Below are 72,089 nucleotides of genomic sequence, written 5' to 3'. Positions count from 1 at the left end.
ACGTCAGATGCTGGCCAGGAATCTGGAAGCTAGAAGGGAAGCCACAGAAACCACTGCTGATTGTTCCTTTGGTCCAGAAGGAGACCATCTCCAGTGAGTGTTAGTGTCCTGAAGAGGGGACACAGGAACAGCGAGCAAGCTGCACCGGATCTGCGTGGAGGCACAGAAACCTAGAATGAGCAGAGAGGGAATGCAGGCAGTGTGAAGACAGTCATGAAAGACAACATCAGGCAGACACCTGTGGTGTGTCTTGTAGGGAAGACCCTACAAGACCCTACGGGGTGGGGGAGGGAGGAAAGGTGGAGGATCCCAGCTAGAAATTGTGTGGGAATGTGCAAGCAAGTAAAGACTGTTATAAATAGATCCCAAGTAGAGGAAGCTGTATAGTGGGACTTGAGGGACCAAACATAAGAAGATGGAGGGAGAAAGGCCCCACCCAGAGGAAGTGTTGAGAAGGGGAACAAGCCCTGAAGAAATAAGCTGGGTGAAGGTCCCTGTTTCCGAAGAGGAAGCCAATTGGTCAACTGGACATGGGGCGGGCATGGACAGGGTATAAAGGGTGGTAAAGCCCTGCAGTGGAGGCCAGAGCACCAACTGTCCATTGTCACATGATTCGCTGTCAACCACTTTGTATTCCTCTTTTCCCATCAAGGTGTGGCAGATGAGTGAGGGGGAAAACAGTGATTAGAGCAGCCAGTGCCAAGAAGACACCCACTCACAATATCCAAAGAAGCAAAATATCTGCCTTTGACTTACTAGTCCCAAGGAACAGGAACTAGTCCCAAGAAACAGTTTCAGCTGCTTCAACCAGGCACTGCCTAAGTCTACAATAAGATCTGGAAGAGGAATTAACTGCTCTGCTATATGCACTCCTATATGCTTATGTTCTACCAAATTTCTTTTTTCTAGAGATGATCTGGTAACTAAAGCTTTCTATGCAATCCTTGCCCCTCACGTACCTCAAGTTGTAGTAACTCTTTCCAACTTAGGAAAGTAAAAACTATCTTCTTTAGGAGTTTGTCAGTGTTACCCAATCAGGAACACGTTTAGAAAATGACAGCTACTTCCTGTAAGAGGGTCTGCAGCCTCAACTGCTCAAGTTTCTGGTGTATGCTGTCTCTGGTTATGGTGGTGTTTATATTACAGCCATAGAGAATTATGCGTCCAGAGTGTTTCCAATTCTGCTGCATAGGTTTATGCCCTGATCTTCTGAAATTCTGGGCACATCTGCATATGTAACAACAGGTACTAAACCTAATGTGCTGTAATTGGTGCTACTGTGCAATAGCGCGGGTGCATATCTTATATGCATATTTTAGGTGATTTTAATGCTCAGCAGACTAATTATATTGTGCATTAGCATGACTTTTTGCTGTGATGCATTAATACGCAGTAGAATTAGTCTACTGTGCTTCTAGCATCTCACATAGACACACCCACAGAAGCCTAGACACTTGAATGAAATGTGTGTGGCTAATTCCTATTTACTTCAGTAGGAGCCAGATGGCTATATCCTTTGAGGATCTGGGCTTCAGCATCTTCAGGATCAGGTTTTATTTAGGTAAATAATCCCAAATGTCCTCATGCTTCAAGTCACAATACTAGGCTGAAAGAAAAATCATCTGGATTTTGTGTGTGAGTGTGTGTTTTAGCTGCTGCCCTTTACTACACATAATGAGTTCCTGCATAAATAAAATATTTAAATAAGCCAGAATGCATTTGATATAAGTATTTGAATTGCCTCCTTTGGTAGTATCTTCCCAATACCTTATAATTCCTCCAGGAGATAGTAAGTTTGAGTAGAACCGAGACCCATTATAAAAGAGCCAAGTAATGAGAGCTCTTTCAAAACATGCTTTTCATATATTCATTAAAAAACTGTGTATCTTTTGTGGAGAATGTGACTTTCAAAATCAATGCGTACTTCCTCCCCACCCCCCATACACATACAATGGTTTTGTGTAGCATCATCAAAAAGGAATACTTTTATGGGACAGAGCAAACTAAGGATATGGTGAACATTTGACGAACAACAAGAAGAACAGCAACAACAATCATAAGAAAATAAGCAAACAAAAACACCCAAACAAACTCCCCAAGCTTTTCTCCAAATCTGTATCGAGTGAGACGAATTCAAACATGGGTATAATCATAATCATTTGGACAGATGGATAAAACCTCTGTGAAGAACTTACTTCATATTTCTATTGTTCCTGGGCACAAGAGTGGGGAGGGAGGAAGAACTACCCTCAATTACTCACTATTCACAACATTAGCAAAATTGCTATTTATAGCAATGCATGGGAGTGATCAGAATCTGAATATGACATCCTGTCATAGAATACTATGTGAATCAAAACCATTCTTATTGACAGCTTTGTCTGCTCTTTGGATTCATCTTTTTCTTCCTAATCTTCAAAAATCCCCACTGAAAAAGAACATTATAAAACCCTCTAAAAATTAGTAAAATGCTCTACATTGATCCACCTAATTTAAAACCGCAGATATGCTAACATCTATATAATCGGCTTTCTTAAGGAAAACTTCAAAGGAAGTTGGCTACCTGCATTGCGCTACTGCAAGTATCAGTCAGGTGAGTAGAAGGGGAGAGAATTGATAGCAAGGAGGACAGATGGTAGGTGGAAAGAGAGGAATTACAGCATTTAGCTGCCTTGTAGCTAAACTTCATGGTATTTACTGTTTCCAAAATTAAACAAAAGAAAAAAAAGGAGGAGGTTTGCACTTCCACATTTGTATAATGGTGACATGGGTATATATTTTGCTCCAAATTATGCTTGGATATTGTATGGAAACACAAGAGGGAAAAAATTCCTTCATCTTCTTAGCTTCTCATCCCTGTTTAGAGGGCCATTTTCCTTTTTAGTATTCCTCAAAAATAAAATGATCAACTTTAAGGGATCAAAAACCAGGTCATAATCCCAGACCTCCAGCGCTGGAAGTAGTCTACACTGATTTTCATTTCTATTAGACAACCTGCCTTAGTGTGGCACTGTAGTCAAGCTAATTAGCTCTGATGAAAGGCAGCACCGCTCTGCTCTATTCAAGGACAGCACCACATGCACAGAGCTGTTCTACTGCCTCACACTGCAGTAATATTCTGCTGATTTGAGGCCAGTTTTTTAGATTTAAGATCCCTTTGAGGGACTTTGTAGAGACTTTGGCACACAGCTCCCAAATTCTGGACTGTCCCAGAAAATGTTGCTGTTGCTTGCTTTACTCAAAAAAACCAGGGATGTAAGGCTGCCCCTCTTTTGGAGGAGAACATACTAGACATTGATGTAATGTGCTACTCCTGTTGCATTCTGGGAAGCATAGGGAAGTTTGGGGACCTTCCAAAGGTCTTTCTAGGGAGAGGAAACTTTGAACTACAACCCCCGCATTGTGCTGTGACTGTAAGGTAAAAATGGTTCGGCTGATAATGTGAGCCTGTTGCATCTGACTCTTCTTTCACAGGAGATGTGTCCCTAAATTCACAGACATAAATAAGAGCATAGTTATAAAATAACTGGTACATTCGGTGATGGATATTTACAAAAAGAAACATAAAGTGTGTTAGAAAACCCCTTTCAGGATTTGCATTTTGGGGTACGTAGTATTAGGGAGGGACTTCTGAATAATAGTTGACTTGAACATTCCATGTTTCATGATAAGAAATACAGTATCTACTATTAAAAAAAAAAGAAAAAGGGAGAAAAAAAAGGCTTTTGCTTCTGCTTCAGAACAGTGGAGCCTGGTTTGGGATGTGATTAGGAATTCTGAGCCAGTACCTCACCTGGTATAGCTAAAATTTATTTAACATGAGCACCAAAGTTATTTGCATTAAGTCAGCAGGGCTAAATCCATTTGGATAATCTGTTGATCTCAGCTGCCCTGTATTTGTGTTCCTAGGGGCAGTTGCTTGTGGCTATTTTGTTGACTGAATATTATCAAGATGATGGCTATATACCCAAGGCACTTCTGGATGGAGAACTCTTTACAGGAAGAACACCACATTAGCATTCTTATCTCCATTTCAAAGGTGTTTGCAAGAATGGGATATGAAGGCAATGAACATTGAGCCAAATGACTGGGGAAAGTTTGCTGAGGATCAAAATGCTTGGAAGCAGTCAATTAAGTGGAATGAAGGCTTTTGAGGAAAGAAAAGCCCAAAATGCAGAGGACAGAAGAAACCTCAGGAAGAACCCCACCCTACATTCAGGACTGTTAGATATAAAACTTCACATGTGATAAGTATGCAAGGTACTGTCATTCAAGAATTGAGATCTATAGACACACCCAGGTGTTCAGGGAGCTGATGCCTCAGCACAATTCTATTGTCTTGCAAAACAGACAGATGATTTATATTCGCTAAGTCAGGGGTGGGCAAAGTCCAGCTTGCAGGTTGGATTGGGCCCAGAGTGGATTTCATTTCCCAGCAGCCCCTGCCTATGCCACTCTGGCTAGTCTCCATGGAGACCCCAAGAGGAGTGGGGCTGTGACATTGTGAGAACATCATGGCCTCACAGAACCAGACAGAGTGCGTGGCTGGGGGGGGGGGAGGGGGGAGCTGCTCTGGGGCTGGGCCTGGGGTCCAGGAATTTGGGGGCCAGGAGTGATGGCATGAGGCTGGAGCCAGGGCAGAGCCACCATACATTGTCCACATGCCCCTGTGCTAAGTGTGGCTTCTGCAGGCAGAGGCTGCTGGGAAATGGAGTCCAGCTGCCAGCCAGATCTGCCATTTTGCCCACCCCTGCACTAAATAGCCACAGCTCCCAGTAACTTAATAGAAATTCTGCTTGCTCCAGGTCTCCCAAGTTCTATTCATCCATATAAGGATTAAAAAAAAAATCCCATGCTAGCTGATATATAGTAACTAGCACATAATAACCTCAGGGGCAATGCAGTTTGTGTGTTTTAACATTGTAGCAGGTTAGAGTAAATCAGAATGGGGAATCTAAAGGTTACTTCATGCTACCGATATGTGCTCATAGGACCACTGTGTTGTCCACATCAAGACTTTGATCATGTATTAACTAATATATGGTGAAAACAGTCTTTCTTAGTAGATAAAAGACTGAAGGGAGAACCTTTGAGAACTTGAATCATTTGTACCTATAGTATATTTGCTAACCTGCTGTGCTTTTGTGGAAAAGACTGCTCTAGAGAGTGAGCTGCCTTTTTGTAACATGTCCACAATGCAATAGTGTTGACCATAAGATATGGGTTTGCCGTGGAGAATGAGGTTGAATGTACATTTAAAAAAATGTTCCTTCAGCAGCATAAAATACTGAAAATAAATGTCCCTGGGTTGGAATGAAGCCTATGCTCTGCCTTAAGCATTCATCTGTTTAGTAACTTTCTTTTTCAGCAAATAGTCTGATTTATGCATCTAAACTCTGTAGTGGAGCAGGGCATGACATGGCATCATGTAGGGATCAAAGTCATGTTTGTGAGGCCACTGAACCCTGAGAATGTTTTGAATGTAACAAAACCATACAGGCACCATAGATAAGAAACTCTGTGCTGCTCTGCTGTGCAAGTTCACAATGTTCACCAGCCCTTGCTGCTTTTAATTTCTCACCTGGGCTGGTGTTGTCTAATAGTTTCATGTTAAGCTTTAAGGGGGTAAAAAAGGATGTGCAGATGCCAGTTAAAGAACTTCTAATTTGTATTTGATGCTTCTTATGAGGCCAACATCGTTGTTTATTTGTCAGAACTTTTCACCTGTTTTAGCCATTGCCTTTAAAGTGGAGAAAAGGCACAAGGAGCATTTAGGTTTTGAATCTTTGATTTTTTTTTAGTGTTGTTGGTTGTTGCCATGTTGGTCTAAGGGCATAGGCAAACACGGTTCTTTAGGTAGACATGATATCTTTTATTAGACCAACTAAATAGTTGTAAAAAAATGTTCTTTGCAAGCTTTCAGGCACAAAAACCCTTCTTCAAGCATAGGGAGAGTCTGCTCCTGTTTGAGTGCTCTCCTGGGTAGAACAGAAGCCAATGTGCAAAATGCAGGTCTGTGAAAATGCAAATGCCTGGCAGTGAGAATGTGAGGGAATGGGAGACAACATGTGAGAGACAGAAGGGGGGGGGACGAATGTAGACCTGATGATAGAATGTGGTTGGTAAAATGCAAACAGGTTACCTAGGGTTATCAGATAGCAGGCAGGTTATAATGTGCCATAAATCCAATGTCTATATTTAATCCATACATAACATCATGGACTAAATATAGACATTGGATTTATGGCACATTATAGCTTGCCTGCCGTCTGATAACCTCAGGTAATCTGTTTGCATTTTACCAGTCACTTTTTATCACCAGTTTTACATTCCTCCTGTCCTGTTCTCCCTCCTGTCTCTCACCTATTGTCTCCTGTTCTCTCAGATCCTCGCTGCCAGGTATTTATTTGCATTTTCACAGACCTGCATTTTGCATATTGGCTTGTTTTCTACCAAGGAGAGCACAGAAACACCAACAGACTCTCCCTATGCCTGAAGAAGGGTGTATATGCCCAGAAGCTTGCAAAGAACATTTTTTTCACCTATTTAGTTGGCCTAAAAGATATCACATCACCCAAAGAACCTTGTCTGTCTTTCACTTTTTTTTTTGCAGCTGGGTAAAAAATGCAGAGAGGTCTAAAAAAAACAAGTGAAAGAAAATCATATAACTAATGCTGAAGATGGAAGTCTCTGCCAGGATGATGAGGTGTGCATGCCAGAGGAAGATTAGTGTATTTCATTAAAAGGTGGACATATAAGGGGGTGACAGTGATGTGAACACTCTAGATTTATGCCAAAACACATTTTTACGTGATGCATAGGGAAAAAAGGGTCATTTGGAGATATTTCAGGTTCAGATCCAAACAACCTACATCCATCTCTAATATGAAGGAATTTTTAGCTGAAACTTTCAAATCATGGCTTCCTGAAAACTTTTCTTTGCTTTCAGCTTCAGTAAAAATTACAGAAGCTCTGGGGCCTGAGACCTTTATGCTGAGCTGGAATCCTTTTAGTTTGTATTCTGATAGATTTAGTAGGCTTTTAGCTGCATTAACTTTAATTTAGGCCACCTTAGCATAAGTGAGGTGAAGGGAAGTGGTATAAAAGAAACTGAGTCACAGGTGAGAGGCATTTTAAAAAGGTTAGTCAGTCTTAGGATATCAAATTTTCATTGAGAGTTCAAGTCAGTGCATTCTAGCTGATCAACAGGGTAACGTATTTGTCATAGTTTCTATGTTGTAAGTTATTGTGTGAAGGAGGGGATAAAAATGGGCTGAATGTTCTGTGATGGGTTCTTCCGCCATCCTTTGCTGAGGCTTGTCTGCAGATGTGATTAAGATTCGATGCTTCTTAGAGTTTAGTCTCCAGATTTGGATAAGATCTCTCTATCAGGCTGGTGACATGCTAGCAATTCTTAAAACGTTAAGATGTAGAGATTCTAAGTTATAAGATTGCATATTTCTGTTTGGATCAGAAAAGTGCATCACATATTTTTGTGTATCAGAAAAGTGATATGATTTGTGTTATTCTTTACTAGGAATATTCATAATTGTAAATTCTAATAAAGTGTGCTCTTGTATTTACTCCACTGAAGGACACATTTTGCATGAGAACAATGGCTGTCAAAACAAAACCCTCAGCCCCCCAAATCTACTTTAGGTGTCAACAAGCTGATCTGACATTTACCAGCTGGTAACAGACCACAAAGGGATCTTTCAGATAAGCATAGGGAGGGCTCATTGCATTCTGGCTATTTCTCCCATGTCCTCTCCTATTTTGGACATGATTTGAAACTCTGTCTAGGCCGGGGCCTACAGAGAGGGTAGTATAGGAATTGGCATAGGTAGTCCTAAACCTAAATCGTAAAGAAATTTAATCTCATAGAGAATCTGTTCAAATATCTATAAGTAACCCAATTCTAAAGTTAATGCAGTTAGTTATTCATATCATCTGTGGATCTAGTCTTTGATATATGTCTGTATGTAGATAACTATATATGTATACATATATGTATATGTATATGTAGGTATACTAACATATCTAATACAGAGAAAATTACTAAGAAGAATAAGGAACAAAGGAATACTAAAAGAATAAAGGGAATGTGAAGCAGAGGGAAAGTGAATGAAGAGAAGAAAGAAGAAAATATACTTAAAGAGAAAAACAATCAAACAACCAAACAAATAGATCATTGTGTTGGGAGACATTGGTTGCACCCTGGGAACACAAAGAAAGTGAATAATATTACCAGAACATAAAGAAACAGAAGAATGAAGGAATGCATATAAAGAATGAGAAATAGTGATTAAAATGTCTTTGTGGAATAACTGCAATATTCATGGGGAGGGACAGGAGGAAACAAAGAAACAAGGAAGCAAAGGGCTGTTTCAGAAAGTTTCATAAAAAAAAAAACAAGTGGAAAAATTGTTTGAATTAAAATTGGAGTTCTACATTCAAAAAGTGCCTCATACTGGGCAGCTACTTTGTTCAATTTTAATAAACATGTATGATGATATGGATGGGGCTGGAATGATCACCACTAGGGGTGTGCAATGTGGGCCGTATTTGATTCGGCTTCGGCCCGAATCGGGGGACAGTGATTCGATTAGTTGATTCTGATCATTGTCCTGATTTGATATGGCTGAATCCAAATCTGAAGATTTGATTCTGATTCAGAGAATCAGAGGTTTGGCTATATACACAGTTTTAAATGCTTTTTTCTACATACCTCCAGGTACCAGGCATGGCTCATGAATGTTGAGATGGTGGGGTAGATGGAGCATCCCACAGGAGTGTGGGGCGGGGGGAGGGTGTGTGTGCTCAGCAGTGGGCCTGGAAGTAGACAGGAAGTATTTCAGACTGGTGCCTCCAGACCCAAGAGGCACCAGTCACTGAGCCAGGAGGTGGGGGGGTTCCCCCGCGCACTCCGCAGCAGACCTGGAAGTGGGCAGACCCCCAAATTGGGCTGAATCTCCCCCAAATTGAATAGTGGCTGAAGCCTCACACAGCCCTAATTATCACTATGACACTACAACAAACGGAACAGTAAGACCAGGGAAAAGTGATGCTTTCATTTATGTTTCTAGCCAGTGCAGCTAGGTATCTTATTAAATGGAATATCTAGCATTGGCACTTAGAATCATACAATCAGAGAATCATAGATTAGTAGGGTTTGAAGGGACCTCAAGAGGTCATCTAGTCCAACCCGCTCAAAGCAGGACCATCCCCAACTAGATAATCCCAGCCTAGGCTTTGTCTACCCAGCTCTTAAAAACCTCCACGGGTGAAAATTCCACAAGCTCTCTGGGTATCCTGTTCTAGTGCTTTACTACCTTCCTGGTGAAATCGTTTTTCCTAATATCTAACCTATGCTTCCCTTGCTGCAACTCGAGACCATTGCTCCTTGTTCTGGCATCTATCACCACTGAAAACATTCTAGCTTTATCTTCGTTGGAACCACCCTTTAGGTAGTTGAAGGGTGCTATTAACTCCCCTCTCAATCTTCTCTTCTCCAGACTAAATAAACTCAGTTCCCTCAGCCTGTCTGCATAAGTCGTGCCCCAGCTCTCTCACCATTTTTGTTGCCTTCCATTGGACTCTTCAATTTCTCTACAACTGTTCTATAGTGGGGGGCCAAAAAGTGACACACTACTTCAAATGTGACCTCACTAGTGCCAAATAGAGGGGAAGAATCACTTTCTTTGATTTGCTAGGAACACTCCTCCTAATGCAGCCTAGTATACTGTTAGCCTTCTTTGCAACAATGGCACACTATTGGCTCATATTTAGTTTATTGTCCACTGGAGCCCCCAGGTTCTTTTCTGCAAAGCTGCTGCTTAGCCAGTAGATCAGTCCCTAGTCTAGACCAGTGCATAGGATTGTTCTGCCCTAAGTGGAGAACTTTACACTTGTCCTTTCTGAACTTCATGAGATTTCTTTTGGTCCAATCCTCCAATTTTTCAAGGTTTCTCTGAATCCTACCTCTATCCTCCTGAGTATCTACTACTCTCCCCAGTTTGATGTCATCTATAAACTTGCTGAGGGTGCACTGCATCCCATTTTACAGGTTGTTGATGAAGTTATTAAACAAAACCAGCCCCAGAATCAACATCCATGCCACTCCACCGGCTGCCACCTAGGCATTGAGCCATTGTTTACTACCCTCTTAGTCTGACAATCCAGACAGTTTTCTATCCACCTTACAGTCCATTCTTCCAACCCATACTTCCTTAGCTTGCCTGCAAGAATGTTGTGAGAGACTATATCAAAAGCCTTGCTAAAATCCAGGTAGGTCATATCCACCAGTCTTCTTGCATCCTCAGAGTCAGTCATTTCATCATAGAAGCCAATCAGGTTAGACAGGCATATCTTACCCTTTGTGGATCCATGCTGACTATTCCTTATTACCTTTTTCTCCTCCAAGTGCTTAGGAATGGACTCCTTTCTTCAAACAGGCACTATTTTGCCCTTTTCCAATCATCTAGGACCTCTCTCAATCACTACAAGTATTCAAAATGATGGCCAGCAGCTCTGCAATCACATTGGTCAACCCCCTCAGCACCCTCCAGCACATCATGTCCAGCCCCATGTACTTATACACATCCAACTGTTCTAAACAGTCCCTAACCTGTTCTTTTTCTACTGTGTGCTGCTCACCTCATCCTCAAACTGTGCTGCCAGGTGCAGTAGTCTGGGAGCTGGCCTTAAGTCAGTGAAGACTAAAGTAAAAAAAGCGTTGAGCACTTCAGCCTTTTTTGCATCATCTGTCACTAGGTTGCCTCCCTCATTCAGTAAGAGATGCACACGTTCTCTGATGTTCCACATGTTGCTGACATATTTGTAGAAACCCTTCATGTCCATTGCTAGTTGCACTTCCAATTGAACTTTGGCCTTCCTGAATTTATTCCTGCATACCCAAACACCATCTTATGCTTCCCCTTAGCTGTTTGTCCATTTTTCCACGTGTAAACTCCCGTATTTGTGTTTTATCTCACTGAAGAGATCCCTGCTAATCTAAGCTGGTCTTCTGCCATACTTGCTAGTCTTCCTGCTCATCAGGATCATTCATTCCTGTGCCCTTAGTAAGGTTTCGTTAAAATACTACCAGCTCTCCTAGACTCTGTTTCCTCTAAGTCAGTTCTCTGAGTGAGTTGAAGTCTGCTTTTCTGGCATCCATGGTCCTTATTCTGCTGCTGTCCTTCCTTCCTTTCCTCAGGATCCTGAACTCTATCATCTTGTGGTTGCTGCTGCTCAAGTTGCCATCTACTACTACATTCCCCACTGATTCTCCCCTGTTTGTGAGAAGCAAGTCAAGAAGAACATGGTCCCTAGTTGGCCTCTCCAATACTTGCAATAGGAAGTTGTTCCCAATACTCTCCAAAAACTTTCTGGATTTCCTGTGCACTATTGTATTGCCCACCCAGCAGATATTAGGGTGATTGAGCCAGGACCTCTGATTGGGAAACTTCCACTAGCTGTTCGAAGAAAGCACCATCCACCTCATCCTCCTGGTCTGGTGGTCTATAGAACACACCCACCACAACATCACCTTTGTTGCTTTGCCCTCTGACCCTAGTCCAGAAATTTTCAACAGACCTATCTCCAGTGATATACTGGAGCTCTGAGAAATCATACAACTCTTTTACATAAGGCACAACTCCTCTTCGTCTTCTACATAAAGCACCACTCCTCTTCCTCCTCCTGTTGTTGTGTGTGTTCCTCAATTCTAACCTAACCAAGAGAAGTATCCCTGAACTACCCTACCTGCTCATTCATCTTGGTAAGAGGGGCTGAGAAGTCTAGCTTCAGGATGATTAGGCACTTAGCTGATGTGGCAGGTACCAGTGGCTGCCTAATCAGCTCAAGAAGAGGGGTCAGGCAACCTGATTCTGGCAGAATCAGGCTCCTGGCTCCCCATATGGGGATTATACTTTCAAGTTGTATAATACCTGTGATCACTGAGAAATATCTACATCTTTACTTTAAAACATCTTCAGATAATATTTGCAATAGACAACCTACTTTAATCTACAGATTTTTGTCATTATTACTCTTGTTATTATTAGTTTTGTGCATAAATATTCATTTTTGTTTTGCTAAATCTTCAAGACAATATTTGATGTTTTCCCTAAAATCACAGAATACAATAGAATTTTCAAAATTCAAATTTGAAAAAAGAATGACAGTAACAGTAGATGAACCTCTGGTAGTTTTATCTGCCTAAGATTAAATACATTCTAGGAACCAAAGAACTTTTCTGGGACTATGGTGGAATTGTAGATTGGAAAGCTTTTCTAAAGATAAGAAGAGGCTATTTGTTGTAGTTTGATGAACATTTCCTGTCAAAGACAGAATTTCTTGGGTGAAAGTGACGTAACCATCTCAAAATATCCAATAGCTATGGGTCAGACCACACATCTAGGTTGTAACGCAAAGCAGGAACTTTCACATCCCAAAGGATTCTACATCCAAAACACCTACAGAGTCTCTCTCTCCTAATCCTCTGTCTGGGCCAATATAAATGTAATTATTTTTAAAAAGTAGAACAACTCCCCAGGGGGAGGGGAGTTCAGGAAGAGTGGTTGCTCCTCAAGGGAGCGATCCTCAATGCACAAGCTAATTCTATTCCATTTCGGAGGAAAGGCAGCAAGAGGGCACAGCAGCCCCCCTGGCTATCTAGCGATCTAGAAGACCTCCTGAGGCTAAAAAGAAAGGCCTACAAAGAATGGAGGATGGGATTCACCTCTAAGGAGGAGTATTCTGCACTGGTCCAGTCCTGCAGGGAGCAAACCAGGAAAGCCAAGGCTGCAACTGAACTCCAAATAGCTTTGAGTGTCAAGGACAATAAAAAGTCCTTTTTCAGATACGTGGGGAGATGGAGGAAAAGCAAGGGCAACATTGGACCCCTGCTAAACCAGATGGAACAACTGACAGCTGACACCCAGGAAAAAGCCAACCAATTAAATGGGTACTTTGCGTCAGTCTTTCATCAGTCCCGTGGGACGCCCATGCCCACTACAGGACAAGGAAGTCTGGGTGAGGGAGATCCCCTGCCCTCCATCAATGCTAACATTGTGAAGGAACACCTTGAGAGGCTGGATACCTTCAAGTCAGCTGGCTCTGACAATCTACACCCCAGAGTACTCAAGGAGCAGGGAAGCATCATAGCCCAGCCTCTAGCGCGGATCTTTGAGAACTCCTGGCACTCTGGTGTAGTGCCCAAAGACTGGAAGAAGGCCGATGTGGTGCCTATCTTCAAGAAAGGGAGAAAAGGGGATCCGGCAAACTATAGGCCCATCAGCCTGACCTCTATCCTGGGGAAGTTCTTAGAAAAGTTTATTAAAGAGGCCATCCTTAATGGACTGGCCGACACCAACATCTTGAGGGACAGCCAGCATGGGTTTGTTGCAGATAGGTGTTTGACCAGTCTCATTTCCTTTTATGACCAGGTGACCTATCACCTGGACAAGGGAGAAGAGATTGATGTCATATATCTTGACTTCAAAAAAAGCCTTTGATCTGGTATCCCATGATCACCTCTTGGTGAAACTGGCCAATTGTGGCCTTGGGTCCACCACAATCCACTGACTGGGAAATTGGCTCCATGGTCACACTCAGAGGGTGGTAATTGACGGAAGTCAATTGTCATGGTGCCCTGTGACCAGTGGGGTCCCCCAAGGCTCTGTCCTTGGACCCATACTGTTCAACCTCTTCATTGGAGTCAGAAGTGGACTGGCCAAGTTCACTGATGACACCAAACTTTGGGGCAAAGCATCCAGACCTGAAGATAGGAGGGTGATCCAGGCTGACCTGGACAGGCTCAGCAAATGGGCGGATGAGAACCTGATGGTGTTTAACCCTGAAAAATGCAAGTTTCTCCATCTTGGGAAGAAAAACCTGCAGCATCCTTATAGGCTCGGCAGTGCTACACTGGCTAGCACTACAGAAGAAAGAGACTTGGGGGCCATCATTGACCACAAGATGAACATGAGCCTTCAATGCAATGCTGCAGCTAGTAAAGTGACCAAAATGCTGGCTTGCATCCATAGATGCTTCTCAAGCAAATCCCAGGACGTCATTCTCCCCTTGTACTCAGCCTTGGTGAGGCTGCAGCTGGAGTACTGTGTCCTGTTTTGGGTTCCACAATTCTAAAAGGATGTGGAGAAGCTTGAGAGAGTCCAGAGAAGAGCCACGCACATAATCAGAAGTCAGAAAAACAGACCTTATGAAGACAGGCTGAGAGCTATGGGGCTCTTCAGCCTGGAAAAGCGCAGGCTCAGGGGTGATCTGATGACCACCTATAAGTTTATCAGAGGTGACCACCAGTAGTTGGGGGAACATTTGTTCACCAGAGTGCCCCAAGGGATGACGAGGTCGAATGGTTATAAACTACTGCAAGACTGTTTCAGGCTGGACATAAGGAAGAATTTCTTTACTGTCTGAGTCCCCAAGGTCTGGAATAGCCTGCCATCGGAGGTGGTTCAAGCACCTACATTGAACACCTTCAAGAGAATTTTGAATGCTTATCTTGCTGGGATCCTATGACCCCAGCTGACATCCTGCCCTTCGGGTGGGGGGGGGGGCTGGACTCTATCTTCCGAGGTCCCTTCCAGCCCTAATGTCTATGAAATCTATGAAATCCAATACGCCTGAATACTCTTTCACCTTTAGGCAGACATATAAGTGGCAATTATTACCACTCACATGGATTTTTAAATCCTACTCCTAGCTATGTGACTAGATTTACACTTCAGAGAATTCTCAGAAGGAATCTACTACAGCCACTTACATTCTCTTGAAAACCTATTCTGGGAGGTGAAGAATTCAGTATATTTTCCCAACCTATTGTTCAAAAAAAACCCAGGTGGTAATGTTTGGATCTTTGATGTCTCCTGCCTTTAAGCCTACTAACCTAATGGTTAGGGTACTTGCCTATCAAATGGAAGTCCCAGGGCCTAAAACCCCCTTTACCCATGAGGTGGAGAGGGAAGAGTCTGCCACCCAAGCAAAGTGCCTTTACTACTAGGCCACTGATGTGTTGAAATCAAGGCCACCCTTCTGTTGAAGCTGGTTCATTGGGCAATCAAAAGGTGAATATATATCAGGCCAGGAGGAAAGCAAGCAAGTAAGAGTTTCCACAGTGTACTGACTTGGGAGAATGCCTTATGTTTTAGCTACTAGTCTTCTTTCAGATATACCATATTACAAGAAAAGGCCTCCAAATATGCTACATCCTCATAAATTTCTTCTTTACCATTATACTGGTAAAACTGCATACTAAAATCTATTTGCCTGCCAACAACTGAGGAACAAAAGGGTGAAAAGTATTTACATGTACTTTATGATAATAAACTGAAACTGAAACTGATTAGTAAATCAGTTTGGGGCAAATCTCTTTAAAAAAGAAGTTTTGAAAAAAATCATTTTAATGCTCAAATGTTACATTTTCAAAATGACACATTCCATATTTCTGAATCAAAACAACTTTAATTTCTCATGCCAATTTACAAAAAAATGATGAGATTTCAATGGTTAGTCTTGTTTCTGGATGAGAACATTTTTAAAACCTCTCAAATTCTCAGCAGTCAGGAAAATCATTTTTAGTCCTGGCTTCCCATCAGGACTTACTTTTTAATCCTTTCACCATCATTCACAGGAGTGAAAAAATCATTTATACTTAAAAAGTCATTTCATTGACTAAGGGTGGAACCTTAAAATTCTTTGTTTCCTAAATTAAGGGAAGTAGCCTTCTCCAAAAGGATTGGGTAATATTGGAACTCACTCTGAATTACATTCAATTTCTTCAAAGACGGGTTGAAGTTCAAGCCTCCAGGACTATTTACAAAGCCTGTTTTCTATTTTTTTCTCCCTGGATCAGTCAGTTACATCAATGAAATTAGTGCTAAAGAGGCATAAAATGCTTAAGGGTTAATAGATATTTAAAACCCACTTTGCACAAATAGAAATGATTATAGTAGGTGTAAGACTTTGGAGAACCAGGCCCATTGTTTTAACTATAGTATTATATAGCCATTTTTCCTGATTATATGTAAGTGGAAAGAATTTGTTTTCTCACTAAAGAAATGCATCCTAAATTTTATAAAAAGAAGGCAGAATACAAAAAAAGAAAAAAAAAGAAAAAAAAAAGGCTGCTTTCTCAAATTCTTGCACCTACAGTTTACTAGGGTTACTGTATGTCTGGGTTTTCCTGGACATGTCCTCTTTTTTGGACCCCTTGCTGTGCCTGGGCAGGTGTTTTTAAAAAAAGCAAATGTCTGGGTTTTCTGCTGTCCCAGCCTGGCTGCTTCAGGATTGGAGCAGTGAACAAGGTGATTGGTTGTTGGGGGTCACATGTTTCCTGTACAGGCTCAGGCAAGCCAGCAAGAGAGAGAGAGAGAGAGAGAGAGTAAGCAGCAGGACTGGGGGGTTGGGCAAGGGCTGTGGGTTGAGAGTGAGGGCCACCATTGGGGGGAAGGGCAGGGGGCTGCGGATCAGGAGTGAGGGGAATGGGGGATGAGACAGGTGACTGTGGATTGGGTGTATAGGGCACTGGCAGTGCCAGGGGGCTAGAGGTTGGGAGTGAGGGGCACCAGCAGGGCTGAGGGGCAGGTGTCTTATTCGGATCTGGAAATATGGTAACCCTATAATCACACTACATATTATTATATCATTTAAGCTCTCTCAGTAGCAGATCTATTATAAAGGTGTTAGGCATCCCTCCACACCATCCAACCTGTGTGGGAAAGATTATTTACAAATGAAAGAAGGAAATGTTAACTCTAATTGTGTCTTTTTTCACAGACTGCTATAGTTCATCATCAGTACTGGAAACACATGATGATAGTTTCTTTTACAAGGGAAAAATATTTTAGAATGTTCTTAGTAGTTACATAACAGGAGAAGGGATGAAGGGATACTATCCTCCCATCTTCATGAACACAAATGCTTACTCACTGCAGCAGCTCAATGGTTCTGCTGTGTGGGCTCACTTGTTGCAGAGAACTTTCCTTGATCAGTTCTCCTTCAAAGAGTGAACCAGTGAGGAATTAATGGGGTGCAGACAGAAGTGCAGATCCCAGCTGTAACTCAGAGCATTTTCTGCAAAGCGTTCTGAGTTAGAACATTACTCCAGACCAAACAGAAGTTCATTGTTGGTTCCAGGGGGAGGGGAATCTAGCTGCGGGCTGGGATCCTGCAGCCAGGTTTCCATAGAAATGGCCAGGGCTCTCTGCCAGTGTTCTCTGTTCTGAGACTGGGAGGGGGGAAGGCAGCAGAGGAAGCTGGTTCTTGGGGCTCCCCACCTGGTTCTGAAAGGTAGGATGGGTGAATTGGAGCCCACCTCCACACTTTGGGGGGGAGGCTACAATGCACCCACCCCACCATCTAGTCCGGGTTGAAAGACCCCCGGACTGAACTTCCTCTGCTCTCTTTCCCCACTCCCATTCTGAAAACAGCAACAGGCTGGGAGCTCAGCAGACACAAGTTACAGAAGATGCTACATTTTTAAATGTCTGATACCTCATGAAATGAGCAGTCAGATTTTCAATCAATTGGCTATTTTTGAAGCTGTCTGCAGCCATGTTGCTCTGTATCCCAGTTCTGGGTTGTGAGACTTTTGTTTTGCAGACTTCACCACCTTTTAAAATTTCTTTTCCAGATTATTAGTAGATTCTAAGTAAAACTGAGGCTGAACTCAGATTAGTACCCCAGACTAAAATTACTGGCAAATTTAGTATCTCAAATCCATCTGTAAAACTGAAATCAATGCATGGTGACAACTTGCTGCATACATTTCTTTCAGCTTGGTATTTCATTGCTTTTCAGCCTTTGTTTGGGGCCCTTCAGACAATTTGCAGTACATGTGGCAGTTTTACAATCCAAGACAAATTTAATTAATTTTTTGAATTCTCAGAAGATCTCCAAACTAGTTTTACAGACTCAAGAGATAAATTTTGAATGAGTATTTAAATCTTTTGAGATGAAACCACCACTTATATCAATTTATTTCCTTTCAAAGGAGAGTACTATATGTTACAGAGAGACTCCTACCTTCAGACAAAATTAAACTACTTGCCTAGGGCTGTGAGTAGTGTTCTACTTCCAAAGAATCATGAGGCTAACACACTATCGGGATAGTGACATTGTTCATAACTTTTTTAACAACAGTTTCAATTATTTTTTTTCCTCCTTCGGTATCTGCCCATTGGTATAATAATTTTCTTTATTTCTTTAAATTTCTTTTTCTTTAAGATAATCTTGTAACAAATGCTCTATGGCTATGGTTTTTAAAAAAAAATATAGGGCAACATCCTTAACTGGGGAAAACAGGTGTAACTTCACCAGCATATACCAAATTAGGACCTGCCATTCTGGGTTTATATATCTAGAACTGTAGATTAAATTTTGACAGGGTGCACTTTGGTGTTCCATTTATATATTTCTTTACTGGCTCTGTACTGTCATTTTGAATTTTCAAACTCACCACCCAGTGGCTTTTATATTACATCTATTGAGTTTTTATTTCAAAAGAGATGTGTATTATCCCCAGTTTATTGTAAAACTGAAATACATTTTCACTTTCATTTATTATGAGTCTGTTGTCTTCAAGTGTTATGATTCTGTCTTCCTGCTTTTGAAAATGAAAAGCAATGCATACTTCTGAACTGTTTCTTTTCTTTACATTAATATGAGGATGGGACAAAAGCATGGCTGTGCAGAAATGTGGAAGACTGCAGTTAACAGTGCTAATGATTGTTGTAGCATCAATACTGTGCTTCAGAGCAAAAAAAAGATTTCTGCAAATTTCTTGACTTGCCTGCAGCCAAATCCATAATACCCAATGGGCTGTCGTTAAACTATATTTCACCTTATTTCTGAGGTGTTGAAATTTTTTAAAACAATACACTGATTTGATTTATAGAGCTTGGTCCTAGCCAGAATCCCTGTTGTGAAGGCTTGGAAAGGTGTAGCAATAAAAAGGAAGTAATTCAGTATAAAATTGGTGTTAACATGTTCTTAAATGTTCTTCATTGCTCTCTTCAAGTGTATATAAATTCAGGTAGAAAAGATATTTCACAGGGAACTAGCAAATAGAACCTGCAACAGAGTTGTAGCAAACACATAGATCCATAATATTTTTCCATGGCTGCCAATCATTGAGGATCTTACAAATTTTATTTAAAAAACTAAGGGCAAGCTTGTAGAATTTCTGTTCACACTGAACAAGTACCATTCTCCTCAAGAAGTATCATTGTAGCCAAGTGTACAGACACATTATAAGTCTCAGAACTGTTCTTACCTAAAGCAGCTGGCAACAACTGTATCCAATAGCATCATCTTATATGTCAGGCTTTTGAGGAGTGACTATACCTCAGATTTCTTACTGGTCACTAGTCTTGGTCACCTTTCTCCATTTTTAGTGCCAATGAAGGTTAATTTTGCCTTTTGAATAAATTTTAAAAATAATATATCTTCCCAAGGTAGACAAAGTCCAGTGAATAATAGTTCCCATCAAACTGGCTTCATCTTCTAATTCTGTAGCCTCACTTTACTTGTCTGCTCCAATTTATACAATAAAATATTGATTTTGCTGAAATCGCTTTGTTTTCCATAGGAAAAATTCAAATAAAAAGTTTTGTGTTAGATTGACATGAATTTGTCCTTGCTGATACCTCATGAGATCTGTAAGCGTTGTATTCTGTGTCTCAAATCTTCCCTCTGGGCTGGGCTTCCTGACTGAACACGAGGGACCTAATGGTCAATCCCACTGGACCATCTGTGTCAGGGTATCTCTTTTTCTCTCTTGAGACCCACACCAGGTTCCTCCTCTTCCCTGATGTTGCTCTCTTACTTGGAAGAATGGAACTCTTCAGAGAAGTTACACCAGGGATGTTTTGACCCTCCATCTTCTACTTGCCTTACTCTGTGTTAAAAAAAAAAAAAAAAATAGATGAACCCGAGGAATATTTTTGAAAAAGAATTGCAAAAATTTTAATTATATTAATATTTTATGGGGGTAAATCTTAATTAAATGTAAAGTACCCTCTATCTATATGTAACCTGGGTAGTACCTGGTTATATACTCCCCTCTCCAATCAAAGGGAAAGGTTAGCAGGGCAGATGCGCTATGGAGTGAAACTGCTGGCTGCACACAGTGTCGCTCCTTCCCCTATAGAGCCAAGCCAGGACACTCTGTGAACTAAACTACATGCACATTTATTAATACAATAACCATAACCATATGAAAGGAATATATAAGGAATATATATATAATCTATCTATTCCTTCATTCCTTCCATATGTATATATACACACACACATAAAACTTGGAACTATATGCAATATATACACTGCTTTACCCTCTCCCCCCCCCCCCCCTCCCCACCCCAGGATACAGATAAGTAAACTAGAACAAAGGGTAAGGATCAGGCAATATTAAACTCTATCTAAATACCAACTCGCAAACATAAAATGCAAATACACAAAATATGATGTGCTGACTCACAAAATATAAGGTGCATGAAGATGCAAATGAACTGTTTAAGGGACACCAAGGTCCAGGCTGTTCTGGAGCAGTGGCTGTGCCCCAGTGATAAGGAGTGGGGAGAAGATCCCCAGTGCCCTTTGAGCCATCCTCACCCCCGTCAGAATATCCCCTGATGGAGAAAACCTCCAAAACCCAGGGAGACCCACCCCTTCAGGCTTTCTCTTCAGAGGCCAGTCTTTCAGATGGGGTGGGATGGGGGGGAGATCCCTCCTCCCTTGCAGGAACCCCCTTCCCTGGTAACTCACAACTCCAGGGACCTGGGGGGTCCTCAGCTCTCTGGGTGAGTTGCTTCCTCCCTTGATGAGTCCCCAGCTGCCTTGGGCTCTCTCTGGGCTGCTGGCCCATCTGGGGCCCTGTGCACCATCATGTGCACCAAGGGCCTTGCCTTGTTGCTTGGGGTTGGAGACCCTAGTCACCTTATGCGATTTCAAGGTCTCAGTCCTCTCCTGGACCCTCTGTGTAATGGTTTTGCACCGACTGCCTGGCCTTGTGCCAGGGGTTGAAAGCCTGAGTGACCTTGAACGGTTCCGAGGGCCTTGGTCCCACTCAGACCACTCTGTGCACTGGCCATGCACCACTGCCTGGCCTTGTGCCAGGGGTTGGAGATCCAAGCCACCTCGAGTGGCTCCCAGGGTCTCGGTCCACTCCTAGACCTAGTGTGCACCTGTCATGAACCACTGCTTGGTCTTGTGCCAGGAATTGGAGACCCAAGCCGCCTCGAGCAGCTCCCAGGGTTTCGCTCCATGTACTGCTCATGCACCGATACCACACTTCTCAGCGGCAGGGCTGGGGACGCGGCCGCTCACAGCTCCCATCCAGTGAAGAGGTCTTCGTGCTCTTCAGGGCAACTGTTTCACTCTACTGGCCAGCTCTTAGCAGCTCTTCTTTGCCTGCTTTCTTCTCTGTCCCTTGTCACAGCCACCCATGAGCCTGGCACGCTGTTCTTTTATCACCTCCAGAGGCTCTGCCCCCGGATTGCAGATGAACCAATCAGGAAGAGAGGGGTGTAGGTCCAGACACTTCGTCTCACCCCAGGTAGGGGTGGGGCAAGTCTGTACCCAGCCATCATCTGATTGGTGGGAATGCCCTACCAATCATTTGAAGTCCTTTTCGAGCCAAGCTACTGTTGGCAAGCTCGCCACATATATTTTTATTTACATATGGATATATTTAAATAAAATAAACATGAAGTTGCAAAACTCCTTTAGTGTTCATGTCTCCCACATTGGATATTTTGATGTTTCTCATTGATTAGGTCTCCTTTTCTTCATCTCCTACATTTTTGTTTTATAACAGGAACTTGGTAACTTTCCTCTTAGTTCCTAACAAATAGCTATATCTAAATTAGAGCTGGTTGAAATTTTTAAAAGAACCATGTTAACTTCAGTAGAATTTGGATGGGGTCCATCATTACCAGTACTCTTACTGGTGCATTAATCTTTCTCTTCTTTATGTTATTCTATTATCTCTATTATTCTCAAATAAAACTTTTTTTTTCGTTAAATCAAATGGAATTAATGACCATGGTTGATATTAATCAATACTGAGCATCCTTGAGAGAAAAAAAATCTATTTTCTGATCTCAAGAAATAGAAGAAAACTATCTAAGCCCTGGGTCAACCATGAGAACATGTTTATGAACATGAGCCTTCAATGTGATGCTGCGGCTAGTAAAGCAAGCAAAACGCTGGCTTGCAACCATAGATGCTTCTCAAGCAAATCTCAGGACACCATTCTCCCATTGTACTCGGCCTTGGTGAGGTTGCAGCTGGAGTACTGTGTCCAGTTTTGGGCTCCACAATTCAAAAAGGATGTGGAGAAGCTTGAGAGGATGCAGAGGAGAGCCACACGCATGATCAGAGGTCAGGAAAACAGACCTTATTATGAGAGGCTGAGAGCCATGGGACTCTTCAGCCTGGAAAAGCACAGGGGTGATCTGGTGGCCACCTATAGGTTTATCAAGGGTGCTCACCAGGATCTGTGGGAACATCTGTTCACCAGAGCGCCCCAAGGGATGACAAGGTCAAACGGTCACAAACTCCTCTGCGACTGTTTCAGGCTGTATATAAGGAAGAACTTCTTTACTGTCTGAGCCCCTAAGGTTTGGAATAGACTGCTGCTGGAGGTAGTTCAAGCACCTACTTTGAACACCTTCAAGAGACAATTGGATGTTTATCTGGCTGGGATCATAGATTCATAGATTTCATAGACGTTAGGGCTGGAAGGGACCTCGGAATATCATCATGTCCAGCCCCCTGCCCGAAGGGCAGGAAGTCAGCCGGGGTCATAGGATCCCAGCAAGATAAGCATCCAATTTACTCTTGAAGGTGTTCAATGTAGGTGCTTGAACCACCTCTGATGGCAGGCTGTTCCAGACCTTGGGGGCTCAGACAGTAAAGAAATTCTTCTTTATGTCCAGCCTGAAACTGTCTTGCAGTAGTTTGTAACCGTTCAACCTCATCATCCATTGGGGCACTCTGGTGAACAAACATTCCCCCAGATACTGGTGGTCACTCCTGATAAACTTATAGGTGGCCATGAGATCACCCCTGAGCCTGTGCTTTTCCAGGCTAAAGAGCCCCATGGCTCTCAGCCTGTCTTCATAAGGTCTGTTTTCCTGACTTCTGATCATGTGCGTATAACCTAGCAAGCACCAGGCCAGGGGGAGGTATGGTGGTGACACCTGGCCTTGAACTCATAGCTTGCTGGTATAGGACTGAGCACATACACCACCCCGCAAGAAGAGCCCCATCATCCCTATGATCCCTGCTGAATTCCTGCCACTGGAGCAGGGGGCTAGACTCGATGATCTTCTGAGGTCCCTTCCAGCTCTAATATCTATGAATCTGTGAGAATAATGAAGGCTACTCAATATTCTCAATTATTCTCAATCTGTGAGAATAATGAAGACGCTACTCAAGCAAGTAGCGTCTTCAAACAATCAAATATTGTTTGAAGACGCTACTTGCTTGAGTTTTTCTTCAGTTAGGACATCAGGATTTGTCTCTTAATAGCACTGTTATTACTGTTGCTCAGGAATGTATAAAAAAATCTTAGTACTAACGTTTTCTTATCCCTCTGGCATGCTTAATAGGAACTGAAGTGTTTCAGATGATACTGGGATGAATCCAAATTATCCATAAACTTGGGTTTTGGGCAGGGGTTCGGAAAAATTATGAGAATAATTATTTTAAGTACTGAGTTTTTAATTAATGCATAACCAAAGATTTATGTGAAGTTGCTTTAAAAAAAAAAATATCTAATACCAACACAAACTCCTAACTTTTTGAAAGGGATTTTTCTAGTCACTTCCAAGCAATTTCAGAAGTGCTCGCAATTAACTGACACTAATTGGATTTCAGTGTTTCACCTCCTCCCCTCTTAAGGAAACAAAATGGACAGCATTTCTGAGGTAAGGAAAGGAAACTTTTACTATTTACTACTGAAGGTGTAAAATAAATAGAAACCTCATTTGCTACAATGAATAAAAAGTGTAAAATACATATAGTTAAAAAGAGAACAGTATTATTTTTGGATTGTCATGACATCTGTGCTTACTTTACTTTTAGGGTCACATTATGCCTAGCTCACATATTCATGAGGAAGATAAAGAGAGTACAAGAGTCACTTGTTGACAGCTCCCGTGCTGGGCTCTCATGGACTGTTTGTGGCTAGGTTAACATTTTAGAAGCAGTTAGGTGTAGGATCCTCTAGAAAATAAGAACTCTGTGTTGTGAATAACTTTGATGTTTTTTGTGCTGGCATCCAGATAGAGCTGAAATTTTGGAAACTTTGTCTTGAAATTCATAAAGAAAGAACCAGTATTGATTAAAGTCATTTTCACTGAAAAATTCCCAACTGGCTCTAGATGAGAGGGGATATAAAGCATTGGAGCCAAATTGCTCGGGACTTCAGGGAAGCATTGTAGCTTAATGCAAATAAGACAAGGAAACATAGCGTTGTCTATGCTGGATCCTTTAGGTATATGTTGAGTGAAAAAGGTGCTTCCAGAAAGTTGAACAGAATTAAACTAAGCTGCTGTTTGTTTAGACACCAAAGCCATGATCTCTACACATTCAGACAGTATAATCTGGCTCCCAAAATCAAGAGACTGGCTTAAAAAACTTGCTTCTTAAAAAAATAAATAAATGTAGAGTTTTTATGATCTTTCCTTTTGAGATTTTAGTCTTGACTTCAGACTATTTTTTTTTTTTTTTTGCAACCAGAGGGCTAGAAGGAATGTTCTAATACTAGAATAAATGAATGACATAAAGTTAGAATAAATAAAAAGAAAAAGAAAGATTTTCCAATACTTCTATGATATCAGAGATGAAAATAAAACAAATTATCATGAGACTTGGGATAAAAAAATCATAGGAATTAGTAAAATATTTTGAGCAAAATACATTTTTCTCACCACAAACCTGGTTTCTGAGTCTTACTTAGAGCTATCAAGTGTCAGAAGTTATGTCTACCCAAAGATAGAGGGATTATTTCCTTTAGATGCCCTGGATTTTAAAAAAATATTGAAATTTTTTTTATGTAAAATATTAATATTCTACACCGTACTCCCATGAAGCTCTGAGGGTGCAGAAAAGGAAACTTCTCTCCATGCATTGGACATATTAGTATTTGAATCCAGTCTAGTGTTCTAGAAAGGATCTTCAGGGACATCACCCAATCCCCTGCATAGCTACAGCTTTACTGTTCCTAAACCATCTCTGACAGATTCCTTTCCAGCCCCTTCTTTAAAATTTATAGTGAGGCAGTTCTATAAGCAGCCCTTTGATTTGTAGCTAAAGCCCATTACTTTTTTTTTTTTTTTTTTTTGTCCTGCCCTCTGTGGCAAGGAGTACATTTTCTTCCTCCACCATATGTCAGAATTAAAATATTAGAAAACTGTTGCCATGTCTTTTAATCTCTGTTTATCCAAATTAAACAGGCCCAACTCCTTCAAACTTTATTCATATAGCTTTCATTCCATCAAATGCATCTTTTTTAATTAGAGAAAAAAAGAAAAGAAGATTCAAGATGGGTATTCACTAAGGCCAGCTATAGGCATTACACTTTTACTGGTGTAAGTGATTGGAAACCAATCTACACCCATAACAAAACAAAAGTTTGGCAAACACAGACTGGTTTAAAAATGGCAAAAACCCATCTAAGAAAGCCCCCACCCCGCCACCAAAAGAATGTATGTTCTGTTTGCTACTGATCTGAACTACGCTGCTTACATAAAACCACATAACTTAGATCAACTCCAGTTTGGACTTTTTGACTGTCTGTACCTAGCTTCTAGGTTTAACTTATTTTTTATTATTCCCATGTGTTGATGCATTTGTGAGACTGGTTTACCCTACTCAACTATGCATCGTAATAAATTTGCCAGGGGACGGGGGCAGGGACGGGGATGGGGACCCCTCTCAGGGACCCTCTCAAGGAGCAGGATGGAGAGGAGAGTGACGGGAAGGAGGACCCAATCCCTTTGTTACTCTCAAGTCTCTGGTTTTGTATTCTCCTTCCCTCCTGATGACTCTTCATCCATAGCTATCGCTGATTGGTCTCTCTGTGTTTGTCACACTGTTCACATTCTGTTTTATCAGTAATTCCAAACTCATCACAAGCCTTTCCCAAAACAATAATTTCAGGCCCTCTCTTTGGCCTTGTGGTCTGGTACCACCTTATTTCATGTTACGAAACTGTGGTACATGCCCCCAGTTTCTCAGCTACTGACCCTGCTGTGTTAGACTGCCTGTCTGCTTCTGAAGACTGGAAAACTGTGTGTGTGAGTCCCAGCCTTTTAGAGACCAATTAACCCCTGCCGCCCATCCTGAACCATTCTAATACATATCCATATACCTATAAGCCAATTCCCAAACAGCAAATGTCTAAATACCATTTTCAAGCCATCAGCCATCAGAGAGAGGAAAATAATACATGTCAAGAAAGACTGGTTATCCACAAATTTAGTTGAAAAGATATTTCTATAGACAGCAGGTTTGGAGAATCTATAGCAGTCTTTCAGTGCTGAAGATGTCCAAATGGCAAAAGAGTATCTTATGACAGACAGATAAATAATGTTAGTGATTCATCTATCAAACCAATTTCCTATTTGTCCATTCAGTCAATGTGAGTATGGAAAGCGGTGGAAATTGAAAAAGGAGCAACCTCCACATGGGTTAAATCTGTTGTTTGGAAATGCAAAGCTATACATGGAATTGATTGATCCACACGTTTTAAATGAAGATGGAAAATATGAACCTTATCCACTGAAAGCTGTTCAAGAACTGTTAAGCTCACCAAAGAAAAATGCATGATACATATTTTGGCATGTCAGGTTAGATGAGTAAAAGTCTAAGCTAGGGGCTTTTAGTACACCATGTGGGTGTGATAGGTTTAAGTGAATAACATTTGGTATTAGTTCTGGTCCCTGGGTATTTCAAAGCGTAATTGCATAGATCTTTGAGGGATTACAAGGTGCTGTAATGTATAATGGATGATGTTTTAATTTGGGTTAGAGAATTTAAATAATACAATGGAGAGTTTAGGCAAGTTTTGCTAAGAGAGGGGAGGAAAAAGGCCTAACAGTGTAGTTAAATTAGTCTAAGTAAAGTTATGTACACTGGTGATGGTTCTACAAGTGGCCATTTACACTTGTGCACAGCACATGAAGAATGGTGGGATTGGTGGAAGTGCCCAGAGATTTCTGATTTAGTTGAATCTATTTCCACAGGTGTAAGTAATGACACCAAGTACAAGGCACTGAAGAATTAGGTCCAAGCTGAGCGTGAAGTATTACCTGCTGGTCCAGATAAAATTAAGTCTGAGCTGATTCTCATTTACTTTAAGGTGACTTTACTATGCTCTGCCAGTGGAAAGGATCCATTTCAAGTGAGTTTTGACATGAATGAATCAGACCCTTCTCTTTAAACAGAATTTCAAGAAGACATTTTAACATGTTTTACAACATTTGTATGATAAAGAAGAATGCATAATCCAAAAACAAGACACTTAAAACCACATGGGTTCTAGGAATCAAGCTAAGCATTTTTCCACCTCACAATAGGTTATAGACAAAGATCTGTAAATAGCTTCGTGGGATGAAGCAGCTCCATCTGGAAAAAAAACAACATTATTTTACTTTTAAGTAAAGTATTTGGACAAATCTGATTTTGCTTCTTCATCACTCATTGCTTACAACCAGTTGTTTAATGTATTAATAGCATCCTAACTCTAGTGATATTCAGAGCCATATTGGGCAGAATTATATTTCATGTAGTAGAAACCCAAAGAGCAGCTTGCAGCCAATTTAGAGTTAGTTTCTTGTAGTCCATGTAACTGAATGCAGTTAATTTGGCATGGTGCCATCCATGAGCAGCGAGAGGTAGTTAGCTATGGTACTCTGAAGTCAGGCAAAAGGGAGGGTAGATATATGCACCTGAGGGCCCTGTTAGATAGTACATATATTATGCAATTAACTGGTCAATTGTGCAATATATTTGGACTGGCCATGCATGCAAAGTAAGATTCACCACAAATACAAAACAATTATCACACAATTAACTGGTTAATCATGCAATAAACTTTAGGCCAGCCACACATACAAAGTAATTATCACAGGATAAAAGTGACTAATTAGTTATAAAAAGATCCAACCACCTATAAAGTTAGTGCTTGAAAATGTGTAAGAACTCTGTAGCTGGTTTCTATCCAGCTTTTATTTGAACGTGTAGCAGGCCCCTTATACATGAAATATATAAGGTATAGAGAGAGCATAAGTTTACATGAACTCAAGTTCACTTTATCAAATACTGTGAAAGGACAGTATTGATTAGTGTAGAAAGTGGAGTTAGTAAACTGCTGTATGCTGTCTTTTTCACAGCATTTGATGAAATGAACTCAGGTTCATGAAAACTGGTGCTATATGTAACTCTAAGTTACGTGGTTGCTTGCTTATCTTGGACTGTTTTGGGCATAACAGGGATCCTGCTTTTCTCTGGTAAAAAAATCTCCAATTTTCAGATTTAAAAAAGTAACCCCAAATCCACATCTTTCCATGATCAAAACAAAATACCACTAACATATATATCCACATCTGTGGAGGGTGATGTGATCTGTATAACTGGGGCATCGATGCACTCAAACACTGCATCCAGATGAGTGTGCACATGCCTCTTGCCCCGCCTCAAAGCCCTTTGAGGAGGGGCAAGAAGCACCTGCAGGAACAAAAAATATCCAGGGGTCTAAAAAAATGAAGTTTAAAAAAGCGGAACAAGGCATGGTCCCGGACCGTGCCCTGAGGCAACCGGAGGCTGGGTGCTTCACGGAGATGATCTGGCTGCCAGAGTGTCTCTGTGGTTGGCCTCTCACCCTGGTACTGAAACACGAGGCTGGCTAGGCCATGTGTTCAGCACCAGGGCTCCAGTGCCAGTGAGTAAGGGGTCGGGGGGGCTGGAGGAGGGGGGAGGGGACCATGGGGGGGACCCCTGCTGGTCCCGCCCAGTCCCCTAGCCCCCTGACTCCTGCCCTGGCCAACCCCTCCCCCCACCAGCCCCCCTGAGGTCCCTGACCCCTGCCCTGGCCAGCACCTCCCCCCACCAGCCCCCCCAAGGCCCCCAACCCCTGCCCAGCCTGGCCCCATCCCCCCCACCCCCTAGTCCCCCTTAAGGTGGGGTGGGGGGGATCAGTAGCCCTGATCCCTGCCCCCTACCCCATAGTTTTACCCCCCTCCCCCCCAAAAAACCCCAGTACTTACCAGCAGCTCCAACTGCCATCTGGTTGACTGGGGCTCCACCTGCACACTGCTGGGCAGGGTGACAGCCCCAGTGGCCCCAGCCTGGGCCCTCCTGCCCCCCCCACAGTCCTATGCTGCCTGGGGGGGCTCTGCCAGGAGGCCCTGGAGCCCCCCCTCACCCCTGCTTCTAAGGTAAGCAGACGATTTTTTTTCTCTGTTTTTTTTTTCTGTTTTTTTTGTTTAAAGTGATGGTGCCTGGGGTTGTTGGAGCAGCCATGGGGACCTGGGGGTGCAAGTTGGGGGGTGATGCTGAGTGGGGCAGCCATTGGGTGGTCTGCGGGAGTGGGGGGTGGGGCTGGGTGGGGCAGCAGCAGCTGGTGGGGAATGGGGCCAGGTGGGCCAGCAATTGGGAGGCTGGGGTGGGGCATGTGGGCCTTGTAGGGGGGTGGTGGCCCCTGTTGGGGGACCATAACCCTTGTGTGGGGGCGTACCCCTTGTGTGTGGGCTGTAGCCCTGTTGGGGGGCCATAGCCTTGTGTGGGGGCTGAACCCACTGTTGGGGGGGCTGAACCTCTTGTGTGGGGGCCGCAGCCCTTGTGTGGGAGCTGATTCCCCTGTTGGGGGGCTGTAACCCCTTTGTGGGGTCCATCACCCCTGTGGAAGGGCAGCAAAATATATATTCATGAATTCATGAAACATGTAGTTAGAGTTCACTTTATTATTATGATAAGAGATATGCTTTAACACTGTAGATCTATCAATAAAACATTGTCCAACTAATAGCTGTCTCTGTCTCACTCTCCTTATAGTAGTCTTTTGTTTTACTTGTGGAGGAACATGGATTTGTGGACATTTTACAGAGTGACTTCGGGATTTTTTATCAGGGATTTTTCAGTTTTCCAATAGGAAACACCAGAATCCTTTCCAGGGAGGCCAGTGGCGGGACCCTGCCTGTTCAGAGCTTGCACCTTGGACCCAGCTGGCTGTGGCTGATCTCCTGGCCAAATGGGGCCAGGAGGACACACTTTGACAATTCAAAGCAGGCCACCCCACCCAGAACATCTTCCAGGCGATAGCTGCCCAGATGGCCGGGAAGGGGGCACACGTGGCAGTATTGCTGCACAGAGGCCAGCCCTGCAACCACAGTCCACTGGCAGCTAGCCCAGAGGGGCAGATGCCTCTATTGGCTGTGCAGTACCCATCCAGGTCTGGCAGGTGCACAGCAGGTCACAGCCAAGCAGAAGCCCCCACTGCCAGACTGCTGTAGTGGATAGAGGGTGCAGGGAACTCTCAGGGCTGCTTCAGCAGTCCAGCTGGCACAAGGGGTAGTGTCCCCAGGTACCAATTGGCTGGGCCCCAGAAGCTCCTGAGAACTAGAAGCCCTGAGCTACTTGCCAGGGAGGCTTTTTATACTGCTGGGAACAGCACAGGTGCTGGCCCCGGGTTCTAGCTCCCCCTGGCTGCAGATCCAGGAGGAGCCAGGCGGGGTTACTTTGTCCCAAGTGGCACAATTTGCTCCACAACAAAGTGCAAGGCTGAGCACGTGTGCTAAGGCAAAAATCCCTGGCTCAAATCTGCACTGCTTCTATTTGAGCTGCTGCAAACGCATGTGCTTGCATGTGTGGATGTGCCCAAAGGCTGCATCCAGACAAGTGTGGATGTGCAGTATGTGGCACTGCAGTCTTGTTTGCCATGCCACACACCACACATGCAGGCATTCCTCATGTTGATACCTTACAGCATTGGGGGGGGGGGGGGGAGAGGGGAGGTTGTTGACCCTGGGAGATCCCAAGGTCAAAAAGCACCATACCTTAAAAAAGCAGAGTGGCACATGTGGCGGCAGCATACACAGCCCAAAACCAGAGCCTGGACTGCCAGAGCCATGCTCTGGCTGCCAGCCAGGCTCCCAGATGCAGGAGCACTAGGGCTGCAGCTCCTGAGGCCCCCAGGACTCCAGGTAAGGCTGCTGGGGCCAGCACAGTTGCTAGCCCCAGCTTCCCCTACCCCACCTGGGGTAACCTGCCACATGCCAGAGGGCACATGACATGGGCACTCACCGGAGACAAGTAGTAGCACCCCAAAGTGTGCTGCTGCTTTTTGCCCCCAGGGAAACAAAAGTCTGTGCTTGTGTGGATACAGCCAAAGTACGTATTGGAATTGTTTTTATACTACAGTATGGTAACAGAGTTAGTCTCAGGCTATCATTGATTGGTGAAATAGGATCCTGCCCATTTTTCTTCCAAATCTTGTCAAAGAGTTCAAAATATTTTGTGAAACCCTAACGTCTCTCTGAGTTACTGAAAATTGGGAAACAGTGTGCAGGAAGAGGTTAGAACATGAAAAGTATTTAAAAAGACAGTCTTACTTAAACACAAAAAGAACACTATTGGTACGTTACAAGGTAGAAAAAAAACCCTCCAGGAAAGTTGTTAAATAATTGGTATGTATAGAAAATTAATAGTTATCTTCAATTCAACACCATAAATATTTCCAATTAACATTTTAGCATGAAGCATATGGTTAAGAACTTAGGTTCAATTCAAGCAGAACACCATTTGGGATTTAACTGATAGGTATTCAGTAAAACTCCACAGCATATTTAGCAAACAGCAGCAAAAAATGTGTGACCAATTTAATAAGCATGTGCATTGGGAGTGGCTATAAATATGTTTCTAATGAATACCCAACTACCCTTGTGAAATCATCATTTGTGTGCTGGTCTGGCTTTTTAAGATCCCCCTACCTTCCCCTTTGCAAATGAACTTAGTGTATATTGAATTACAAAAAACAAAAGAAAAACCACATGCAAGATAATAAAAGAAAATTCTGAGGTTCAAACATCTGTTACCAGAAGGATGTATGCAGTAGATTTATGTCTAAAATATCCTTCTGGATACATGTATATGTGTATGTATGTATGTGTGTTTATATATGATGTAATGTAATATAAATCTATATTCCCCTTAAAAGGTTTTCCAGCTCAAAGTTCATCGCACATCTGTGATGGGCTAGTAGAAAGTTGGTGTGATGTCTCCACCTTATTGTTGAGCAGAATTGTGGGCTTAAGTCTACTTCCATCATAGTTCTTCTTTTTTATATATGGCTCCCTCCTCATACAGTGGTCCTTGCTGGGTTGGTACAAGTGGCAAATCCATTTTCTCTGACTGCTTTTGAAACTTTGTCACAATTTGGCTTATAGGGAGCACAAGCATGCCTCATGTAATTAATTATAATGATCTATATTGAGGGAGAAGTACAGGGCAGGTGGTGCTGGTACTGATACCTTTCCTAAAATTATAGTTTGAATTTCCTAGGAGATTCACCAGACAGGGAAGTCTGTGTTGTGCACTTCTACTTTCATTTTCAGGACCATGATTCATAGATGTAGGCTTTTTGTTGGAGCACGGGGTTTCATATTTTGTACACAGGGTAATATCCAGACAAGCACACACAAGCAGAGGCATGGGTTTGCTGGAGCAAAAATAGCAATGGCACAAATGTGTACCACTGTTTTTTGCTGCTCTGTGCACCTCTGCACGTGGGGTTTGGTCATTTCCCTGTTCCTCCTGGTGTGCTAGACGAGCCAGGGGACAACATGACGGTGGGGGGAGATGCTCTGGCTCCCAGCCAGAGCCTCTCCTGGGAGAACCAATCCTCTGTGCCTGCTCATGCATGCTCCTGGAGTGTGCGTTGTGCTTTTTTTGTTACCAGGATTTTCTGGTAGCAAATTTTGCCCCCGTGATGAAAATTTGTAGCATGGGGCATGGTTTAATGTGTCAGGCATGTGGTTCGTGGCACTGCAAAGAGGCTTGTGACACCACATATTTGAAGTGCCTGCACTTTTGGATCAAACCCAGTGTTCTATCCCTCAAGATGTTCTGCTGCAGAGATATGACAGCACAAGCTGGGAGGAGTGGAGAACTTAAACATTTAACCAAAAGGCACAAAAAGTGTATGTGTATGCTGGTGTGGGGTGATGAGTGAAGCAAGCAGCTAGTGCAGAATGAGATCCAGCTCTTCATATTCATTGACAATAAGCAAAATATTCCTGCTCAGAAGAAAAACTTAATCAATCAAGAAATTATTTTTAAATATCCTTAAAATTGCTTAAGTTGTCTTGATCCTATATGCTAATGCTCTGATTCATGGGCTTCAGTGCTGTAGGTAGCAATCAGTCTTTCTAGTGACTGAACACAATCTTTTTAACTCGCATCCTGTAAAATCCACATTAAGAGGCTGCAAGCTTAATTCATTAATCTTTTCATTAATTTGTTATTAGGCAATAACAGAAATGGGGTATCAGGTATTTATAGTGCCTATTCTATGCAAACCTTAGACCTCTGATTTGTGGAACATGTCATTGTAATGATTGGGTATATATTTCAAACATCTCTGATTAGTATTTCTGGATTCATCTGATCAAAAACCATACAAGCTAACAAAAAAGATGACTGGTTTACAGCTAAACTAATCTAAAGTAGTTAAAACATTTTTAGACAATATACATATACATATGCATATACATATACATATACTGATCAGTGTTGACAGCTTGGATGACAAGTTTTAGCCCAATGGGATTTTAAGAAGCTGATATATTAATCCCTACAATCCAGGTTTATAACGGAAAACCTTATAGCTTCTTACCAGTATACCTGTCAAGAGCTGTTAGAATACTGACATTTAATACAAAAAGTCTTTAAAATATTTTATTTAATAAAAATCAAATATTAAAGCATCTTTTATTTATTTATTTATTTATTTTTGCTTAGGATCAAAGATATAACTTTGGGGATGTGATAAGTCCCTCAACTGAAATTAATTTTTATAGAAATTCATCATATTTTCCAGTTGCATTTTTGTATCAATCTAATTACAAGAATCTGCATAGTAAATACTCCTTTTCACTTCCATGACACTTTCCAATTAAATATCTCAGAGGTCTTTGCAAATATTAATGAAATAAGCCTATCAACAGATGCGTGAGGGGTATGATCAGTACTGTTATCCACTTTTTATAGACTGAGAAACTGAGGCACGTATGCATTTGCAGGTAACTTTCAGTTGGTCAGTTATATAGTGGTATTCACAATACTTAGTTGGGTGCCTAGGATTCCAAGACAATGTATAGGAAGACATACAAAACTCAGACTGTAGAATGGGTTTCAAAGCTGCCTAATGTTATGTCTACACCTCCTCCATAGTGATCCTCAGACCACAGTCAAGAAAAAAAAACTGTACACTCACTTCCACCTTGTATATGCTGTTTATGGGAAAATGTCATCTGGCTGCTTTTTGGTTTCTTTCAGGATCTGAGTTTCAGGTGATCCTGAGAACATTTTAACACATACTTCAGATGAGTTCTTTCTTCACTCAGCAAGTGTGGAGTGGGATCAAGCAGGTGGGGCTTGTAGTGAAGACAACTGCAAAGACATAAATCTAAGAAAACCAGTAAGAAACACCAAGAGGGACAGAACTCAGTGGGCGTACTATATGTGCAAATACTGCTGGCTGGGTTCACTATGCAGTAATTTACTCTGGAGTAAACTCACCCTGGCCAGGTATCAACATGTATGGGAATTCGGAAGCAGATTTGCTGCTCCTGGCAGTAGTCCGATCCCACCCCCTCTGGCGCTGCATCAGCCCCCTGCAGCAGCCCGGGGGCGCGGGAGTGGGAGGGGGCGGAAGCTCCAGCCACAGCTGCCTGCAGCCAGCAGCCATCTTTAAAAGCCAACCCCACCCTGGCTTCCTGGCCACCTGCCTTCCTGGCCAGAAGCAGGCTGCAGAGCACTGTGCCAGTATGCTGCAGCTCTGTTGCCAGAGCCTGTGCCCACTGCACCATGGCTGCTCCACCCCCAGGCCCTGGGAGTGATGTCTAGCACCCGGGCTCCTGCTAGATACCTTGGTTTCCCTACCATGGTGACTGGCTCCTAGCCCAGGTCAGTCTTGGTCCTGAGCACCCCCTTGCAAAGCATTGGCACTTGGCCAGGCTCACTGTGGCATCTCAGGCCCCCTGAAACTGCTGCTGCCACCCAGACCCTGTACTGTTGCCCAGACCTCTGAAGGAATTCCAATGATGCACATCTGTATGCCACCAGCAGTGCCATTCACATGCTTCTGGGCCTCCAGACCCTCCACCTGTGGCCCACCTAGCCAGCTGGGACTGCTAGTTGCACCTCATCCAGAACACCTGGGATGATGAGCAGTGGCTAGAGTCATTCTGGATGACCTGGGCCACCTTCCAGGACCTCCTTGAGCAGCTCTGCCCACACTTAAAGCGGTAAACCACCACCATGTGGTGGCTCCTTAAGCTGGCTACACCTGTCAGCCTGCACAATGTCAGCCACCTCTTCAGCATGGGCAAAGCGACCACTGGGAATACCAGCCTGGCACCCTCTAGGAAATGGTGGGGCATGCTCTGGGTGTATGACCCTGATGAGGTGATGGAGGGGTTCCACACCCTGGCCTTCTCCCAGTGCATTGAGACCCTGAATGGGACTCACATTCCCATCGCCTGCCAACCCTGTGGCAACTGCCCCTACTACAGGTGGTGGGGCTTCCACTCGGTCATGTTCCAGGCTGTTGTCAACCACCACAAAGCCTTCACCAATGTGAGTGCTGGCTGCGGGGGGCAGTACCCATGATGCCCACATCTTCTGCAACTCTGCCCTGCCAGCCATGATGGAGAGTGGGTGCTTTGTGCCAGGGATGCTGGACCTTCAGCTAGGTGTGGTAGCGGTTCCACCCCTCCTCATCAGGGACCCTACCTACCCACTCCTCCCCTGGCTCATGCAGCCCTACACGGGCCAACTGGACCTCCACCAAGTATACTTCAACAGGTGGCTGGGCTGAACCTGTGCATTGGTGGAATATGCCTTTGGCCACTTGAAGAAATGCTGGTGCACCCTTGAGGTCACTGAGGTGACCTTGAGGTCACTGAGGCCAACATTCCCTTGGTCATCATCACAGCCTATGTGCTGCATAAGTTCTGTGAGGCCCAGGAGGAACTGTTTTGCAAAGCCTAGGCAGAGGAGGGACAGTGGGTGGAGGACACATTTATTTAGCATGTCACATTGGAGGTACTAAATTGAATGCACGCTAGGAAAAGCATATTAATTCATGTGGAGACATGCCCAGTGTGGTTGATCCTTGCCTAAGAAGCTGTGGACTTAGTAGGGGCTTATGGGCTTATCTCAGACTGTTTTAGGTCATAGCAAAATTTTTAAATGAGTGAGGCACTTAGAACTGCTTCTGAACATGTACTTCAACCTAAGTCTAAGTACTAAGGGATCTTAGAGGCAAGTAAAGGCTGCTAAAGATGTGCCCAGGGATGGGAGGAAGGTGTTTTAATTAGAGTGGTTCCCAGACAGCCACTCTAATTAAAATGTCTTATTGTCATGTGTATTAAGCTCCTATATGTTTAAAAATGTCCATGGGACACTTTATCTAAACCTCATTTGATGAGGTTTAGATAAAGTGCCCCATGGCCATTTTAAAACAAGCAGGGGCTTAATACATATTACATTGTGGTGATGCTGGAGTGTGCTAATTAGAAAGCCAGAGAGCACATGAATAGGCAGCTAATGCATCTAAGAATCTAAGCAGTTCAGAACAACTAAGCAGGCTCAGTTTGGTTTTCTTTTTGTGATTAGGTGCTTAAATTCCACCTAATCCTTTTTAGGTACCTCATCTCACCTATACTTTTGTAGTGGGAGTCCCAGTTGAGGATGAAGATGACTACCCCCCATATACAACCCATGTGCAAAAGTGAGCTCCAAACCTAGAAATATGCAGTTCAAGTGAGGGGCTTGTGAGCCATTTACCATATTTACTCTATTCCAAGATAAGGTGTTTTCCTTATTTAACATGGTGGGGGCAGGGAAGGAAATCCCTTCATCTTGGAAATAAGTATGAATTGGCCAAGGGGCAGGCAAAAATAAGTATGAAGTGGTCTGTGGTCCCAATCCAAAGCTTTAGCTGCTACCTGCACCCCACCCACCTCTGCACCTTGCCATCTCCCCTTCCACCCTTGCAGCCTCTGCTCCATGCCTGCCCAATACCTTTGCTCTGGCACTGGCAAGCTCCATCACTGCTCCAACCTGGGGCATGGAGCAGGGCTGGCACAGCTGCTACAGGATCTGGCTGGAGGTATACTCTCTGCTCCAGGCTGCATCGGGGATGGAGCCTGCCTTCACCAGAGGAAGGGTAAATGGAAGGAGGAGGTGCAGGAGGGAAGCAGAGGCTGTGGGGGGGACGGGAAGTAGAGGCTGTGGGATGGGGGTAGGAGAGAGAAAGGAGGGTTCCAAGGCTGTTGCGGGGAGTGGGGAAGCAGGCACAAGGGGAGCAGGCAGCAGGGGGCAGGTGGTACGGGTGACAGGCAGCAAGGGGCAAGCTTCTTCCCATCCTCACACTACCTGCTCCCTCCACACTGCCTTTCCCCTTGCAGTGGTGGTGCGGGACAAATTTAAGACAAAATTCCAATAATGAGATTTTATACATAAAAAAATTATAACAAATTAATACATTTTCTATATATAGAATCTAATTGGAAGGGTTGTCTTAATTTCAGGATTATCTTAGATTTGGGTAATTGTGATATGGTGGATATAAGCACCTAAAAAGGCACTTGGCATACTTAACTCACCTTATACCCAATATTCCACTGCAGCGTTTTAATTTGATGTCAGAATAAAAGGGTCAAAAGGTAGATGTTATGATTTTAAAAGCCTTTTTGATATTGGGACTTAGGGCCGGATCAAGCTTAGTAAACTGAATATTTAAAAGGGCACCTAAAGGTGGAATTGAGTGAGCCAGTAATCATCCTGAATGCCTTTACTTTATTGGATACAAGCCCTTGTGTTATGTAAATCCATTCAGCTTCTATATTTTAAACAACAAAGTTCCCTATGTGCCTAAATTAAGATTTTCTTGCATTCACAAAAGTACCTCAGTCTGATCATCTATCTCCTTATTTATTTCCTAAGCTCCATGGTATTTAGGTAGAAGGCAAAATTGCATCTACTTAAATTATTTTGGGGGACTTGATTCAGTAGGCTTTGACTAATCATGCCTTACTGACACCAACAACTGATTTGCGTACAAAGTCCAGTTACTTGCATTCAAATTCCCAGTCAATTTTACTCAACCACCCGTCTGGAGAAGGATATGCTGCTGCACTCCTTTTGTACAACAGCCTATACCACACTCCCAGGAAGTGAGAAACCCTAGTGGTAGGGCTTTTTCAGGTTGAGAGGTTTAAGCATACACCTCCAAACTCTGAGGAAACTGTCAATGGCCCTAATCAAGGAGCTCTCTAAGGTCCTTGTGGACTTGCTTTGCAACAGCCGCTACTGGAGCAAGTCATGATCTACCTGCTCAACTTAGGGAGTAGGCTGGCTGCTCTTTCCATCTTAAAACCCTTCAGTAGATGCTCTTTGTTGGCAAATCTTTCTTTGGGAACAGCTGACCTTTATGTTCCTGGACCTGGGCCTTAATTCAGAGCTTTTCCACTTGGATCCTATCTGGGAAGAGCTCTCCTTTAAGTGCAGCCCCCTTTGATCTACATAGATGATTTTTTGTCATGATGGGCCATGCAAGAGGCACTCAATGGTTAGCTAACCCCAAAATAGTGATCGTATGAATGGTTGGGAAAGGATAAGGGTTGTCAATCTACTGGTTATCATGTAAGTTTGATTGATGAATACTTCAATGCTCAGACCATTATACGACTATGTATATATTCTTTGTGGGGTTTTTTTTTTACTTTTTTGTTTTCAACATTTCTATAATAAAGGTCAATTAGGTCTAAGAAAAGTCTTTCTGTCTGTCTTATAGTCTATTGACAATTGAAGAACACCAAAAATATAACTGTTGAAGTTAAGAATATGTTTTAAAATCATCAGAATGCCTCAGACACCAAATTCCTGTTCAAAGTGCTTCATTTGGTCATGATGTTAACTGTGTGCTCCATTGCAATGCCATTCAGCTGCCTAATGTCATCTACAATGCACTGAGGCATTTGGTGGATCATATGATGATGATTTGATCCCCATGACTCATAGTCCATGTGTCAGATATTCTAGTCACCAGGGATTTTTTAAAGAAGTGTGTCAGCCAGTGATGGATGTCAAAATGTTATAAAAGCGATGCCATTGTTCCAGCCAGATTAAACAGACTTTTTTCAGAACTCCAGCAGCTTCTCTCCTGTCACAAGTCACCATCCAACTGTCGGTTGAGGACTTGGGGAAAGGCAGTGAGAGAACATCATAAAATTATGTTTCTAAAAAGTGTGGATATAAAATAATTGCTCGTGGTCAATTAAAGAAGAAGAATTTTCCACTTCAAATTATATTTTTCTACTGTATGTCAACTTCTCTTCCAAAGAATAAACATATGGGCTAAAACTATTCAGAAATCTAAATGCACAGTGAATCCATTTTTAAAACCACCTTGGAGAGAGGTTTATATCAGCAATTTCCTACTACTGTACTGGTACACAGTTCAGCAATCTGTTTTGTGACTCTTTCACAAGAAATATCATAAGTTTAAGGGAAAAGTTTTCACATGTGTAAAATGAAATTTTGTATCCTCCGCTTTCACAGTATTTCATACTGTTTTGAAAATATTAAAGTTAATTAAAAAATATAAGTGGTTGTTCACACCCAAGGAGGTAAAGAAGTTCAGAATCCAGTCCCATATGTTGATCTGAATTTTGCAACTGGCCCTTATTAATATAACAGGCTATGCCTTATTCAAACAGTCTTCAATTTTATTCTGTTCTAAATTTTGATCCTAATTCAAAATCTGCAAATCTGGCCCCCTTTTCAGCCAAAGAAGCATATTGGCAGTGATACAAGTATATTTAAGGATAGTCATTCTCAGTTTTGAAGAGAGAGCATTGTTACAAATTCTGATACGTTGAACAGAAGCTGTGATCTGACAGAAGCAGCCTTATTCCTGGCCATACCATTATATATAGCTTAATAGCACCATTAATTCAGCACAACAGTGACCATATGGTATCATTTCAGCTGTAGGGTAGCACTGTTTTAAAAAAAACACAGACAAAGGTAGTTCATTTTGTAATAACTTGGAAAAGTACTGGGCTTTCCCCCACTCCTTTCCTCCTTTTAAATTACCAAAAATTTACAGTGAATGCAGGGAACTGGTGCAGTAGATGCTAAAATAACCTGTGAATTGGAGACCAGCCCCATGTGTTTGTGGTTCCTGATGAACCATGTGTGACATTTCTTATTTCTGTTTAATGTATGAGTATATCCTGATCCCCGATGAGATTCCACATAGCATAAAAAGCATCCATCTTAAGTAAGTTTTTATGGAAACGTCTCGTACCTTCTTCGTAGCTGTTGTTAGGTTTTATCAGTTCTGACTGAGCTCCCTAAGGTGTAAACATCTGACTTAAACTAATTTGATGCAGTAAAAATGAATATTCCTTCCTCTCACTCCTTTTCTGTCTCTGAATAAACCTGTTATTACTGGTGATGGTGACACTTCATTGAGATTGCCTCTTCTTCTGCATTATACCAACCCCCTATATAACATTTAAATGCATTTGTCGCAGTCTCATTCTCTTTTCCTTTCATGGTTGTTAAAATTCCAAAATAATAGGAAAGAGCAAAAAGAATATTATTCTTAAGGCTGGCAGAGGTGAATCAGCCAAATCTGAGGCTGAAATGACAAGCACATCAGTCACTGACACAAACCAGCTGCCAGGCCTCTTTATATGCAAGTCATTCAGTGAAATATCAAAACGTGGAAAATATAATACTCCTACCAACATTTCTTGTTGAATTAATGCCCAGGTGAGTTCTTCTGAAATACTGCAGTTGTATCTTAGCAAAAACAAGAAGCAGTAAAGCATCATGCTTATTAGGACCCAATTTGCCACAGTAGCAGTCAAGTGCTTCAGTCTCTCCCAGTGGCAACACGGAGGGAGGATTGGGGATAGAGGAACTTAAATTAAATTCATAGTGCAGTGCACATTTAGAATTCAATATTGACAGCTCTAATTACACACACCTTTCCATCACGAGTTCATTAAGTAAGAGCAAAAAGGCTAGAAACAATAGTACCATATTATTAAAGCTAAAGAAAAAAAGAAAAAAAGGAAGAAAGAAAAAGCCCAATGCTTCAAAGCCTCTGACCTTTCATCTTCCTTTATAGCATATCCAGGAATGTTGTTTGTGGCATTTGTGGGTGGGTTGTTTTGTTTTTTTTATTATTATTTATTGGTAGAAAAAAAAAAGCAAACATTAAGCTGTTCTTCAAAATATATCCAGGAAGATTATCAGAGCACAATGTCAAGGGAAATAAGTGTCATCCCCTGCTAGTGAAATTCACTGCTGGGCAGGAGGGCAGCAGTAAACTAGTGTGTCACTTTAGTCCTGTTTACCAGTTTACCATCCCTGTCACATTCCATCATGAATGCCATGGCAAATACAAGACACTATGGTCAGCTGACCTTGGATGTTTCCTCTGCCTCTGAAGCTTGAACATATACAGCACCAAAGGATCCCCAGCCACAAAGGTAAGAGGACTTGTTTACTCTGGGGTGCAGTATGTGGGCAAACATTCACTTCAGTTGAATGTAATGGGGAAGGTATTTGCTGTAGTGGGTGTGTATGCAGTCTATGCTCAGTTAATGAGCCCTTCACATTACTCCTGCCTTTTATACCCATGTAGGTTCTTTGCTTTCTGATTTTTTAATGCTATACAACATGTTCTGAGCCCTAATTCCTGAAAATGAGTCCTCTATATAATGCATCCTATGCCCATCTCAGCCATTGGCAGCACGTAGCGGGTGCACATGGGTGCGCATGCACTCTCTGAGATTGGCTGTGCCACCCCTGAGAGAAGCACTGGTTGGTGATCAACCACTGGGAGCTCTCCTTCCCCCCGTCAGCAATTAGGAGGGTAATCCTTGAAGCAGAAAAGAAAACCGTTCCCATGAAGAGGAAAGGTAGCAGAAAGGCTGGCAAGCCCTCCTGGCTCATTAGGGACAACACGGTTGGGGGGGGGGGGGGGCACCAGTCTCCCATGTCAGCCACTATGACTGCCTTTAACTACCTATTCTTTGGTACACTGTGGGCATGTCTACATAAGATGTTTACTGTGAAGCAGACTAATTAGCTCTGCAGTAAATGTCTCATGTCTACATATATGACCCTATTAGGCGAATGGGGTACATGAACTGTGGTCATTCCTCAAGGACACGATCCTCAAAGCACAAAAGAAAACCATTCCCATGAAGAGGGAAGGTAGCAGGCAGGCCCTCCTGGCTCAATAGGGACATTGGGGTCCTCTTGAAAAAGAAAAAAGAGGCTTACACACAGTGAAAGCTAGGGACAGTACAATAGCGGTCTGCAATAGCAGTCTGCACTTGTAGGGATATGATTAGGAAAGTTAAGGCATCGACTTAGTTTAAGTTAGTCAAGGGAGTCAAGAAGAAGTCCTTCTTTAGGTATGTAGGGAGCAGAAGGAAACAAATGGAAGACAAGCAAGATAAGGATCACAGGGGGCATGGTGGGAATGATAGCCTTCCCACTGTGGATGCTGAGCTGGTGCAAAACTAACTAGGAAAGCTAGACATTTATAAATCAGCAGGACCAGATGAACTTTACCCAAGAGTGCTGATAGAGCTGGCTGAGGTCATTGTGGAATCCCTGGAAAAGCTGTTTTAGAAAGTGTGGCACACAAGGAAGATCCCTGAGGATTGGAACAGGGCCAACATTGTGCCCATCTTCAAAAAGGGGCAGAGGGAGGACCCAGGCAACTATAGGCCAATCAGCCTAACTTTCATCCCAGGGAAAATCCTGGATACTCATTAAAGAATCTATGTGCAATACTCTTGTTGAGGGTCAGATTTTGAATGACAGCCAGAATGGGTTCATCACGAGTAGCTCTTGCTTTACCAAACTCATCTCCTTCTATGAACAGGTCTCTTGCCACCTGGACATGGGAGAGAAGGTCAACATTACATACATAGACTTCCAAAAGGCTTTTGATCTAGTATCCCATGATATCCTTGTGGAAAAATTGGAAGATAGTGGGCTTAACTGCTCAAAAGTTCAGTGGGTGATAAACTGGCTGCATGGTAGCTCTCATGAATGGATCTGTGTCATCCTGGCAAGAATCAGCTAGTAGTGTCCCTCAGGGGTCCATGCTTGGACCGGTGCTTTTCAACATCTTTATCAATGATTTGGATGTGGGGATGAAAACCTCGCTGGCCAAATTTGTGGATGACACCAAGCTACAGGGGAGCACAGTCATGCCAGAAGATAGGTTGCAGATACAGTCAGACCCGGATCGCTGGAGAGTTAGGCAGACCGGAACCAGATGAAGTTCAGCACTCAATAGTGTAAGGTGCTCCATCTGGGGGCAAACAATCCCCAACATGCCTACTGACTTGGTGGCAACAATTTGACTCACACTATGACTGAAAGGGACCTAGGAGTAGTGATCGACCGTCGCATGAACATGAGCCGGCAGTGTGATGCTGTGGCCAGCAAGACAAACAACACGCTGGCATGCATTAACCATTGCATCTCATGCAAAACTAAGGAGTGATACTCCCACTGTATTTTGCATTGGTGAAACCACAGCTGGAGTATTGCATCCAGTTCTGGGCGCTGCATTTTAACAAGGATGTGGAAAAACTTGAAAGGGTCCAGAGAAGAGCTACCTGTATGATCAGACACTTGCAAGACAAGCTATATGAAGAGAGTCTGAGGGACTTGGGCCTCTTTAGCCTACAGAAGAGGAGGCTGAGAGCGGACTTGGTAGTCGCTTACCACTACCTCAGGGGAGTGTATTAAGAACTTGGTGAACAGCTGTTCACCAGGGCATCCCTGGGGAAGACCAGGAGCAATGGATACAAACTCCTGGAAGGCCGCTTCCAGCTCAATTCCAGGAAAAAACTCCTTCACAGTCCGGGTGTCCAGACTGTGGAATAAACTCCCTCCAGTGGTGGTGCAGCCACCTACCCTGGAAATCTTCAAAAGGAAACTGGACAGTCACCTCACTGGGGTCAATTGACCCCAGTTGTCTTTTTGTGCCTAGTCAGGGGGACTGGACCCGATGATCTTCAAGGTCCCTTCCAGCCCCTAACAACTTATAAATCTATGAATGTTCTGTTATGTAATAATTCATACTAGAATTCATGAATTTAAGGGGAGGGGTTATAAAAATCTTCTTATGAAAACTAGTGAGGCATTCGACTGGCAAGAAACTTCACCCTTGGGTAACAATGGAACAAGTTTTCTATATGTTCATGAAAATAATTGATGCATTCTTTCAACTCTACTTATGATGTTGCCTTTTGTATTGCAGGAGTTAGATTGAAGTTCTGTATAGTAATTCTAGTAATGTGAATTATATTTTAAAATGAGGGAAATGAACCAATGCACATTCAGATGGAAATCAGTAGTTTTTAAATGGTACTGAAATTGAATATGTCATTTTTCCTCTTTATACAAATAACTACAAAAGAAACAGCTCTTGGATCATAGAACTTTGCCAAATAGCAGCAGTTTTCATCTAAAAAGGAGTTTACTATATCTTAAAAAATATAATCCTTTTAAAGCATTTAAAAATATTTTTAAGATGCATCTACACATCACCATATGGCAATGTTTCTATGGCTCTGTGCTTTAGTACTTCCTTCTGAAAGAACTAAAGCATGGTGCTGTATGGGTAGTTACTACATTGTGTGCACAGTACATTAGCAGATTTTGCCGCTACATTGCCATAGTGGTGCACTATACCTGGGGACAGTGCCACTACGGTGATGTAGCTGATGACATGGGTAGACCCACATGATTACTATGTCGCCATAGTGCACCATACAGTGACGTAGCATATTGCTACATGACCGTAGGATGACATGTAGGCACACGCTTAGTGTGGGTATGTGATTCAGTTACTCATAATTGATTGCAAAACTCCTAACAGTTACTTTCTAGACTGTCTGTAAAGATTACTATAGTCTTTGCCATATCTCCTACTGCCCATCTCTTTTTGTCACCTTTGTAGATAACACTCATTATAAAACACATTCTCTCAACAGGTGCATTAGTGCTGTGGCATGCCAAAGACAATTCAGTTAAGACAGTCTGATATTTAGGATAATAATGCTATTTTTTATTAAAAGATTGAGCATCACCCATCTACCAGGATTCCACGTATTGTTTATCTGCCAGTCTTGCTGTTACCTATCAGTCACATATTGCTGGATGAGGAGCATTCAAACAATTTTCATCAATTACTTGTCAAGTTAGATTGTCCAGAGTTGTATTTTTGTCTTCGTTTTCTTGAAAAACATATATCAGCAAGTAAAGTTCTGGCAGTTAAAAAGCTCTCACATGTTCAAATAGTGGAAAAAATCATTTGAAAATGGTGGGGAAAATCCTACAAGAAATATGAAATTGACAAAAGGCATCCTAGCTCTGTCAACCCTTTTTACATGGTAATTTGTGTTATTACTCCCACCCAGATAGAGCAGTTTCTTAAACACATGGTACTAAAGTATCAATTAATATCTCTGGAATGGCACTAGACCAGATTCAGTTCAAAGCATCTGGAAAGCCACCAGCTCTTCTTAATGGAGGGATTCCTCTGGCATGGCAAAATCCCTAGCTGACTATTATATTTCTCACTAAGAGAAGGAGCATGCTGAGGATGAAAAAAGGCCTAGCCAGTGTTATTCTGTGCTATGGTAATTCTCACCTGGTATACAGAGGCCATTGCCAGATGAGAAAGTTTAACATTAGGTCAGCACTGGGAGTAACAAAAAATGGCCCCAGGATCTGACAGCCACAGTTGGCTTCTTTCTAGTTAGTCTGAGAACTGCTTATCAGATTTATAGTACAGCTAAGACTCTGGAATATTGTTTTGATAACTAATATATTTTGGTATTGGTGTTCTTTGGGATTATACTAAAATGCAGCAAAGGATATTGTGCTATATCCAGTGGATTTAGTAACATAGTCATGACATGTATTTCCACACCATATTTTAACAGATAAAAATCTTTTTTTATAGTACTTGCCAGTGGGTATGTTCACAGGGCTTTATATTTATATTGATTTCAGATATTCTGAACATTTTTAAAATATGAATATGAATCTCAGCCTTCTGTAAACTCTCCATGCTCCTATAAGTAGGGATGACTTTGGGGTGTGTGAATAGCTTGTTTTTGCTCAACCCAAAACTATTTATCAGAGTCATCACAGGCTTTTTCAGTGCCAGGTGTGGTGGGAGAGGTGAGTAATTATACTGACCACTGGGAACTGAGGGTGATGGGGAGAGGGAGTGACGAGGGAGAAGAATCTTAGCTCCTCGGGCTCTCTTCACTGCTCCTGCTTTAATAGCATGAGTTGGTCTGCTGTTACTGAGGTATGGACAGCAATGCCAGTGGCCCCTGCAGATGCCTTTTTCATCCACAAGCCCCCAAGGATAGGTATGACCCACCATGGCAAAGCCCACAAAGGGGAAGGGTTATCATTGCACCTCCATGTCCCCTAGCAAATACTCTGCTGGGCATGGTGATGCTCCTGCCTAGCTCCCTATGGAACTTAGGTGACCCATGGTCCAGATAAGTGCTCAGACTGCTAAGCTACTGATTTTTGTGTGTGGTTCCTTCAGTTTCTCCTACTGAAGCCCTTCCATTCTATATAAAATACTTAAATATCAACTGGGCTAGAGGAGTCAGTGTATGCCATCTCTAATTATAAATAAAGTATAGAAACCACATTGGTCTTGTGAGTCTGGTAGTTCTGGGTATCTCTCCCCAAAAAGGTTTGCCTTCAGCAGGGAGCTTTGCACATTATTTTAAATCTTGTCACAAATAAGTCTATACATATATACATCTAGAAAATAAATTATATGTTACTGACAACATTATCACTGCATTCTCTGCTACTATTTTTTTCCACATATCAGTATGTCCCCTCTTTTTCTGTTCATGAATTTCCTGTGAAAAGATTAGAAGTTTCCTTCTTTTTTAATTAAAATATCTTTGCACAGCAATTGCTATGAATAATTGTCCGCAGGTTGTGTATGTGAAATTTATTACTACAATTATTTGGTAATTGAAGTCTAATCTGTTCTGATTTGACACATAGATCACATGGGGTTAAATCTGGGGTTTGATTGGATGTTCTGTTTTCTCATGCAAATAGATATGATAAAAATCAATATTTCCTTTTGTAAGAATTCAAAAAATATGAATATGAATCTCATTTCTGCATTTAAAAAATGAAAAATAACCACTAGCAATTGTCAATTTCCTATCAATATCAAAGAAAAGTTAAAAGAAAGTAGTTATACATAATGGCTAGGGACAGAAGTCAAAGCAGTATTTATTAAATTATGTTTTGGAGGGCATTTTGCAAAATTAATTTTCTAAAACACGTATGGAAAACAAAAAATATAGGGGATGCAAAATGTGTAAGCAACGCTGCTTCAAAATTCCAGTTCTTATTTGCAATTTTTTACAGCATTTGTCATTTTGAATTTTAGTTGCAGTGTGGGTAGCTTCCAGGTTCAAAGCTGTGGCAGCTGTATATTTATCCTCAGGTCAAGTTTTGTTTCTGCAAATCTTCACATGGCTTCTGTGTGTTCTTATAACTACATCAGTAGTGTCTCATAAAGCCATTTTCCTTTTTAAATATGCAAACTTTATCAGTGATTAGTAAACATCTGTTACCAGGTCTGTTGTAGAATACTGTTTTCTCATCAAGCTAAGAAGATTGTTTTAAATCAGTTCCAATAGCTCAAACTATTAGCAATATAGGGAATTAAAAAAAAGTCTGATTTATTTGTTTATATGTTGGTTTTTTATCATATTTTAAAACCTGCACATATTGGGCTGGACCTACAGGGGATGTACACTGTTGTAGATATGAAGACTTCAGAGGAACTATCCTGATTTACACAATTGAAAATCTGGCCTCTTATCTTTCAAAGGCAAGAAATATTTTCATTTTTCAGCTAACTTCTGCCCTGATATCTCGGACACATACATTAAATGGAGAGACAGACCGACAGATATATAGAAAATACTTTCAAAAGTCTTCTGAATAGAAGCTGATAACCACAAGAAAAAACTTAGGGCCAGATTCAGCAAATAGAGTCTGGCTGCTTTGTGTGGCTCTGGTAATATACATCAGCAATAAACTCAGATTAATTGAGCAATTAAAATAGGTTTATAGCTGTAAAACAGTGAACCTGGTCTCTACAATTACAACATTTCAGGTTTTGAAGTGAACCATATGGCAATAAATGCTCAGATACTTAGATTCTTTGTAGCATAACAGACATGACAGCTGTATCTGGTATCATCCTGCTCTGCTGAGGTAATTAGAGGCCCCAATTCAGCAAAGCATTTAAGCACAGATTTAAGGCCCAGTGAAGTACTTTCTTGAATTGTAGGTACAGTAATACATTCACCACAAAATCTCTCATCCTACAGTGAAATCTGCGCAAGTGAATGCTTTTAATAGACAGGAGCCCCACTAAAGTCTGTTTAGATACTATGATATCCATCTGTTTACATATCACTATATCAAAATAAACCCCTAATCCCAGAGAGAGATCCATAGGCAGGGACATGGGGTCTAACTGAAGTGCACAAGTTAAGTGGAAAAGGACTAATGCACATTTCTTTCCTGTGTGGAAATCAATGACATCCCATGCAGAACAAAGTACTCATGCCTGAAGATGCTTTTTAAATACCATGTCCTTTTTATGTCATACTTTGGAATGAGTTATCCTTTCTCTCATAAGTGAAAAGTCCTATTAAAACTTGCTGTTTAACATAAAACTTAGAAAGAAATATATATATTTTAAAAACATTGGGTACCTAGGCTAAGTACAGACAGTCAGAAAGCCTGAGGCTGAATTGATTCAGTCTTTGCAGGTTAGTCTAAACTACACAGATTAAATTGAAAGAGAGTGAACAGACATTTACCTTTGATTCAGGAAATGTAGCCACATGCCTGCAGTGGCTCAGGCCAGAAGCCGGGGTGGGGGGAGGCGGCCCTAGACCAGCATGGATTATGTGTTCAGTTTCTCTTCCTGTTGCCCCCAAGGTTTCTGGGATTTGCAGTCCAAAATCCCATCAGTGGGACTCTGCAAAGTTGCTCTTCCTGCTTCCAGGTGCTTCTGGGATTTGTAGCCCACAGTCGCAGCCCACAGTAAGTTTGAGCAGAGGAACAGGTGTTTAATCCCCCTCCCTGGCTCTAGACCACAGTTTGGGTTTTCCAGAGGTGAAAGGCAGTCCCCTACTTCCTGCAGACCAGGCTGTATTCTCAGCTGGGTTCTCCCTCACCAGGCCCTTGTCAGCCAGCCCTCACTGCTCCAGCTAGAAAGCAGAGGGGCAGGGCCAGCCCTGGTCTCTGGAGCAGATAGTACAGCCCATCCCAGGGCTGTAAAGCATGCCAAGATGCTAGGGGACTGTGATTTAACTTGAATCAGGAAGGGGTCTGGGACAGAAGTTTCATAAACCTGTTTGTCCCAAATCAGTTCATTCTGATACTACATTCAACCAGGTTTATCTTAAACCAGTTTCAGCCATTTGTGTCATTCAGCATATGTACACTGAGCTTCTGTTCTGTTACAGGTTTAAACCAGTTTCACATCACTTAAACTGGTTTATGTGTAACTTCTGTCCCTAGCCATTATGTATAACTACTTTCTTCTTTTAACTTTTCTTTGATATTGATAGGAAATTGACAATTGCTAGTGGTTATTTTTCATTTTTCAAATTCAGAAACAGGGTGATTTACAATAAATTGTACAAAGGTAAACAAGTACTATGACAAAAATATGGAATCAGAAAATTATTCTATTTTCTAAGGTCATAGAAGAATACAAAAGTAGGGCTGGGAGGAACTTCAGGGCCTCTCATCAAGTCAGCACATGACTCATCAAGTCAGAACCTTCCTATTTAAATAATCCTATACACATGTTGGCTTAACCTATTCTTAAAACTAGACAAACAAACCTGTCATACAAGTACCAGGCTCAAAAACACCAAGAACACTGTAATCTGCCACAGGTAAAGGAGGGGGATGAGGGCATTGTAGGTACAGACATTATACTTTTACTAGTATAAGTGATCAGAAACTGGTCTATACCTATAACAGAACAGAAGTTTGGTGCACAGACTGGTTTAAAAATGGCATAACCTGGTCTAATATTTGCCTCCTCCACACCAAAGGGTGAATGTGTTACTGATCTAAAATATGCCACTTACCAAAAACTGTATAATTTAGATCTACCATGCATCCACCTTGGCCTTTTTTAATGTCTGTACCTAGTCTCAATGTTCTGCCAGCTAAAATATATTTAAGGAATCCAAGGAAGATGAATGCTTCCTTAATATAAGTTAATCCAACTTTATCATTAAATAGGAAAGCAACACTTAGGCATCTAAAGTTAGTCAAGATGTGAAGGTAAGCAATGCTATGCAAGTCACAGAAAAACTGGATGCATCTACATGAGCAACGGATTGTGTAGTTGTTACTGTGCAGTCATTTTGTACTTGAATAAGCAAGTACTAAATGACTGTATGGTAACCAGCGTTACTGCACAGTAGCATCCCTGTGCACAGTAGCATCCCTGTGCACAGTTATTGCACAGTAGCATCCCTGCACAGTTTTTTTTGATGCTACTGTGTAGTAACAATGAGCTACTGTGCAGTAACTTGTTGCTACTGTGCAGTAGCATCTCATGTAGATGTGCCCACTGAGCAGGAGGGCCCTCCCACCTTTGAACCCAATAGATAGAGCACTTGTACAGGGTGCAGGAAACTCAACTCCTGGCCCACTGCTAAGTGAAAGAAGGTTGAATCTACATGCCCCACTCCCATTTAATCCAGTGACTATCAAATGCAAAATCCAGAGACAACCTTTGAAACAGAAGTAAGGGCCAGGACCCAAGGCACTTAATGACTTTCTAATGTAAAATGTTTAAACTGTGGAGAAAGGTAGCTCCAGATTTTTGGATCACATTTCTGTGGTCCATACATGTACTATTTAGGGAGTTTAGGCAACCTGGGTTTCAGCCTGAAAAGTTAGGCATCACAGCACTTCAAATATAGGCATTTGTGACAGAGTGGCTGGGGGTGAAGAGAAAAGAACCCCACCTGAACACTCCCCTTCACCTGTAAGGGGTCCCGGATCATCCAGGATGACGCGGTATTCTGGGAGCAGGGCTAACCGGACTGGCACCGGTCCCCACTTCCAGCTGCACCAGAGAGAATGACCTGGATGGGAACTGGGGATGGGGATGTTTGCTGCTGGTGGGGATGTTTACAGGGGGTGGGGATGTTGGCAGAGGCAGTCCCCGATTGGTAGTGGGGATCAGATGGACTCTTTAAGAAGCCCCAGAAGTTGAGCCATGGGGAGAGACAGGCAGCAGCATATGAGGAATGATGGGTGGGTAAGGAGCAGCTCAGCTGCTCACCTTTCATTGTACTAATCCATAATGGACTGCTAGGTATCCTCAGGGCAAAACCAGGAGCCTTCGACCAGACAGTTGGGCACGTGTGATACTTTATGCAAGGTAAAGTATGTGACTCTTTGACAAGGAGTAAGGGTCTGTGAAGCAATATTCACACAGATGTTGAGGTGGGAGTGTAGGGGTTGGAGGAGCTCCCATTGTGGCCCCTAAGGCCCAATACCTGACCCAGTCAGCAGTATCAGAGATGAGCAGCTCACATGTGTTCCCCATTTTAAGAAGACAGGAATAATCCCTGGATGAACCATCACCTCCTAAATAAGTATTACACCAAAGTTGTGGCAGGTGAGACTGTGAGGACTGGGAATACCCAGTGAGTGTGAGAACAGCTGGAGACTATATCATGCAGACACAGCTACATTAGACCACTGAGACATCTTCCTTTTTTAAAGAAGGAAGCTGAAGATGGCTTGTTGACAGCATTCAAGTCTTTTATTGGAGATATTTTTTTGTCCTTACAATAATTTTAGCAAATGTTTATCCTTAAAAATGCTTTAGCGCTACAGATTCAGGAATTTGGTTTTGGTGCATATGTCTCTAAGACAAGACTATATTTGTGGGTGTTTTCATGCTTTTTTTACCCATGTTAAGTGTGTGTATGCATGAAGTGCATGGAACAACAAAAGTACTATGTGCTCTGTTCAACTTACAAAGATGACCTAAAAAATGAGTGTATGTTATGAACTCACAAAACCTATTTATTCATAAATCCAGAACTTGTTTCCTAATAACTGTCAAGTTTTCATTTTAAAAACAATTAGTCTAAGGCCACACATTTGCCAAAAATTATACATGGTTTAAACTTTAAGCATGTTAATGTTTCCATCTCTTTAAAAACACTTTGCAAATTAGTTTGGATTGTTCATCCTTCTCTATTAGCTGCATAAGATTGTCCACCTTTATAGGATTATTTAGCTAAAATATTGAGAACAATTGCTTGCCTGTTTTTTAAAAAAAATAACCTCTTCAACATTTTTTATGGACCATCCCCTGCAGTGTTAGAAAAAGCCTGTTATCTATCCCTTCATTCTAGCAATACTGTGACCTTCTGTTAACACACCACAAGTTCCCCTTCCCCACTGTATGAATTTTTCTTAGGGTTATGTCAGGTCATATGGCTCCTTCTGAAGATATGATTATTGATCCATAGATTGTCTAGCAGGAGAAGTTGTAAGAGTGGAACAAATCAAGTGTATCATTCTCCTACCCCATAGATGAAGGTCATCACCTCTGTGACACGCCTAGTCGTCAGATGGGAGTCTCCAAGTACTCCATTAGCAGTCTCGGTAGTTTGGTCTCCACAGTCCCTTGCACTGTGCTGGCAGAAAACTCCACAGAAATAATTAACTACACTGTTGTTTGGAGAGTTCCCTCACATGCCTTTCATCTGAATGCTTAGGCTGAGCAGTACTAGATATATTTTTGTGTTGATATTTCACTGTAAAGTTACTTTAAAATGTGCAGCCTAAGATCTTTCAAACTGTCATTGAAGGTCAGTTTGATCACTCCATTACGAAAGAAAGAATGAAATGAACAATGCCAATTACAAATCATAATCAGGATTCATCATAGAGTAGTTTGCATTTTTGAACGTCAGTTTGCTTACAGGCTTTATTTAAGTGTATGGGTTTACACACTGGCTTGTGCATCATGTACCTACTTCACAATAACATTTCCAGGTGCAAATTAAGATAAAGGTAACTAATTAGGTATGTGCCTATTTTCATGAAATTAATGAAGCATCATTAGAGTTTTTAATATTTGCAGCCTGGATGCTTTCATGTGACATTTATACTGAACTTTATACTTTCAGAAATAATTTTCATGTGAATTTTAAAAAGAAAAATGAAATGTCAGTAGAAAAGTACTCCCTCACAACTGTTGCCATTGCTGAAAATCTGTTTTTTTAGCAATGCCAAACTAACTTGGGCTATATAATGATGTCATCTTGAACTGATTCATATTTGGATGGGAGAACTGCAGGAAAAACTCTGATAGCATAGAAATTGTATTTCATCGTATATCATTGCATCACATTCCTCTTGCTGAATCAGTGCCCCAGGATTGAATTAAGAACTGTAGATATGTCAGTGCTGCTTTTTTTTTCATCAGATGTAAAACTAACATCATAATTATATTTCTCACAAGGGAATAGGTGCTACCTTTGATATTATGACCAAGTGTTAGTATGCATTAGTACATTCTACCTACCTGTTTCTGTCTCAAATCGTAATTGGAGGTGAAGTGTCATTTATGAAAGGAAATAAGCTATTGCATAAAATGGCTTTTGAACATCTGCTATAAACCACACCAGAAGTAGATGCATATCAATGCAGACTGAACTGAATCTAATGTAAATAATTAATGATTTTCATTTATATACTTTATCTTTTGGGAAGACTTGGAGAGGATTAGGCTGGGAAGCAACATAATATTTTTTGTATGGTACATATACTGATAACAGATAGAAAAATACCTAACACTTAGACAGAACTTCTTTTCACTAATCTCATTGTCTCATCCCTAGAGGACAACATTCAGCGATAAAATGTTCTAGGTAATAAATATATGCCAATCATTTTTGAAGTTATGAATAGCACTTGCTCACTTTATTCAACCTTTCCTTCTACCCATATAGCCTTGAGCTCTAAAAGCACTATGAACCAGTTAGATATAACATATGTTGTCTTTACTGATTTGGGAATATGTTAATGTATCAAACAATAATGAACAACTGTTTTCATCCATTAACTCCATAGAATGCATGATGTTATAGCACTTAGCTATTATCATTTATACCACGATGATGTTGTGTTGTGTTAAAAAATTATCACTCAGCCTCAGAAAATTATTAAAAATGAGGTTTAAAAATAAATAAATAAATAAATTTGAGACTTCATTTTGTTTTGGGTATTTATAGGTTGTTTTTGAGTTTTTATTTTTAAAGAATAGATGCTGAACAGTTGCCCTAATCACTAGATTCCAGAAGCTTAGGCTGCAAGGAAAAAAAAAATAGCAAGCATGGCAGATTTACGATAAACTTGTAAAAGCTGAAAATGCTGTATTGTATTATATTCTGGTTGTTGTGAACACTGGTACTTAACTGTGTTTTTTATTATTTATAATTATTTCTGCAACCCATACCTGTTGACATTCTAATTTATTCTTAGGACAATTATATATCCTACAAAATTTACACTTATTATTTCCAGAAAAAAGTAATTACCATATTTCTAAACTGGAGTGCAATGCAAAACCTGTTTCTTTCAAAAGGCTGCATGATGCTTTCTTATTTTTGTACATTTATTTTCACATGGGTGATTATTATCTTTTTTAAGAACGTAAGGAGTGTTCTTACTGAGTGGAGGCCTCAAAATATTCATCAGAACTTTTGGATATAAAATAATAAAATCATATCAGTGCTTTCTGGTGAATAGGAAAGAGGATGAATACAATTTGTGCAGAACATTTAAAATTAAATTCTGAAAAAAAGCAAAAATGTTCATCTTGTGGTTTCATTAAAAAACATCACAACAAACCTAGAATATTCATCAAAGTTTGCAATTTTTTTCAGCAACCCTAGAGTCAGCACAAATACACCTTGAACCTGGAACTGTTACCTTTGCCTTTTGCTATCTTGAAAAATTGGAGTAACCTTAACCAAACACTTTTGGTGTCATAGACAAAAATAATTCTGGAAAGGTTTAACCCATTAAAGAATGAAGGTGGAAGAGCAGGCCAGTTGGATTCTTCCTAGCTCCTAGAAATAGTGGATTGGCTGGCTGGATGCTTATCTTCAGATTTTAATATGTCAAGTTCCAAGAAGGGATGTTCTATGGGTAGGCAGCAAGCTCCATACCTTGAGTTAGTTCAGGTGTGGGCAAAATGGTGGATCTAGCTGGCAGCTCCATTTCCCAGCAGCCCTTGCCTGCATGGCTGGGACCCCAGCCACAGCTGTGCTGTAATAGTGCAAGGGTGGGGTTGCCATTGAGACTGGCCTCAGCTGTGCTGGTAGGGTGTACAGCAGGGCAGAGCAGGGGGTGCTCCGGACCTGCTGGGATCTTGTGGCAGAGGCAGCTTGGTTCAGGACCAGGGTGGAGCTGCTATCTGCAGCCTGCATGCTTTGGGCAAGGGTATGCAGGCAGCAGATCGTGGTTCTGCCCCAGCTCCTTGCATGCAGTAGTGACAGCCTGGTCTGAAACAGGGGTGCAGCCATGATCCACTCTCTGCATGTCCCTGTCCAGAGCATGCAGGCTGCGGATCACAGCTCTGCCCCGGCTCCTTGCAGCAATGAGAGCCTGGTCCTGAGCTGGGGCAGAGCTGCGATCCACTGCCTGCATGCCCCTGCCCGTAGCATGCAGGAGGCAGATCGCAGCTCTGCCCTAGCCCCAGACCAAGATGCCTCCACTGCAAGACCCCAGCAGTTCCAGAACAGCTCCCTGCTCTGCTTTGCCCTGCACCCTGCCAGCATGGCCAGGACTGGTCACCATGGTAACCCCAGCTGTGTGCTATCACAACCTAGCTGTGGCTGGTGTCTCCATGGAGACCAACTCCAGCCATGCAGGGAGGGGCTGCTGGAAAATGGAGTCCACTGCCAGCTGGAATGGCCCGTGGGCCAGACTTTGTACACCCCTGAGCTAGATAGTTGTGGGTATCTCCCTATTCTCAACTTTTATATTTAATCTTGGGAATAAAATATCAAGAGTGGCACCTCATTATTACATAACTCCAGAGCCACAATTCATTGTTATCAGAGTGCATTTTAGATTTGTTGCCTCATAAAGATTCTGGTAATATGACACAGGTTGTAGCTCACAGCCTTGGGATAAAGGAAAGGTAAGGCAGGAGGCCATCTAAGCCAAGGGCAGGCAATTATTTCAGATGGAGGGCTGCTTGATGAGTTTTGGTGAGCTGTTGAGGGCCGCATGGGTAGTCCCACCCCTTGACAGTTGTCCCACCCTGTTATCACCATCTTGGGACAGGAAGTCCCATCCCTAACCCCCTAGAAATACTCCTTTTGACAGTGGGGCTTGCCATCTTAAAACCAGAAAAGAAACCCAAATCATACACCAACAGTCAAACACCTACTATAACATATTTTAATTTTATTATGAAAAGTATTTTTGTCATGATTTGTGTGGATGGGTATGTGCGGTAGGATGTGGATGTGTGTAGGGCGGATTGTGAAGGGATGTGTCTGTGTGGGGGGGCAATAGGGTATGTTGGGTGGTTGTGTATATGTGGGGGCTTTTATGGGCAGGATGTGGATGTGTGAGGGAGGGTGGAAGGGTGTGGGAACCCCCCTCATTGTCCCCCATGATGCAGCAGCAGGTGAGGTGCTCAGGGAGCAGATGCCCACTGGGTGCTCCACCCAGTTCTACACATCACAGTGAGGGGAGCAACTTAGGCTGGGCTGTCTGTATTGTTGGCACTCCCTACCGCATGCATACAGCCCCTGCACTGCCAGGCATGGAAGGGATGCCCCACATGCTGGATCCAGCTGCCTTCCTTGCTGGGGCTGCTCAGCACAGGAGAGAAGCCTCCGGCATTGGAGCTGGCTGCCTTCCCCACCAAGGCTGTGCTGCAGGGGAGGGAAGCCTGGGGGGCGGGGAAGGCAGCTGGCCCCAGTTCCTGGGGCTCCCCTCCTATGATGTGGGAGCGAAGGGGCGGTGGTCCCCACACCCTTCACCCTCCTTCACACCCACACCCTGCCCACCTGAACTCCTCACTGTTGCTGCCTCCCTGGGTGCAAGCTCTGCACTGCCACCAGCCCCATGCTTCATGCTCCCAGCCAGGTGCAGCCCCAACCCTGCTGCTTCCCTCCCTGATGTCTGGAACCAGCAGAAGACCAGGGAAGCAGAACAGGTCATTTGGGAGTGCAGTAATGGCAGCAGCAGCCCTAGGCAGAAGCTGCATGCTGACTGGGTCAGGCCCTTCTGTCCACAAGAGTGGGAACAAGGCAATAGGGTATGTTTGGGGCTCTATGTACACATGGGCACCTTGCTCCCACCCTTGTGGGTGGAAGGGCTGGGAGGGGCACAATTTGTTGGTGGGCACCGTGGGCTGCATGAAAGTGCTTGGCGGGCCGGATTCAGCCTGCAGGCCGTATGTTGCCCACCTCTGGTCTTAGCACATGGCCGTAAGAAATTGGACCTATAGGTAATGGGACCTGAAGCTGGTTCAGAGCTTTGGGTAGAAATAATACAACTGTAATTGTTTGGATCCAAGAGGACCTCTGAGTTTTGCAGGAGACTCAGGATATAGAAGACCTGTATTCAAGAGAGTCTGCATATGGATTGCCCCTACATCACAAAGGCTGGGAACTAGGAAATAGCAGGGCTTACAGGTTGGCAGTGCAGCAGCATCAAGCAGCTTGCTAAGGCACTCAGTGGGCAAGAAACTGAAACCTGCCTGGTTACCTGTAGAATTGCGTTAAAAGTTAACTAACTGTGCACAATGTTTTAATTTACGTGAATGAACAGAAAGAGAGAAAGCCCCACTCCCCCCATGCCCCTCCAACCATCTCCTTCCTCCCAAAACTCTTGATGTTGCTTGGCAATTGCAAAGGGGTGAAGAACTCTAACGTTATTCATAAGTCTTTATTCATAATTTTACAGTAATGTAAAATTAGTGTAGTCAGTTCTGCTGTTCCCACTCCATGCCCTCTTTCTTTGCTACCACTTAATCTCTACTCCCAGGCATAGAAGGTATTTCTGGGCAGAATGAGGGCATCCATCAGAACCAGGATGAGACAGAGTTTCTCCAAATCATGCTGGAGACAATTTAGACTTTGATTAGAATCTTCCCCATCTTCCCTCTACCCTGGGCACATTTACAGGAGATGCTGACTGTCCAGTATCTTAATAATACTGTGCAGTAGTGCATCACAGCAAAAACAATGCTAATACGTTACTGCACAGTATTATTACACTACTGCACAGTAGCGTCACTTAAAAGACGTGTGCTAGTGCTACTGTGCAGTAACTCTGGTTACTGCACATTTATTTAGTACTTGTTTATTGAGTATGTCTCATGTAGACAAACCCCCTGACATTTGTTCTGAGCATGTCAGTCGAACCCACAAATTTGGCTCATAATTCCAACTCATTTCTTGCAATCTCATGAATCTCTTGATTCAACCAAGAATATTTTCTTCAAAATGTCAAAACTTTTATGGGTTTTCACAAGGGATGCAGCTCACATTCCTCTGTCTTAGGTTGGGGGAGCGGAGAGGGACGGGATGGGGCAACACTGGATGTGACTGCTCCCTATTTAATTCACTCAATTTCCTTTTGAGAGAGCAAGAAACTACCCAAAAATTACAACTTGGCATAAATAAATGTAGCTGAACCATTTTATAAGACACCGTGAGGGTAATAGATAAATTATATTTAGGCTCTTGCTCTCCCTCCAGTTCTCTTTCACTCCCTTTCAGTGTGTGTGTGTGTGTGTGTATGTGTATGTGTGTGTTTGTGTGTGTGTGTGTGTGAGGATTAACAAATATATATAATAACAAGCATACTTATATATGTATTAATATTGCACTGTTATCTCCCAAGCTCAAATTCAATACATGTCTGGATTTAAAATTAGGCATTAATTCATGAAAAAGTACTACATGAATTTACAGGCAATATAAAGTTAGAATTTTGAGAATATGAGCAATGCAATAGGAATAATTTAGTCAAAAGGTTCTCCCTGGAAACACAGCAATCACTTGGATTTCTCTAGGCTAGGATATTTGTTATCTCCTTGAATGATCATAGCGATGGGTTATAGTAACATAACAGTGAGTTAGCCGAGGCTTTTCTAATGATGCTAATACTATCTCAGTGCTTGCAAAACTGCAAAACAATTATTATTTTTTCCTAACTAGTTGAAAATTGAAAAATGCCCTGGAAATGCCAGTAGAAGTGGAAGTTCTTTTCTTAAACTGTACTTTGGAAAGCTAACATATTTTTCAGATCCTTCCAAAATCTACAACGTACAATTCTAATCAGATTTGCTGACTTTTCAAACTAAAACATTTTCCTTGAAAGGTGAACATAAACTGCTTTGTAATTTAAGATTCTGGATGATATCATTAGGCCCAATAACATCTGTGATTTCTTCAGGGAGGTTTTAATCAGTTTGTTGTGACATGGTACCAGGAACTCAATTGAGATTGATCACCGGTGCTCCAAAATTGGCCGTAAGGGAGCCTAAGCAAATATTTTCAGCAATGCCTCTGAGCTGCAGAATCCTAGACAATGAGAGGTATCTGAAGCTGGAAGAAATACCACCAGATTACAAGGATATGTCCCAACTATTGCTGCTTTTAGCACTATCATTGGGTCTAGTCCTATGTAGTTATTCTATGCAGTAGTTCTTGAGTAAATGAATTTGTGGTCCCTCTTCTGAGTAGAGAGAAGAACATAGAAGCTAAAGATACTTCCAATGATATAGGCCAAAACTAGAAATGGATTTAATGGAATTAATATATATATATTTTCATTTACAAATATGATTTCTGCAATTCCCAAACTTTTTCCTTCTTTCACATATTTAAAGGTCAGAAGGAATCATTACAAACATCTACTTGGAACAGCACAAGTGATAGAACTTCATCAGGTGATAACAGCCTCAAGCTAAGTAACATCTGATTGACCTGTACTATATCTTTTAGAATGTCATCCAAATATAAAGGCATCAAATGAGTCAAAATCAACCATAGGGGCCTGGTGGCAAAATTGTAAGTACAAGCCTGCAGATTTTTGCAAAAAACAACTCCAAGTAAGTCCAACTGCTTATACGTACCTGATCATTTGGGCTGTAGAGTCAGACAGATGAATGTGATCTTAGTGACATTTTTCTCTCGTGTGCTGTTCACTGTAGAAACTGGTGATCCCTAACTCTATTAACCTTGGGTGAATGCTTGATCTTAACTTTCAGAATTTTTCTATTTATACCTACTATATCATACTGGGAAATCAAAATGATTTCTTTTTTATAATGACTGAAGTCCAGTGTTGTCAACCAAGAATTTTTTTAAACTGACAATCTGCAAATTTTTTACTGATAAAATTACTGATAAAAATGTCTTGGGTTGGTAACCTGGTGTGATTGCATCAATGGCTTTATACCCTGCTGCCCCCACAAAAGAGATTCCCTACTTGTTCCATACCCTGACCCCCGTAACTGGACCTGTGCTATGCTGCCCTCCCCAGCCCATACCTTCACCAGCCTGCTCCTCCTGTCCTGGCATGGACTCTTACCCATTGCCTTTTCCCCTTCCAGCCTGCAGCCTTGTCCCAGCTGTACTGTCCCCCTTCCCATACCTTTGAAGCAAACAACTCTTAGATACAGGGGATGACCAAAGGGATCCAGTGGCAGCACATGGCTAGGAAGGGGGAGGGAATCTATGCTGGCTTAGGTGAGCCACAAAGCCCTGACATAGCTTCTTGCAGAATGCTGTTCCTCCATTCAGACAGCTGGTGGCATTGCTGTGCTCTATCTTTCTTTCAACAATGCCTCCAACATTTTTCCTGTGACAGAGCTGAAATCTCCGTTGTCTTTGTGTTTTTATGGATGGGAAAATGTTTTTATGGATTTTTACCAGCTGGCATTTTTAGGGTGTTTTTTTAATGGAGTATCCTTAAATTTACAGACAGTTAACAATACTACTCAAGTCCTTACCTAAAAGTCACTGCTTTCCAAAATACAATCACCAATCTGTATCTGTTCTCCATATTTTTGGTTCCCCCTTTCCATGGGGGTGGAAAATTCCATAAAAAGGTGAGGAACACAGTAAAGGAACACAAATGGAACTGACGTTTTTGGGGCGGGGGGAATCAAAAATCTGTACATTTTCCAATTAAGTGAATTTTGTGTCATTTGAGGCACAACTTTTGTTATTTTAAGGCCAGATTTTGTCAAATAGTCATGATTGAAAGCAGCCTTTTGATTTCCAGGATGAAATAATACAAATAAGGTTTTTGTTTTTGTTCCCCAACCTGCCCATTATGTAGATAGGAGTAGAGGGGAGGATAATTCCATTTTTCAGCAACATCTCAGGTTCAACATCCATTTTGTTCTGAACTGAGACAAAGCCAAAACAGTTAAACTTTTTCAGAACTGTGCCAAAATGTATAATCAGGATAATAGCTGTGTATATCCCAGTAGTTAGGAGATGTAGGCAATCAATGCTAAAATGCCTCATTTGGAGCAGAATTATCCTATCTCAGATCATTCTCAGTTAAGTAACATGGGGACTTGTGCCTGAGCCACCCATATCCCAAACATTCAGAAAAAAATTGAGGGGGAAATGTTTCATGTTCACAAAGCTTTTCAGCTTGGATGAAGCAGCATATTTTGGTGCCATCAATTTCTAATGAGAATAATCCATTCATCTCCAATTGGAAGAGGATATTTTTTTTTCTGGCTTCCAGGCTGGTAACTAGAAGCATGGATGAAATCTTGGGTCAAAACTGAAGCTGATATCACATGCATAGCTGTCAGAGTCAGACCAGGAGAGGAGAATATATAGTTTACTATTTATGCATATTTGATATCACTATTACTAGTTGGAAGGAGAACAAGCAACAATGGAGTCAAGCCAGGAATCTGCTTAGGAGGCTAAAATAACTATTCTTTGCTTTCCTTCCTTTGAAAGGAATCAACATATTATATTCTGAAGCTTTAGTAATAAAAAAACTCTAGAAGTATCTATATAAAAAGACAGAAAAAAACAAAAAGAGGAGAAAAACAGAGTAGGATTATTGAGCTAATCAAATAGTCCAGCAAAGACAAGGAAAGAGTATAGAAGAATTTGGTTAGACTGAGAAAGATAAGAAACCAAGAAGATGGGAAAGGACATAAAATGTGTTGCAAAATTTTTAATTTACTCATTAAGTGTTAATATGAATTGATCCAAATCTTGCTTGCCTTTTAGCCATAAAAGTGCTACTTATTCACCTGAAAGGGAGTTGGATTTAGGTCTTAGTTTTTAAAGAATTTCAAAATCCTTTGAGAAGAAAGGAGATGTCAGTGTCTTTGTATTGCTATTTATTTACTTGGAACGTGGAGTGAGGCAGATACTTTCTAAAAATTTGATCACTGAATTGTAATAAGTGTTTCTATGAAAGGCATGAAAGATATGAGAGTGGTTGATATGAAGGAGTCGGGATAGGCCACCTGAAAAAAAGAGTCTGTTATTGAACCTGGATGAAACTGAAAAGAAAATACAAGTAATTTATGGACAACCCAGGTAACTTAGAGACTACATTTCTGGGGTAAAAACATGGGAGCCAAAAAGACAGTGGGAAACAGATGATGATGTGACTTCTAATAAAAGGAAGAGGTATAAAAAAAAGAGCAGGAAGGAAAGGGAGAGTGAAAAATATGAGATGAAATGTTTGTACCATCTAGCAGCTTATAGAAAGCATGGCAATAGGAGAAAGGACATAGAAACTGAGGCTGACGGAGAGGGGAAATAGAAAAAGTTAGTTCCTGGCAAAAGAGAGAGAAACTAAGACTGATTAAGAGTGAACTGGCAGATGAAGAAAGTCCATAGATTTGTAGCAACCAGCAGGGTCTGCTGCCTGGAATTACAGATAGGAAATAAAAAGATTAGACATAAAGATAGATCCAGAAAAAAAATTAAGGAAAAAAGATCTGAGACCTGGAATAAAAGAATGAGTGAAACTGATTACATTAAGTGCAATAAGAATATCCTGCTATTGTATTGAAGGTTGATCATCAGGAAAGTTGACTGAACTGCAGTAGAGAGAGAGAGAGAGATAAAGTCCTAGAAAGGAGAAATGATACAGAGAGAGAGAGAGAGAGAGAGAGAGACAAGCCTTGTGCAAGAAGTGGACGTGAAGGTGAGGGGAGGATGGAGAATAGCATACAGGAAGCTAAAGAGGTCAGTGAAACAGGAAAACAGGGAAATAGGGCCCAGTGGAAAATCTGTCAGCTAAGACTAACAAAAGGCAAGAGATAGGGTCCTGAATGAAATAACAGAACAGATGGGACCTAGAAAAGAAGAGAGAAAACTAAGGTAAAAAAATCATGTAGGTACACAGCCCTGAATAAGCTGTGTAGCAAAATGTATGCCAAACTAGAAACCCCTCAACTATCTGTGATCCACGGCCATACCTGGGGAAAGGAAGAGAATTGCAAGCAGTAGCAAAACACTTTACTTTCACTGTTCTGTACTCTTCGAACTCTAAGAACAGCAAAGTGCCATTCTCACAACTTGAGGAATATATTATAATTTATATGCTTGCCAGCTCAATTCAAATCAGTTACATTGTCTACTTTACATAACTGCACGATCCCCTCAGCACCTAGAAGGTTAATTTTTTTTGAGTTATTTAAGTGTTATTATTGTTGTAACACATGAGCCAAAGCAATCTCTTTATACCTCCCATGAGCCCCAGAAAAATCCTTAAAATAAATGCCATATGTATAAAGCAGGGGATTGGATCACTTCCAAAATTAACTGGATTCAGGGCATAAATACATCTATATGACTGATTGTTCTCATGGACAGATGAGTCTTTGTGTACATATTTTTATTGCCAAACATTATGGTGCTTTCCCATTGAATCATGACATACTTTTGCAATCTGAATGAAGTTATTTCTAAGGAACATCAATCTTAAGTGCCACATTCTCACATTGAGAAAAATACTTAAAATATTGACGTGCCTTTTGCAAACATTTTATAAAAAAGACAGTGAAGCTGAACTTCTAATGATGTTTGCTGCCTCCTCTACTGTATAATTACATACAGACATTTCCACTCATTTCAGCTACCAAATATGTGTCTTCCCATAAATACTAAAACTTGAAAGTTACTTGCTATGGTCACTTCATGTATTGAAAAGGGCAGTCTTACTTTATTAAATATTTGTTCTAACAAAACACTTCACCAGAAATAAGTGAAAAACATTTTTTCCTGCCCCATGACATGTGTGAGATTTCTGAAATGTTCCTGCTTTGCTACAGGATAAAACCCAAAATCTTTGGAAGGTTCTCATAAACATGAGAAAGAATTGTGACCATTATACCAATAGCTTAATACGAAAAGAACTTAGCCACCCTGTGTAAGATTCAAGTCCAAGACTACATGGCTCAAGTACTTTCTCTGCTATCTCTTTCTTATCTCAGGTGAACCCAAATCCTCAGAACTTTAACTATTTGGTTGGTTTTTTTCTATACCCTCTCTGATACTATTCCATTTTGTATAAATAATTAACCAATGGAATATATACCGAACTTGGTTGTCCCTTATTGCAAGAGCATTCCCAAAGCACAGGATTAATACAGATCCAAGAGTCACTTCCTGGACCAATGTTTATTTTTCCATACAAGGTAAATCAATTCCAAAAGTTGGATTAATTGAGACCCATCTCAGGGCTCCTATGCACATTCAGGGAGGCTGCTTTGATGCATTGCAATTACAGTGTGTCAGAGCAGACTCGATTAATTGAGTCTGCTGGAGTGTGGCTATTACCGCACCTCAGCAAACTCCGTGTCATGTGTATCAGCATCCCCGCACTGAAAAATGGTGGTGGGGTGATTTAAACTAAAGCTTATTCAACAAGCTTTAATTCAAAGCACCCCATCATTTATCAGCATGGGGATGCTGATAAATGTGACACTTGGGTCTCTTAAATTAGCGCAGCTGTCTCCTTAAGTTCTCTGTGATTCATATTCAGGAGTAAGGGCTAACAGATATTCTATCATGGAGCATAGCTCTGGTATGTTCTTGGAAAGGGTTTTGGTTTTGACTCAGTGTTTTCCAATGACAACAACAAACAAGAAAAGTGTTATTGAAATATTACTAGCTAGTTCTATTGTACATCCTTCCCTACAGATGATATTGTACTGTTTTGAAGATGTCTCCATTCTGTCAGACTCATGATAAGGGTATACTGCAACCAAGCAGGCCTCACTCACCTGGCATATACTACCTCCGGAAACTGTAGCAATGTAGTAACATTAATGCAGTGCTAGGCTTACAACAATAAATTCACTGTCTCAGGAAAGCTTATTGATTGTGCATTTCTGATTCCCATTCTTTATTTCAGCAATGTATAACTCTAATCATTCTTCTACAGCCACAGAGGATTACAAAATAGGTGTATTGTCTTCCTCCAATTTAGCTTTAGGCTAAAGAGCCTTCCAGTTTTCTTTTCCAATCTTAAAGACCCACACTGGTTTTTAGTAAAAATTGTTTGTGCTGCCATAATTAAAATCCTTAAATACACTTACTAATCAAGTTTACACTGTCTTTGCTGGAGGTCATTTCTACTGCCTGCTACTTCCCATCAGCATCTTGATTTACTGAACAGCAGGTACCCCACCCTGGAGAAAGTTAAAACTAATTTTCTTACCATAGGTATCTTCTCTAAGGTTGAAAGACACTGTGCATTGGCAGATTCTCTGATCCCTTTTGAAATTATGGGCAGGGCTCACAGGCTTATTGGATGCAGAATGCTCTGTCAGAACTTTCCCTGTACTTAATCATTCTTTAGAAGTCCAAACCTGAACGTGTTGTTTGTTTATGTGGCTGATATTTTAAAAGTGAGGCATCTATTTTCTCAGTCCAGAGAGATAGGTGTTAAAGGACCCTGCAGAGAAAGGAAAATGCACACCTTGGGGGCTTCATTTCATATCTTAGGCTCAGAGTACCTATAAAAAATGAACCAGAACATAAACACACTCTTGAGTTTTCAAAATATAGATTTTACAGACATTTTGATATCTCCCCTAGTTGTTTCTTTAGAATCTTAGGGGCTGAAATCCCCTAGCCATTACAGTGCAAGACTGGATTAATAAAAGCAGCTAAGTAAAACCTTAAATTTCTTTAACCTTGTAATTATATTTAAGTATAAGGAACTTCAAAGGAGAACCCTGCTTGTTTAAAATTAAAGTGTGTTCAGTAGCCTAAATTTACAAGGTACTGTCCTGCAAATACCTGCTCCATCCTCAACTTCTTGCATTAGTTTAGGCAAGTCACTTAGACCCAGGTCCACCAGAACATATGTACCAGAAGTGGACTTGAGGTGGATGTTAGGTACCGATACAGCAGCACAGTTGCCTTTGGCTGTGGTGCAAGGGCAGTGAGCTGTGTGAGCTCACCAGCATGTCTGCACAGCTTCCAGTAGAGCTCTGCGAGTGCCGTGAGCATTCTGAGTTCATCAGCTGATTGGCATGAGCTCTGACCTGCTTTTATGTAGCTTTGAATCAGAGGGTGAGCACCACCGCTCCTGCTTGTCTCTTTATTTCCCTGCTATTGAATTCAGTGAGAATGGAAGAGGGAAGGATGGAGGAAGGGCAGGTGAACAGCAGCAGTTCTCACCCCCTGAGCGCTGCTGCCCCCTTGAGAGAAGTGGCCAGGGAGTGGGAGCACCAGGAGAAGCCGCACTTCTGGGCACATCCCTGGCCCTTCTGGGCACTCTACTGGCACTTCCGTTGCCATTGACCACAGCGAACCCCACCCTCCAGTTGGCACGATTGGCCATGCGGGCCCCCCCACCCCCTTCAGTTAGTGTGATCAGCCATGGGGGGACCACTTCCCCAGTCACTGACTGGCTGCTGGGGGAGCAAGTGCTCCTCCTGAGTCAGGAAGCACCAGTCACCCATGACTGAACCAAAATAAATTTGTTGTTTCATTCTTCTCATTTATGCATGACTATCTTTTTTGAACCTGGTGATCACTACATGATGTCAGAAGTGATAAATGGGAAAAAAGAACTTGAAAGAATTTGAGTTCCAAACTGAGTAAGAAGTTGGAAACTGAGATCAAGTGAAGCCAGGCAGCCATGTGGAAGGAAAAAATGTTTCTGTGAATGGTGTTCACAGCCACATAGTTTGAATAAAAGGAAGTTGTGGCAGTGTCATGACTTAATCATGGAGATGTTATAACTTCTATCTGTGTTTCTGTTGTCAGGCAATACAATAGAGAGCTAGAGGGAATTCAGACAAAGGTTCAAGTGGTATCTAGCAGCCATAGGGGCAGAAGAGAAAAGTGATAAAGTCAAATCTTCAAACTTCTCATGGAAGAAGGAGCCCTGGCTGTTTATAACACCTTTACCTTTGCAGAAGGCCAAAATATATGGTTAAATGTGGTAATGTCTAAATTTAAGGAATGTTGTATGCCAAAAAAGAATGAGACCCTTAAAAGACACCAATTTTTTTACATGCAAACAAACAACAGGATAAAGTATAGTTCAATATGTTACTGATCTAAAAAGACTGACTAAGAACTATGCTTCAGGGAACTTGGCAGGATTTATGATGAGAGATAGGATTATTTGTGGTATTGCAAACAGTGCATTACAAGAAAGGCTATTGCATATGGGAGATTTGTTTCCAGCAAAGACTATCCAAATTTACAGGGCCCAGGCTGCAGAGGCAAATACACCACAAAAGGTCAGCCATGAAGTAGGCGTGGAAGAATGTGGCCAGAAAAAGCCACCTTACAGAAAGAAATTTCTCGTGGTAATAAATCACCTCACAGAATATTATGTTTCATTGGCAAGGAAAATGCAAAGGGAAAGAGAGCAAATAATCAGACATGTACTAAGCATGGAAGGCAACAGGGCTCCAAACATTTGGGCTAAATATAGACATTTGGGGAGGTTAAATCTGGTTCAAAATGGCCACCTGATTTAAACTTAGCTTGTTCTGGTGCCAATCTTGCACTTACAGACCCAGTCTCAGTGACTGGCAATCAGTCTAAACCTGTAACTGTACAGAAGCTCCATGCACACATACTGGTCTAAAAATTGCAGAACCCAGTTTAAGATGAACCTGGATTTATGTAGTATCAGACTTATTGATTCAGGTCAAACTGCTGCATAGAACTTCTGTCCACTTCCCCTGGAAGCCCCAGGGCTGGGAAAACCCAGCCACTGGCCCCAGCCCTGGAGCTAATATTTTTACTGCCCACTCCCCCAGCACTTGTCTATTTTTTGCCTCCTGGCCCCTTCCTTCCCCCTCCACCAGGCAACCCTCTCGGCCTCCATCCCACAAGCCGCTCTGAGTGCAGACACTTTTATCAGTGTTCTCTGCTGATGGAGATGAGCAAGTAAGTCCCAGTGGAGGGAGGAGTAGGAAGAATGGGGGTGTAGGTTTGCTGGGATTACGTCTGCCCTCCCTACTCCACCCATAGGTTGCACCTCCCCTTCATCCTTGACCAAACCCTGATCTCCTTCAGCCTGCTGGACCCCAGACCCTCCAGCTAGCTCCCCCATTTTAAGTTATCTGATATTAGGCAGCCATTTTGAATTGATTTAACCTCCTTCTAATGCCCTTGAATGACTATACTTAACCTTGGAAAGCTCTGTTTTAACTGGGACAAGAGGAACCATTTTGCCAAGTGCTGTAGATCCCAAACATAAAAATATCAAATTTATACAGTTAAGTGTATTCCAGAAGTGTTTTATATCGATGAGGTGGGACTGAGCAAAGCCAATGAAAGGGACTAGATTTTGCTAGTGGAAGTGCAAGGATTTATTTAAGTCAGGCACTGGGACACAAGTTAATATTTTACCACAGCATGAATATAGAAAATTTAAATTGAAACAAAAAGTAAGTCCAACAAACCTGAAAATAACTGGCTATTTGGGAACAAACATACCAGTGAGGGGATGATATATTGCTAGCATCCACTATGAATGTATACACTTTCCCATTCATTGTGGTACCTAGGGAAGTAACACCAGTTTTGAGTCTGGAAACTTTTGAGAAACTGGTTCTAGTTAAGTGTGTGCTTGCAGTAAATAAAACACAAAAACCATGCCTCCTGATCATCATTGTGGATGTAACAGCCTCAGTTGGTCCAGAAAACAGAAAGCAACCATGCCCACATGGGAAGAAATCTATCTACAAATACAAATGCAAATACTATTATCCAAAATGCTATCATCCAGAAAGAGGTAATTAGCCCCAGAAGTCTGTGGCTGATGAACTTCGGACCAGAAGCACAGTTGCCCCCCCCAAAAAAACAACCCCAAAAGCAAATGCAGCAAAATGTCTCATGTAGCATTACACAGAATGATGGCATTTCTGATCTCAGACATTTTGCTCCAAAGAGGCAGTCAGATCCAAGTATAAAGAATCAAGTCTATCAAAAGTTGGAGAAAAAACTTCCCACCAAATCCAAATTGGTAACCAAGCTTGATACTTCATTGATCTGGGAGGAAAGTGAAACTTCCTGAAAGACTAACAAAATTGCTAAAGGAGCTGAAGAAAAGGGGTAACAGGAAAGCAAATGGTAAAGACTCACTCAAATGTGACATGCTAGTAACCTCTCTTCTGCAGCTTGGTACTAACTGATTTTCTTAGTTGTGGGAAATATGTTGTTAAAAGGGAGATGTAGTGGTAAAGTTATAATTTAGAGACACTACTTAATTTAGAGTAGTTACGAATTAGGAGATGATCCCTCAGGTAGTAGCCAGTTAGAGAGACTAAAGAACTACAAAGGCTTGTCTACTGCTCCACAATAATATTTCTTGTTTAATTCTTCTCATTCATGCCTGATTGCCATTGTTGAACCTAATGATCAGTAGTAGCTGGTGAGCTCACAGAGCTCATTGTACATGCAGAGATCCGGCAGAAGCTGTATTGACATGCCACTGAGCTCAAAGAGCTGAGCACATATGCACTGCACAGATGAAGGGGGTATAGCTGCCCCCCATCACAAACCAGTCTATTGGGTAATCCCAGAGCCCCAAGTTTCTTCTCAGTGTCCCACTCTCTATCCCAAGAGCAGACCAAGGTTTTCCCTCAGCTAACTCCTTATTCCAGGAAGCCTCAGCACCATATCCCTTATACTACACCCTACAGATGTACCAGGGGCATCTCCATCAGCTATAAGAAGCTTCCCTTTGGGTTATGAAAGAAAGTTTAGGTCCCCCTTTCCATAGAACAGGTTAGCTTGGGATATCACTCACCCCAAAATCACTCTTAACCACAGGCAACCAGTAAGGAGACAAAAAAACAAAAGGATTTATATAGGAGAAAAGAATCATCAGTGCCAGATTATGATATGCTGAGGCCCTAAACTATGTCCATTTTAAGAGGTGCCATACAATAAAAATAATCCACAAACCCACGAAAATGGATTTTCATGAAATTTTAAGATGAACTATTGTTATTTCTGCTCAAATTTATGAACACAAAATGAATAATAACTGTAAAGCCATATATATGTATATTTTTGTCATATTAGAATGAAAATGTCCAGGTTTTTTTTTTTTCCTTATTTAGAGGCTCCTCATATTTTGAGGCCCTAAACTGTAGTTTAAGTAGCTTCAGCCTAAATCTTACAAGAAAAACTGACCATATTTTTGAAGACCAGAACAAAAAGACATGTAAAATTTCTTACTGTCTCATCTGAATACAGCCTAGTTCTTCTGAGAGACCTGCCATTGTTTCCAGAGATCAGCTTTCTTGCTGATCCCCACAGCCTTGACCTCCTGGGACCTGGATTCTTCGTTTCATGGGACCCAAAGACCTGGCTACCTCATAGATAGCCCTACAAATACCTCTAAACCAGCCTCCCTCTCCTTCCCCATCCGCATTGTCCCAATTCCTTGTGATTCTCAGAATTCTTTAGAATTGTCTTTCCTGCTAGGGACAGATGGTATCCTTTAGCTCATGAGTCATTCCTCTGAAATGCCTTTGCTATTGTGCTGTTGTTTTTCCCGTTACAAGTAGACAATAACTTGGGTATCCATCTCTCCAGTTGCCCCTTCTGTCTACAGACGCAGCAATTTTCCTTGGCCTAATAATACAATGGCCAGAGATAAATAGCAGTTACACCTACCCTCTTTTCCTTAAGTATTAATCCCTCAGTTCCTTTGATTAAACCATGACCAAAATAATAATAATAATAAAAAAAAAATAGACAGCCTGACATAATTACACAATGATAAAAGTTACATAAATTGATATAGAATAGCATGAGCTTTTTAATGAGACAACACATGCCAGTAAAGCAAACACAAAAAAATCTGCCTGATGCCCCATGAATCCCATGATACTCCACTGAAGTACATGAATGCAATCCACAGAACCCCTGCCTAACCTCTTAGTCTCCTGAGACACATCAGGTGTCTAAGTTCTGTGATGTCTAATATTTTTAAGAATTCCTGAGAATCATAAAAGTCTGCTATTGAAAATACCCATTGAACATACTCTTCCCTAAGCTTTAAAGTCTTGTAGGACCAGGTCAGTACACATGCTCCAAGCTCACCTAACTCATAATAACAATGCT

At 41.8% G+C, this 72,089-nt stretch overlaps 1 long non-coding RNA gene across 1 annotated transcript; it reads right to left on the bottom strand.

Annotated features, from left to right (window-relative positions):
* Positions 1 to 19,154: 19,154 nt before the first annotated feature.
* On the bottom strand, positions 19,155 to 49,460 carry LOC109286385 (uncharacterized). The gene is made up of 3 exons (XR_009460441.1): positions 49,266 to 49,460; positions 34,526 to 34,701; positions 19,155 to 19,921 (listed from the first exon to the last, which is right to left on the bottom strand). It is a non-coding gene; the product is annotated as an uncharacterized LOC109286385 (long non-coding RNA).
* Between the last annotated feature and the right edge of the window lie 22,629 nt (positions 49,461 to 72,089).

This window comes from Alligator mississippiensis, chromosome 1, assembly GCF_030867095.1.
Source record: "Alligator mississippiensis isolate rAllMis1 chromosome 1, rAllMis1, whole genome shotgun sequence".
Lineage (NCBI taxonomy): Eukaryota > Metazoa > Chordata > Crocodylia > Alligatoridae > Alligator > Alligator mississippiensis.
Note: the sequence above shows the minus strand (reverse complement) of the source record. Positions and strands in the feature narration are given on the sequence as shown.